We start from the raw sequence: 72,089 nt of genomic DNA, 5'->3' as shown, positions 1-72,089 counted from the left end.
CGTGATCAAATCGTGTGCGTGTCAAGAGACATTTTTCGCTTTTACGTAGACCGGTATTTTACTTGTTAATTTTGCTGCTCTGTGGTGGAGATGTTGAGTCTAACCAAGGTCCATCAACTGAGCAAATTCAAGAGGTGTTGAATGGTCAAAGTGCAATACTTTCCAAGTTAACGCAGCTTACCCTAGACGTGTCTGACATGAAAGCTCTGCTTCTTCCTTTGGAAACTAAGCTGCCGAAGATTGATACCATCGAAGTAGCTTTAACTAGGGTTGAAGATCAGCAACGACAGGATCATGAAATGTTGATAGGACTCGCTAAAAAATGGATGACTTTGAAGACCGTGAATAGCGCAATAATTTGATCTTTTACGGCCTAATTAATTCTGATCCCAATAAGACGGCAGCCACGTCTGATAAACTCATCATAGATCAGTGTACTACGAAGCTTGAATTATCTTCACTATCCATCGATCGTGCTCACTGGCTCGCTACACACTCTGGAGATAAAATGCGGCCTATCATAGTACGTTTTAGTCTTTTTAAAGCAGGCCAGGCTGTGACTTCAAGGGCATAGAAGCTCAAGGGATCGAGCGTTGCATTATCCCAAGACTTTTCTGGTACTGTCCGAGATAAGCGAAAGAAATTATGGCTTTACGCCAAGCTAAATAAGGAAGGCGGGGTGAAACCGGTCCTGATATACGATACGCTTCACATGAGCAGCAGGCGCTTTCTTTGGGATACTGAAGCCGAAGCTGCACGGGAGATATGATGAAGTAGAATGCTTGCCGTGGCTTACCCTATCAGCGTTTGTTAATCAACTGCCGAAGCATAAAAAAAAAGTCGATGAATTTCATTTTCTTCTTGATACCGTTCAACCGACCATTATACTAGCCACAGAATCGTGGCTTGACTCGACCGCCCTCAGTACTGAGGTACTTCCCAGCACATACCAGTGTTTTCGTAGAGACCGCTGTACACTTGGCGGAGGGGTGTTTATACTTGTTCACGACGGTATCCCATGCGTTCAGCTGGAAATGTTTGATACTGAAACTGAATTGATATTCTGTAGAATAAGGTTGCCGAATGGAAAAAACACTGTTTCTTGGGTCATGTTATAGGCCTCCTGGTCCTTCGTTACAGCCACTGCTTTGTTTATCCAATTTTCTTGAAATAATCAACAACGATTGTCTTTTTCTGGGGGAAAGGGGGGTTAATCTTCCGGATATTGATTGGTCTGCTAGCGAACCAAGAGCAACAGCTCGAGGGAGTTTATATTCAACTTTATATAGTTTTTTCTCTGTATGTTCGTGACTCATCGCGAACTGACGAAACTGGCCATGTACTTGACCTCTTGCTTTGTAACCTGCCTGATGTCGTATGCAGTCTGCGGGTGTTGCCAGGGCTGAGCGACTACAATATTGTTCTTGCATATTTAACGGCTGTGTATGCGAAGGTGGCGAGAACACCTGAGAGAAAGCTTCATTCTTATAGCATGTCGGACTACGAGGCAATCAACGCTGCTTTCGAGATATACTTCCCAACTTTCGATGCACTTGCGCATAACCTAAATATAGAACAACTATGGCATATTTTAATACAGAAACTGTTTTATGTACGCGAAGCTTTTGTGCCGTCCAGAATTATATCGTCTAGGAGAGCTCGAGACAAACCACGGTTTAACGCTGAGTTATGTGCATTAATTCGAAAGCAGCGCCGATTGCATCAGAGGTACAAGGAATCGGACTTGTCGTAGTGTTTGGCTTCGCTGAAAGGAATAAAAATTGAATTCAGACGGAAATCCTGCATTGCAAAAGACTTGTATTTTTCTCATCTAGGCGAAAGGCTTGTCACGGACACCAAACAATTTCGGAGGTATGTGAAAAGTAATGGCAAAGAAAAATACGCTGTACCAGATTAAAAAAAAAATGGTGCGGAAACATTTCTCAGGACGAGGAGAAAGTTGAATGTTTCAGCCGTTATTTTTCATCTGTATTTATGCCTTCTAGTTCACGTGAGGTCTCTCTTTGTCTGCCGGGATTGACCGTATGCCGGAAGTCACTTTTAGTGTTAGTGGAGTCTGTATATTGTTGAAAGATGTGAACCAGGTCAAGGCGTGTGGTACTGATGACATTCCCGCAGCAATTGTAAGAAATTGCGCGGATACGTTATGCTTTTACTTTACGCGATTGTTCCAAACGTCCCTCAATGAAATTGTCTTGCCATGTGATTGGAAGTTAGCGTGAGTGGTTCCTATTTATAAGAGTGGTATGAGAAACTCCGTTCAGAACTACATACCAGTTCCCTTGACTAGTATCCTCTGTAAAATTATGGTGCATTTCATATATAGCTGCGTCATGACTCATTTAATCAAACGTAATCTCTTAAGTCCCTGCCAACATGGATTCAGGAAAGGTTTATGGTGCGATACACAGTTAGTTGGTAGAGTTTACCTACGATTTGGCCTTGGCAATTGATAAGCAACAGGTTGTTTAGTGTGTTTTCCTAGATTTCCGCAAAGCATTATATGTAGTTGCGCATAGTCTTCTCCTTACGAAATTAGAAGCTTATAAGCTTGTCTATAATATTGTTAAATGGATTGCCGAATATTTGTCATTACGGAGACAGGCTGTTGTTCTGAACGGTGCTTTTTCCCAATAAACACCAGTGACTTCAGGAGTTCCCCAGGGTTCTGTGTTGGGTCCACTGTTGTTTTTGTTATATATTAATGATACTTCAATTGGTATAAGATCTTCATTTAGAATGTTCGCTGATGATTGTGTTGTTTATAGAGTAATTAGTGGAAATTCTGATTCACAAGTCTTCCAAGATGATTTAGATACCATAACAAGTTGGTGTGCGCGTTGGGATATGTCATTAAATATAAACAAAACTGTTCACCTCACCTTTACAAGAAAACGCGCTTGCCATCCGTATAGGTATAGAATTGGTGGCATTATCTTAGGCAGAAGTAAGGAATTTAAATATCAGGGATTCTTTTTTACATACGATTTATGGGGGAACAGGCACGTTAACTATATTGAAAATAGGGCGGCGTCAGTTTTGGGTTTCTTGAGGAGGGATTTCAGTCATCTTCCAAGTGACTTAAAACCCCAGCTCTACTTCAGTCACGTTCGACCAATACTTGAATATGCGTGTGTTCGTTGGGATCCACATACAGCTGAGCTCATAGACGAATTAGGAAAAATGCAGAAGAGGGCAGTCAGATTTGTTCTTGGAAATTATAGCCGGAAACTTAGCATGACAGAAAGCAAACATGAACTTCAATGGCAAGAGCTAAAGGATCGTAGAAGAAATGCTAGGTTAAAATTATTTCATAACATTTATAGCTCTAAAACATGCATCAAGCGCGAAAAATATATCCAGGCAGCAAATTATATATCGAAGCGACTGGACCATTATTCGAAGGTCAGGGAATTTTCTTGTAGGGGTGACGTCTTGCGTTACTTTTTTTTTGTTAGACCTGTGCGAGAATGGAACAGTTTGCCATCAAGCACTGTGTATATTTCGATGAAGAATGCTTTTTACCATGCCTTGAAATAATATGTAAAGTGCGAGTTAACGTTTGTAACGCCCCCTGCTGTAATTCTCTACGGGCGATGCAGGTATCGAATAAAGAATTAAATAAAATTTCAACGAGTTACATGCAATGGAGAGGTTGCTTTGCCTGCAAACTTCTCGATAGCGCATGTTTTGTTGTCGCGATGTAGCCAGAATTTGCAGAGCCACAGCGCCGAGGGTAACGGCGTTTTCCAAATTCTAAAAGCTGATATGGTTATTACTTGTCATGGTCTACACGCCTCTCAATAATTAACGAGACTAACAGTAATAGTTAAAAAGTTAACTAGTATACAGTAGGTGACCAGCCTGCAATTGAGCTCATTTTAGTTATATTCTGATGTAGTTACTACACCAGGGACAATGCTATGCCGAAAAAAGCGCTCTTTTAACTGAAACCGCAAATTATTAAAAATCGTGTGAAGTCTTAGGTGAAACACGCTGGATAAAAAGAAAGGAAAAAATAGCGTCTCAGCAAATGTGGCACCCTGCTGTTCACAGATGCTGAACTATATAAAGAAACATGCCTAACTAGGATTTGGAGATGGCAACAGCCTTTCGATTTCCCAATTTATTTTTCATTATTTATGCAATTACAAATTTTACCCTCAAGGTCATAAGCCTTTTCAGAGGGCAGATGGGTACTTCACAGGTGCAATACGACCAGCAAGAACGCAAAAAAACATGCAGTAATCAGCACACAGTCAAAAATATTCTTTAATAACTTTGCAAAATGCAGTTTGTAGTTGATTTCAGCAAATGTCATGGCAAATGTGAATCCAACTGACGCAGCTTTTCAGAATGAAAGAATCGTGAAAGCATTTTGCGTGACAGGACGAGACCCCGGATTTGTAACGGTAATCAGTGCTTCCCGAAATATACGATGGTATTATTAGTAACTTTTCTTTAGGATTGCAGTTCCCGTAGATACATGAGAAACACATATCGAAGCTACAGAGCTGCGATCAGAAAGAAGCGGTGATGACAAACTTGATTCAATGGGCGCTGCACAACTGGTGAGGTGAACTGCAGGGAGCTTCCGAAAAGGAAACCAGTGATTTGGTGCCTGCGCTCCATACCAGGTGCACCACATTCTTAATTCGAGCGGACCAGAGTGCTGCAAAGTAGCAGCATTAAAGAACTTCCTGTGGGAGCAAAATTTCTGCAGAAATGCGCAGGTATGAGGATGGTGTTATTAATGAGAAAGAATTAGATGGCTCAGTCTCAAGGTCATGTCCGCAAAATGTCTCGGGAAAATGTGGGGCCACACTATGGCTTCAAAACTTGAATGAATGTGTGATTGTGTGTGAGTAATGTATTGAGTAATAAATTAATGAATGGTGGAATACGTCGTGATGAAGATTGATGACGTCATGTCGTAAATTAGTTAATGCTAATTCTGATAAGAAATTGATGACAACAAAAATGAATTAAGGCAAATATATTTAGGATGATAACGATTATGGAAGTGACGATGATGATGACATATGATGACGTCCTGCCAAAGTCACGTGACAAGATGACGCAAAATTTCAACGTCACGTGACAAAGTGATGACGTCATACTAAAGCTACGGGACAAGATGACTTGCAAAAATATTCTAGGTCACGTGACAAAGTAATGAATTGTACCAAAATCACGCGACAAGATGAAAAAAATTTCTAGGTTCCGTGACAAAGTGACAAAGCGGTGACGTCGTACGAAAGTCACATGACAAGATGACGCAAACAATTACGAAGTCACGTGACGCAGTGATTACGTCGCCCCAAAGTCACATAACAAAGTGATGACGTCATAGCAAAGTCACGTGACAAGATGACTTGCCGAAAGGAATTCTGAGAAAGTAGGTTGCAAGAGATGAACTAAAAACACACAAAACCAATACGCGATGCAACACTATAGTAGCAGTGATCTGCGTGATTTCAATTTCGCCCCCACATGCTGGCGCACATCTCCAGTGCGGGTCGCCGCAGGGCTCTCAAACGTCTTTGACTTTATAATCAATGTGCGTTCCCCAAAACTCAGCAGAGGAGATGTGAACGCGTCGACACTTCTATGACGACCCCGCTCACAGAGGAAATGTTGGTAATGCTTTAAGTAGAGGCCGCAGTAGACAGACGAAAGATGCTCAAATGCTTATACTAATTAATTTTTAGCATCATGTTGCACACACTATAGCAATCCTAAACCGCATAAAAAATTCTGATGGCACGTAAGTCTGCTTACGTGCAGGAATGCGAAAACATACAATTTTCTATAGAACGCGTTTTTTCCGCGATGGCAGTACGCGTTGTATTTTTTTTTACTTTTTTCGGTTTTTATTTTTAATTTCCATTGTTTATTTAATGTTTTAATATTTTATTTTCTATTTTTTTCTTATGTTTTATTTTTATTATCATTCAGTTGCAATGTATTGCCTTTTTATTATGTTTTATTTTGATGACCCGATCAGTTTGATTGACTGCCGTAGTGTGACACTTTTCTGCGAACATCCCCGCTGGCGAGTTATGAGCCTATAAAGGATTGCGCCTTAATGTCAGACTGATGCAGTGTGGGCCACCGCAGTGGCTCAGCGGTTATGGGGCTCCATATGCAAATCTAGAGAAATGATGCGGCAAAGACGCTTCGGCCAACTGCTGGGGAGGACACAGATGGTGCTCTAATCGGTGCGCGCGATGCGTGAACTCAAATGCACGCCCAATGCTCGGGTCTAAGGCAAGCTCGTGCTGATCGCCTGCCCAAAGCCGCAAATCTGTGCGGAGCAATACAGCGCCAAATGCATGCCACGCTCTGCGGCGACTCAACATGGTAGGGCACTTTCCCCACTTAAGAAAATATGGCATAAACGCGCATCGAATCGGCGGTTCTTATCGTGAAGCGTACATATTCATGTGCACCTATCCATATGCCCTCGTGGAGCAAGACCACATGCAGCAGTTGCTAATTACGCGTTGTAACCGTGCGCTGTTATACTTTTCTGCCCCGCAATGTCCGCCTGTGTTCCTCTCGAATCAAAGCACACTTGCTTGTGCACACCCACGGAGCAGCGAAGCAAAAAGAGGTGAGGCCTAGAAAAGTGGCTCGCGGGACATTTTCTGAGAGAATACTCTATCTGGAGAGTATTCAAAACAAATCAAGCAGAGATGCGCGTAACAAAGGTGAAGATGTCCGCCAGCAAAAACAATAGCCCAAGTTGCGCGTCCACCGGAGGGGAAGCTATAAAGCTCCAAGCACAGCCGAAGCTACAAGCGTTGAGGAATGTTCAGAGTGGCCGCACGATGAAGACTAGCATGGAGTGAGATCCGCAGCGAGCATCTGCTTCCGCACTTATATAATGCGGCGGTGATTTTCTGTGCAACACGAAGCTGAGTGGGGACATGGCGCCCCGAGACGGCAGCAGCTGTCTCCAGAGCAGACACTTGCACATGCCCAACGAGTGCACCATTCACTCAAAGTTTCTTACTGGGGCGCCGAGAGTTTCTTCGCTCTCGTTTCGCGGAATGGCTGCAAGAAATTGTCCTCCTCTGCGATTATCGGACGTTTTAGCTGCATCGTCATTGCCGATGTCCCCGGCGCTTCCGGAAATGTGGCGCTACTCAGGCACCGACAACTCGTGCTCACATTGCGCGCCGCTGATACCGAGCGAAGGTGGCGTCTTCAGTGACTGGTATCTTCAGCAACGTCTACTGGCCTAAACTGACTGTGTCTATTACAGAACATTACAAGAGAATACGCTGCATTCATGGCCATTACAGCAGAAATTCTGGTCGTAACTTACATAGAGCTTCCGTTGTTCCTGACATTAGGCGAAATAGTTTAGGCAAACTGGAATTTGAATGTGAGGTGATGCTTCTCTGTATTGAGTATTGTACATTTTATTCTTACTCATTGAATACAGCTAGCCTTGGTGGGCCCCGTCAAGATGAGCAGTACAATATGAAGTAACGCACAATCAACGTTTAGCAGGCAACCTTAAAGGAGAAACAAATCAGCTACTGCGCCTGCATGGATTCAAGCCAAAGTAGGAAAATCAAATACAGCAAAAATTTTGCTCCGCAATTTCACTCCCAGTATACAAAATACTCATAAAAACTGGCAGTTCCGTCAACCCTCGTCGGAAAATTAATGAAAACCGGTCCCATTTTGTTATGGTTCGAGGAAGAAAAGAATATTTTAACATGCTGGTTCTGGTACGCCAAGGGGTTAACAGTTGGGTTTTGTCAATCGCGTGACTAGTGTTTTTCTTTTTTTGGTGTGGGTCCGGACTCGTTGATAACTTGTTATTCTTCAGCAAAAACAAATTCCCGTTGCAACTGATTCTTTCGAGTTTCCAGTGTCTGAACGTCACGATCATTCGAAATTCAGTGCACTTGAAATTGCAGAGGCCCGTGTGCTGTGCGATGTCAGAGCACGTTTAAAATCCCCGGGTGGAGGAAATTATTCCGGACCCCTTCACTACGGTGTCCCTCATAGACTGAGTCGCTTCGGGACTTTGAACCCCATAAACTATAAATCGTCAAATAACACTTGTTGGGGCATTGGAATTCCGTAGTTTATAAACATTACAACCAAATGTTTTTCGCTGAATCATCTCTAGTGCATGGGTATTGGTCACAGTGAAAGTACAGGCATATTCTATTTTCGGTATAATGATTCATGTCTAAGTTTAAAGCTTCTTTGCGGGGGAGCCCTGTTTCAATTTATATGCAAGAGAACCCAGTTTACTGATCAATAAGAGAAAAATGTTGTAATTGCGAGTATTCTAACGTAAGGTGTTTGTAATTGTGACACCCAGATATTTGTACTGTGGTACTTCAGACCGGTTCTGTGATGATAGACTGGGCCGGTAGGATAGACGGTGCAATTTATAGGTTATCTTCATGAAAACAGTCTTTGCAGCACTTTGTTTAATATCTTGTCTAGTACACCAGTCAGCAATACTGTTGAGGTTAGAGTGCAGCACTCCTTGGCCATCCGGAGTTCTAATTTCAATGAATAGAAGGCAATCATCCCCGATGAGCCTAAGTTCAATTGGTTCCGTAATAAAGCTAACCAATTTAAATCAAACATTTATTTCCCCATTACACAGAAAGAAATGCAGGGCACATGGGCAAAATATTGTCAAGAAACAACTTCACAGGGTCCCTGTGCCCTTAAAAATTGTTGGCATACAGTTAAGAAAAAAAGCATCGTGAACTCCAGTACTGAAAAAAAAATTGTCATCTTCATCATAGAGAACACAGTGAGGCACGCAACGAAAACTTCCACAACGATCAAAGTTTTTACCCTCAGTTATGACCGGTTGCACGCAATTTATTCAGGATCCAGCAGATACATTTTAAATTCGGCTCGTTTCAAGCTTAAATCTTTTCGTGTTTGCACCTATGGGTATGAATTCATTTAGTAGCCTGATTATACGATTCCCACTGCTGTTTCATTCATGACCCGTCCTAGAAAAAGGAACCAACCATGAGCCCTGTTTGCGTAGAGAGTACCGTGCATTTGGTGGTCGTTAACTGTGACCGTACCATCAGCTTTTTGGTTGAAACCAGGAATTTTCTGCACTGAAACAGCAATGTCGGGAGGTTCATGTTGCAAGCAAAAAAATAATTACCGTAGTTCATCACGATCCTGAACGTGCGCAAGAGTCTGGTTTGTTTTACTTCCTTTCTGTTTGAAAGCCTAGTACCAGTCTCCAGATATGAAGCATCGCAGCCTTCAGATGACATTGAACGGTGTGACGTAAATACCCATAGCCAGGAAAATCTTTTCAGCGAAGCCCCGGCAGGGGATCCCTACGTCGCGGGATCGAATGCCGACGGCCGCAATAGCCTACATTCGAAAGAGCCCGCGCGGCGTTAAAGAACCTCAGGCGATAATAATAATAAAAATAATAATAATAATAATAATAATAATAATAATAATAATAATAATAATAATAATAATAATAATAATAATAATAATAATAATAATAATAATAATTTGTTTTGGGGGAAAGGAAATGGCGCAATTTGTGTCTCATATATCGCTGAACACCTGAACCACGCCGTAAGAGAAGGGATAAAGAAGGGAGTGAAAGAGGTGCCGTAGTGGAGGGCTCCGGCATATTTTCGACCACCTGGGGATCTTTAACGTGCACTGACATCGCACAGCACACGGGCGCTTTAGCGTTTCGCCTCCATCGCAACGCAGGCGCCGCGGTCGGGTTCGAACCCGGGAACTCCGGATCAGTATCCGAGCGCGCTAACCACTGAGCCACCCCAGGCGTTCGAAATTAATCGCAGCCCGCGTGCGTCCCTTCGAGAAGTTAAACCCAACACACCCGCCTATCTTTTCATTGCTGACTGCCATTCCTTGGGCAACTTTGAAAGGGCATAGTCTTTCTTATCTCCTATTTTACTCTTCCCAGAAAATGCAACTCCTGCATATACTGTATAAGCACCGAATAAGCTGCTGCTACGTTTGGAACAATTTCTGCGATAATGCATTAGGCCGCTGCCTCATTTTCCTAAGGACTACCGACCCTTCGAGAGGCCCGAAAAAATAGCACCACCTTCAACTCATGCCTGAAGAAGTGCAGCGCGGCGGTCGTCTGAACAGACCCATCAAACCTGCTCCGCTCAGGTTGGAGATCCATTGCGAATTTGTTCCTTCTTTTGAACAATATGGAGTTGTCATTCAATCCTGAACCAAGTGGCGTTGATGAACGGATCAAAACCTTGAGCAGAAAGTGTAATAACGTAGGCATTTTTTTTAGAAAACGTGAATATGCGGAGAATTTTCCGCTAGAGCTCGAAAAGCCTGGTGAGAACAAAGCTGGAACAAAGCTCCACCTTCCTGTTTCTTTAGGTCCCGTGAACCGAGAAGCCTTCAGAGAGAGAGACAAGGGAATATAAGTCAAATGTTGCTGAGAGACGGAGTCACGAAGATCCGGAAACTTAAAAAATAAATTATACTGCAAGAAGTTTGGGCTCAAAGTAAAAGGGGTGTAGTGGCTGGTCGAGGAGACCACCTGACTGCGTGCCCGAAGCCTGTTGGCCCAGCTACTCGACCAGGAACGCAGTGTGACGCTGCACCTTGTTTATGGCGGATGAGAACCGCTTAGGGGCGAGAAGGTTTGCCCCTGTTTGCCCTCTCTCTTCTAGGCAGCGAGTAGCACATTTTAATGCGCACAAACGTTGCTAGTGGCACAGCAATGAAAAGGCGACATCTTTTATGCCTCAGCCCGAACTGCCACCTGCGATCGGCCGAAGCGACGAGTGGTGACATAGTGGGTCGGAGACACGCGACTTGCGTGTACGCCTTTTGGACCTAATTTTTTTCATTCACTCATTCATTTTCATTCATTCATTATTTATTGCATATCCTGCGAAACGCAAACGAACATTGATGGCCCATAGCCATTGGCTAGTAGCGGGTCCCTAATCAACATAGGATACAAAATAAATGCAGCACGTGAACTAATGAAACAAGAAATACAGTCCATAACACAATAACTCATATCGTGCATAGTTTCTAGAAAAATGAATATAAATTCACTTGTCATTCACAATATTTCAGAAAAAAAGAACCTCTTTAAATGACGAGTAAAATTAGGGGCTTCTTTTATGTGCAGTGTCAAAGAATTCCAAATAAGACCGCCGTTATATTCTACGAGCCTTTTTCGCCCAGGTTCTGACACGGAGGTAGATTAAAATTTTGGTTTGTGGCAGCTTTAATGTTTCGTAACAGAATTTTAAACTAAGTGATGGAAAGTGGATAATTAGTTATTATGATTCTGTAAATGATCTGAGCAATTTTGAATTAGTAGAGTGCATTCAGTAACAGAACATGAGAATTGTACAGGTACATGCTACATTGTTACCTCCCTGAAAAGTACATAATTCTTAATGCGCGTTTTTGCAACGGAATACAAGTTGCAGGTAAGTAGTAAAGGTGTTTCCCCATGACTTAATGCAGCAACAGAGATGACTTTGAATAAAGAAAAAGTAAAGAATGCGTAGGATGGGGTACTGAAAATATTCACGAGCCTTAACCAAAATAAAATATCCGTATGACAGCTTCGAACAAAGAAATGGAAAGTGTGTTTTCCAATGCACGTCAGATTCAAAAGATACACCTAAATACTTGTAGGAGACAACTTGTTGAAGTTTTTTTCCGCGTAATGATATTCTCAGTTCTTCAATATGCAACTGTTTTTTCCTGGAATGAAAAATTGTGTTCTTTTTCTTATTAAGATTTAAAGTCAGTTGATTAGATGTGAACCACATAAACGCATTTTCTAACTCAGCAGAGGTTTTATTTTTAATTTCACGCATAGGCGCCCGTGTGCTGTGCGATGTCAGTGCACGTTAAAGATCCCCAGGTGGTCGAAATTATCCCGGAGCCCTCACTACGGCACCTCTTTCTTCCTTTCTTCTTTCACTCCCTCCTTTCCCCTTCCCTTATGGCGCGGTTCAGGTGTCCAATGATATATGAGAAAGATACTGCGCCAATTCCTTTCCCCAAAAAACCAATTATTATTATTATTATTCTCTCCAGTAAACACAAGAGCGGTGTCGTCGGCATACAATAACGGTTGACGGTACTTTAAGATTGCAGGGAAATCATTTATGTAAAGTGAGAACAATACGGGCCCAAGAACTGAACCCTGTGGCACGCCAGTTAAAACAGTCTGAGACGCAGAGGTAATTTTTTTTATTACTGTATGCTGTTGACGGTCACTAAGGCAGCTTTGAATTAAGTTCAGGGTTTTACCCCTGAATCCATAGTTGTTAATCTTGCTTAGTAATATCTGGTGGTTAACTGTGCTGAAGGCATTTTTTATATCGGGATACACCACGACAGCAATCTTATTCTGGTGGAGAATTGTATTCAGCATTTGTGTAAGGACATGAACAGCGGTGGATGTAGATTTATGACGTCGGAAACCGTTTTGGTGGGGGCTCAGGATGTTGTATTTTGATAGGAATTTATTTATGTTCGCACAGAGAATCTTTTCAAGAACTGTGTTGATTACACTAGTAATTGATATCGGCCTATAACTTGATGGATTGGAGCGATCTCCGTGTCTAAAAAATTCAACTATGGTCTAGCCCTTCTAGGCCAGGGTATACGTAGCGTAAGCGCGGCGACGTCTGGTTCGTAATATGTAATATATGAAAGGCGCGCATTCACTCCTCATCATCATCATCACCATCATCATCATGCTGATTACACCCACTGCAGGGCAAAGGCCTCTCCCATGTCTCTCCGATTAACCCTGTCATTTGCCAGCTGCGCCCACCCTATGCCTGCAAACTGCCTAATCTTATCCGTCCACCTAACCTTCTGCCGCCCGCTGCTACGCTTGCCTTCTCTTGGAATCCACTTCGCTACCCTTAAGCACCGGCGGTTATCTTGTGTTCGCAGTACATGTACTGCCCAAGCCCATTTCTTCCTCTTGATTTCGACTAGGATGTCATTAACATGCGTTTGTTCCCTCACCCACTCTGCCCACTTCCGTTCTCTTAACGTCACACCTATCATGTTCCTTTCCATGGCTCGCTGTGCTGTCCTTAGCTTAAGCTGAACCCTTTTCGTGAGCCTTCACGCTTCTGCCCCGTAGGTACGTACCGGTAGGATACAGCTGTTGTACACTGTTTTGCTGAGGGATATTGGTAACCTGCTATTCATGATCTTAGAGAACCTGCCATATGCGCTCAACCCCATTGACCTACTTCGGATACTTTAACTATCTTATCCATACTGTTACTGGCATTGCCCTCCTTGTCTCTTAACGCATACATCTTGTTTTTCCCTATGCCTAGTTTCCTCTTCACCGCTTTTAGGCTACCTCCGTTCTTTATGCTCGATGCTCTCCATATTAAACTTCCATATGTCGCATACCTTGCGCATATTTATTTTGCGCCTTTATTCACGGTTAAACATCGAACCGTCGTGGCAGAGTGGCAGCGTCTCCGCCTCAAACGCCAAAGGCCCTGGTTGGATACCCAGCTTCGACGCAGGGCTTTTTCTATTCACGTTTTGATGTTACCGCTCCTCGCGCATGCGAAGCACCGCTCTCCAGGATGCACGCGAAACTGTTCAACTTCGGCCACTGTAGCTTACGCTACAAAACTGGAACAACTTTTGCTAACTTCCAGCAATTTCGCTAACATCCAGCAATCGACGAGTCCCTGGGCTTCGCCTGTGGTTTTGGTTAAGAAGAAAGATGGCGGTCTGCGATTTTGTTTTGACTACCGGAAGCTTAACCAGGTTACTTAAAAAAGTTGAAAAAGTAAAGTCTTGCCAACTGCAATGTCGTTTTGTACATTGAGGAAAAAGGACGAACACTTGTGCTACACCTCCCAAAACTTTAATATTATCCTGCTTTTTAGATTTAATTTTCAAAAGGCAGTGCCGAACTTTTTGTCATGTATTAGTATATTGCTTTTTACTAAACAATGTCTCAAATCGTGTCGCTTTCGACTTTAATATAATTTATCTAATATAAACTATAATAATAATATGGTATGCATTGCAAGAACTGATAGTGAAGACCTGCTGTTTGAATGAGTTATACTTTGATTTGGGAAAGAAAGTTCAGTGCGTCTTTGTACACACGCACAAACCACTTTTGATGTGTGCAGCACATATTGACTTCATTGGTTAATTTTCACAAAAAAGTGCACCCTTCGTCACGTGGAATAGTCAAAGGGCGCCGGCTGTTAAGTCCACATTCTCGCAGAATTTCCCGTGACTCCTTCCCGGCAAGCAGCGTCATTCAATATTTTTTGTATTTCAACAAAAAATTGGAAAAATAAGACCTTAGGAAAAGGCACTGGGTATAAAGAGTCTTCGTTCAGACTAGCTCAACGTCGCAGGGCACTTTTTACCCTACGCGCACTCCTCATCGAAGCTAAATATTATGTAAAAACGGGAAAGCCACCACACCATGAAACCTACCCCGAGCTTCACAAAGAGATCGAAACAAGTAACGCCCAAGATTAGAAAGGTTTGCTTTGCTGCGGTTCAGGCCAGCGTTTCCTTTGTCGACGTTCTGCACATTTTCAAGTTGGGGGAGGTCGCTTTTCTTCTCATATTTCAAGTCAGGACACTCCTAAATTCACATCGAGAGAAGAAGTAGAAGAGCATTATGCAATCTCATATTGATCGAGTTCTGTGATGAGCGGCACTGAGGAATTTTGCGTTTTGCTCTGCGTCTTACTTTGCCCTACCATCTAATATTAACGTTACCTCCTGTTGGAGGCCAAATGCCCACAGGAACTCAGCGGGACTAAGAGCAAAAAACGCGTTACCCCACTCTTTAATGTCCCTAGTAAAGATATGTCTTGTAAAAGGCGGGCTGATAAGTCATGGGTGACTCGCGAGGCTCGTTTGCTTATAAAAAAAAAAAAGACACCGCCTCCTATGCAGGTACAAAACAAGCAATGATCGCTCTGTTTATGACTCCTTAAAGCGTCTTGGCAATGAAATAAAAATTAAGAATAAGGTAGCCAGGCGTGACTATTTGTATGCTTTGGGAGATAAGCTGCAAACTGATTCTAAGGAAATATGGAAGTTTTTAAAATCTAATGGAAGAGAGCCCGTAGGAATCTCAAACTTAGTAGATTGTAACGGTGTACTGATGGATGAGGATTATAAGAAGGCCTGTTCATTTAACACTTAATTCAAGTCTGTTTTCACTCCGCCTTATTCTGGTAATCTCCCTCCAGGGCCTGAGGCACTTAGCAGTGATACTACTGACCTGGTTATTACGCACAATGGTATAGCAAAATTACTTTAAGATATTACAGCTGGTTCCGCAGGTGGGCCCGGCGGTCTTACTTCCTATGTACTACGGGCCTGCTCTGATGTGTTTGCTCACTATTTAGTGATTTTGTGCAACAAATCGCTTAAAACCAGCTCTCTTCCTGACGAGTGGAAAATGGCTAATGTAGTTGCTATACAGAAGCGTGGCTCAAAAAATTGTGTCGCTAATTACAGGCCTATCTCCCTAACTTGTATTTGTTCCAAGTTAATGGAGCACATCATTTACAGTTCCGTGTTGAAACACCTCGAAAGCAATAAATTCCTCACCGACTCCCAACATGGTTTCAGGTCTGGCCGCTCATGCATAACCCAATTAACCGAATTCAGTCACGACGTTTTCTCTGCTTTCGACAGCCGCGAGCATGTAACTTAGCATTTTTAGACTTTAAAAAGGCCTTCGAGACAGTTTCCCATGTCCTGTTACTTCATAAGCTATCGTTTCTTGGCATACAAAGCACATTGTTGCAATGGATTAAAGATTGATTACCTGCGCCGCCGCGGTGGCTTAGTGGTTATGGACGCTCGGCTGCCGGCCCGAAAGACGCTGGTTCGATCCCGGCCGCGGCGGTCGAATTTCGATGGAGGCAAAATTCTAGAGGCCCGTGTACTGTGCGATCTCAGTGCACGTTAAAAACACCATGGGATCGAAATTTCAGGAGCACTTCACTACGGCGTCTCTCATAGCCTGAGTCGCTTTTGGACGCTGAAACCCCATAAACTCAACGAAACTAAATATTACCTCCAAGGGCGCAAGCAACGCCTCTTGGTAAATGGGTACTTCTCAAACATTGCAGTGGTCACTTCTGATGTCCCGCAGGGATCTGTGTTCGGGCCTTTACTGTACTTAATATATGTCAATGACATAGTGGAAAGTGTGACTTGCCAGGTGAGGCTATACGCGGACGACTGTGTTTTGAATCGTTCCATTAAAGCACCATGTGACTCAGATAATCTTCAGCAAATCTTGGACCGCATTCAACTATGGTGCGATAAATGGAAGATGTGTTTGAGTATTGCAAAATTTTACTGTATTTCTTTTACACGCAGGCGCACTCCAAATTTTTCTCACTACCTTTTAAACAACGAACCTTTAACTAAAATAACCGATTATAAATATCTTAGCGTTTATTTTTCTCCTGACCTGACTTGGACAAAACAAACCGAATATATATCGTCAAAGGCAGCAACAATATTGAACTTCTTAAAGAGGAATTTATGAGAAGCACCTCAGAAGGTTCAGGAAATTTTGTATTTGACAAAGATCAGACCTATTATGAAGTACGCCTGCGCAGTCTGGGACTCTCTAATCGGGATCTATTGCGCTATGCTGGAGTGTGTACAGAATCATGCTGCACGATTTGTCACAAACAAATATAGCTTTAATGTCCGTAGTAGCTGCATCAAGCAGGGGCTGAACTGGGATTCACTGGAAAAGCTCCGTTTGCGAATAAAGTTAGAACTTCTCTACCGGATTTACTGTAATAAAACTGCCATTAACTCTAAAACTTATTTGCTCCCACTACATTTTGTATCAAGAAGATGCCGCCACGAATGGAAGATACGGGAAATGATGTGTCGTTCTGATGCCTATCAATATTCTATCAATAAATGGAACAAGGTGCCTCACTCTGTGATCCAATGCCAGTCCGAGGCAAAATTTCGTGCAATGTTGTCGACCTCTGATGTGCCTTATGTACTGGGAAACTCTTTCCCGCTCTTCATATTTCGCTTTCTCCATTTCCATACTTTCACTGATCTGATTTCACATTGCCGATCCTTTTCGTTTTACAAAACTTTTTTTGTACCAGAGGTTGAGCCCATGCCGCATGCTGTAAGAAGTATCTTTGAAAATTTTATGTTTATATCCCCCCCGCAATTATGCCTTCACGGCGCTGCAGGAAATGTGAATAAATAAAAAAGTAAACACTGTATCCTTCATTCTGGACGTTTAGTATTTATTTATTATTTACATATACTGTTGTCTCGCAGAGCGAGACAATACAGAAGTAGACACATATACAATTATCAGGATACAGCAATTATTGAGCAAAGAAAAGAAAAAGAAAACAAACATGGGCACATAACAGATTGGGTGGAAAAAATTACGCATTGATGGCTGCGGACATTTTACAGCGAAAGCTTTACTGGCCACGAACTTGAGATTTCGCCGTGGCCGTACTCTGACGAGGCACATGACGGCACAACGTGCGCCTCACCGCGAAAATTTCTCTCTCTCGCTCCCTAGCCAATACTGCGCATGCGCCACTAGTAGCACCGAGCCACAAGGGTTCCGCCACTGCGCAGCGCCGGGCCTTTCCTCAAAATCCAACTTTGAATTTTCAGTTTTCTCTTTCTTCTTTCACTCCCTCCCTTATCTTTTCCTTTACGGCTCGGTTCGGGTGTCCACCGAGATATGTGAGGCGGTTAACGTTCAATATCCTTTCCTCAAAAACCAAACAAAACAAGTGAGCCGACGGCGTTCATAGAGTTCATTGGCGTTGACAACTTTGCAAAGGCCGTTCATATTCACGAAAGTAAAGGCGCACAAGCGGCTCCGTGGGTCAGTGGAGACCTCAATCTCGCTTTCATGTACGCGGCGTTGGTGTCCAACTGCAAACGCCTGCTCTGATTGCGTTCCGCACACTGGATAGGCAGCGCGCCCTCCCTTCCACTCTGGAAGGTGGCATGCAGTTAATGGTTCATCGCGAGGGATCGATCACCAAATGGACGCTGCAGTCTAGCTATTGCTGCAGTGCCGCATGTTAGCCACAACGCTGTCAGCGCTAATGCATTCAGGCCACATCTCTCTCTCTCTCGCCACCGCAAGATGTATCAAAGCACGAATGAGGCGTCCGCATATCCAGGGAGCCAGTTATGCGCCCTTCCTTTCCTCAAAGCCATCCCGCCTGGAACATTGTCAACTCCAACGCCAATGAACACAGTGAACGCCGACATCTTTCGCTTTGTATACTCTGGATTAGCTGAGCTAATCCAGGATAATTTTTTTACAGTACGGTGATGGCTCTTTCCTTCTTTGCAGTCTCCTTTCAATCGTTCCCTTATGGTGCGACGGAGGGGTCCACCGAGGAAGCTGCATTCGTTTTCCCAAAATCAATTTTCTCAGAAGCCGCTGGCGCCCTCGGTCCGATCTGCCAACAACTGGTGCTAACCATGAAGAGCTCGAAAATTACCGCCCTTTGAAGCAATAGAGCAATCAATCAACAAATCATCGAAGAAGAGAACATAGAATGCGCTAGAGTCACTAAGGGTACGCCAGGATGCCTAGATGTAGAAGCGTAGCAGACTGGGCGAGTTGGTGTTCCATGGTAGCAATACAATTTCAAACAGCGCTAGACAACAGGACCAGTCTCCTCCTCTTTCTGGTCCTGTTGTCTAGCGCTGTTTGAAATTGTATTGTTACCATGGTTTCGAAGAAGTGATTGCGGACTGCAGTGCCAATTCATTCTGTTCGACCTGACGGCCCACTGTATTGCACTGTGGGAGACTGACAGGCGGAACGAAGTATAGAGGCAGAGGTCGTAGCAACGAACAAAGCAAATGGAAGAAACGAAAAAAAAACACAACGCCCTCCTGCGGGCTGCGAAAGAGAGCCCAGAGTACAGGAGTAGCGGCCGTTTGGGAAAAGGTCCCCTGCGGGTCCGGTAATTCAGGACACCATTGTGGCACCCGGCACCTGCCCCGCGGCTGTGCACGCGAGCTGGGTTAGCCGACCCGCCCACTCTTTTCACGCGATCGCCGGCGTCGCCGGCTCGTCACGGAAGCACGACTTTGCCGATGCTTGTCCCCAAAACGAGCGTGTCCGGCCCCAAATAGAATCTGCGGGGCAAGCGATGTGGCGTGAACTGAAGTACGCTTCAGCCTCTGGACAGAAGGGCCCCTCCTCTTCTTTCTCGGGGTACTTCGTCTAGCTTACAGGCGAGCCACAATTGCCGTGCCCTAGTCGGGCTTTCATATTTCGCACTGCATGTAGTGCACATTGCAGTCATCTTGAGTATGTAAGGATATATGTCCGTTGTTAATGAGCAAAGGGTGTGCTTCTGGAGAGCATAAGCGCTCATATTTCGGCAAATAAATTGAAGAATTGAAAAATCGATGCCTGCTTGAAATTTCTGTCGCACACTTTCTCTTCACGATTGTGTATACGGACTTTCTTAGACTCTGCTGTCATCGGGTGTCACCTTATTATTTCCGTCATGATTGCTTCTCAATCGTAAGTGAAACACAAGAGATTCGAACGTGCGTGCGTATTGATGCAAAAAAAATGTTTTTCAGCAAATTCGTTTTTATACATGCACGCTTGCTCTTGACGTCTGTGCGGACCTGTTAGAACGAGCAATAAATTGAATATCGCAATTTTGGCGGAGCTATTCTGCTCGTGGCGTGAGTTTTTGATTGATGGGATTCTGCGAGCCAAAGAGACTCCGTGGGTCACACCAGTAGCGCCGCAGTGGAGGGTCCCGATTTAAGTTCGATCATTTGAGGTGGAAATGAAATCAAAGTACAACTGCCGAAGCCGAGTAGAACCCGCGTTGCCATAGGTGCTTCCTCACTCTGGTGGAAGGAATGCTTGTAGGTTACCGTTAGCATAATGCGTAACACTGCATGAGGTCCAGTGGCGTGCGAAGAAACAATGGAGTGTCAGGACAGGCAGTTATCTCCTCGACTTCTCCCGCCTTGTTCTCAAGCGCGAGCAGTACCCGGTCTGGTGGTTGTTGAGAGGTCGCTCGAATACAAAGTGAGCGCCGCTGCCAAAGGATGGGACAAACGTCACGGTTGCTACACTTCTGGGGCTACTTTGCAAACAATGCAGCAGCGAGGTGGCCACATCGCGCCGACATTGTTTACTACTCTACATGCAGCCGCCGCGGTGGCTGAGTGGTTACGGCGCTCTGCTGCTGGCCCGAAAGACGCGGGTTCGATCCCGGCCGCGGCGGTCGCATTCCTATGGAGGCGAAATTTTAGAGGCCCGTGTACTGTGCGATGTCAGTGCACGTTAAGGAACCCCAGGTGGTCGAAATTTCCGGAGCCCTTCACCGCGGCGTCCCTCATAGATTTTGGGACGTTAAACCTCCATAAACCATAAACTATTCTACAAGTTTTTGCTTGCCTGAGTGACAACTAACTTCACTCAGTGACGCTGGCACAGCCGCTATCGAAGAGCGGTTGTTACACGCGCGTGTCGGTGTCGTTGTCACCATCGGGCAAGTTGTCACTGTTCCGGTGACAGTTGGCGCCTACACAGCCTCTTATCAGTATAAACAGCGTTTACAACAGAGAGAAGCTGACGAACAGAACGCCAAGGAAAGAAAAAAAGGAAACAATGAGGACGGTCGATGCGAAGGAAGCAATGAGAAAATAATACATCCAAAAAAGTGCGGCCCGAATTAAAACCGCTGAAGCAAGTTGCGGTCAAGATTCAGGTCCAAGAAAGAAAGCTCCGGACAAATTAAAAGGAAAATATTAAAAGCGTTAGCTCTTACTACCTATGTTTGCCAAGGACGCGTCTGTCTGCAATGAAGGTCAAATTGGCAAAAACAGTCACCACGTGACCACACTATGACCCCTATGTAGAATGGGCGCGAAGCGCCTCAATACCTATACTGTCGATCCGTTATATATATACGTCAGTATAGCGACCATCGAAGTGGGAACCCCCCTCCGGGACCACCATTTTCATAAAATTTTGGGGCTACCCGTTTGACGCAGAATGTTCGCAGTGGTGTCAAATGACTTGGCATGTTCGTGAGGATAAAACTGAAGCCCAAAATATGTTTGGGATTCGCAACGATAACCTTTCCGGCCCACAAACCGAGCATTCCGAGGACCTTCATACGGCCATTACGGCCGAACCGTTTGTCACAGGGGGTTTCGGATGGGGTCAAACGACTCGTCGTGTTGTGATCCACACGTTAGTAAAGTTTATTAACCGATATAACGAAGAAATATACCGAATATAGCGAAGGTGGCTGTAAATCGCAATAGTAGTGCAAATTCCATGTGGTAGACAGCGCTGCTTGTGTCATGGCTAGGTAGCTTGAACCACCGCCCGATTTAAAGGGTTCAGCCTTATCTGTCCATCCATCCATCCATCCGTCCGTCCGTCCGTCCGTCCGTCCGTCCATCCATCCATCCATCCATCCATCCATCCATCCATCCATCCATCCATCCATCCATCCATCCATCCATCCATCCATCCATCCATCCATCCATCCATCCATCCATCCATCCATCCATCCATCCATCCATCCATCCATCCATCCATCCATCCATCCATCCATCCATCCATCCATCCATCCAAAGCTTGTGACGCCGTCAGAGGAGGACGCTTTTTCGGAGCTCCAGCGACTTCCTCCGAAACTAAGTGCTTTTTAATATTTGCTCTTGTACATGCTGTAGGGGCGGTAGTTTTAAACCGTGTTAGGGGTAGGAAAGCTAGCGGAGGTATGCGTGCCGTAGGTCTTTGTGCAGGAATTTTGTCGAGCTTTTACGTTACGTAGTTGGCCGGACGATAGGTCGGCAAGCTAGGAAAGACAAGGTGGACGGGGAGCTAGTGCGGTGCCAGGAGTGCGATCGTTGGTGTTATTTCGGGAGCTTAGCCGAGGCACAGGGGGCTAGCTTCGCCTGCAAGCTATGTAAGCGTTTTGAGGAGGCTGTTCGGACGTTGGAAGGGGAATGGGCAGCTAGGATTAAGGAACTCAAAGGCGACCTGAAGGTAGAACGAGAGAAACGGATTAAGCTAGAAACTCTGGTCGCCGAGCTGCTTAAGAGGGAGGGGGCTAAGGCCGACCTGTTGGAGCGCATTGTGGGCGACCTGAAAGAAGATCGGGAAAAGCGGGCCCAGCTATAAGAGCAGATAGAAGCGCCCAAGTCGCGGCCGGCAGGTCAACCTGGTTCCGAGCAGTGTCAAGTGGGGGACGAGGACAGCGTGGTAAACCTAAAAGATGTTCGTCGATTCTACAGTGCTCTAGCGCAGCAGGCTTTGAGTGGGGAAGAGGGAGAGGTAAGAACGGGCACGGTGACGCACGACAGTAGCGTACGGCGGCGGGAAAGAGAGCTAGCGCGATGCGGAGGACAACAGTCGCAGTTAGGAAGCGAGCGGTTAGAGCGCAGAGTTCTGGTAGTCGGTGACTCGAGCGTAGCGAGGGTTAAGGGAGGCGTTTTGACGAAACTGAGCGGCGGACAGGCGGGTGCAGGTAGAGGCCCAGTCAGGGAAGTGCATGGTAGATGCAATGGCCAAAGCCCAGGAGGTGGAAGGGGACAACATGAATGACGAACACCTTGTCGTTATCCATGCTGGTCTCAACGATGTGCTGAAGGGGAGGAGCCAGAATCTCGAGAAGCAGTTAGAAGTGGGGATGCGTAGGCTTAGAGAGGCCTCTGAGAGTGTGCATGTGACCATATGCACAATCCCAGAGGTCCAGAGGCAGTCTAGCGAAACGGAAAGGAGGGTTGCTGTGGCTAACCGTGTAATTAGGGTAATGAGTCAACGACTAGGATACGGAGTAATGGAAATTAATAAGGAAGTGTACGAGGTCAGCTACCACCCTTTTGCACAGGATGGCACTCACTACGATGGTGCCACTGGCAAGAGGGTTGGTAGTATAGGATAGGTTGCCAGGCAACAGCTTTTTTGGGGGAACCCAGAGCTCTGAGGGAACCAGTGTAGAGAAGGAAGAACCAAGGTCAAAGGGACGATGGAACCATAGGAAAAGAAATAGACACAAGCGCCAGGGCCAAGTTAATTCAGATACAGGTTTCATCAACATGCTAGGTGGCAGGAATAGACTGAAATGGGAGGAAATAGAAGAACAGTTAGGGCAGGAGGAATTAATGGTATATGGCTTAGCGGAAACGCATCTTAGAGACATGGAGCAACCGCCCTGTAACCCAGACTACGCATGAAAATATTGCAATAGAACAGAGGGCAGCATAAAGGGGGGGTGGGGGTGGAATCGGGGCATTCATTCATAAAAGTAAGAATTTTCAAAGGTTTAAACTGGGATGCAAGAAACATTTATGGCTGAAAGGAAAAGTGGCAGGGGAGCAAACACTCCTTGGCTTTGTATACCTGTGGACAGGCGCTAATGCCGAAGAGGAAAACAGAAAAATGGTAGAATGTTTTGCAAGCGACATTCATGAGCTAGGAGGACAAGGTGAGATAATTATATTAGGCGACATGAATGCACACATAGAAGACCTGGATGGGTACACAGATTTGACAGGAAGCATGCCGCTGGATATGTGTGACAGGCATGATTTAGTTGTATGCAACAGCACCGAGAAGTGTGAAGGGCTCATGAAATGGAAGGCAGGGAGTCCGCACTCGACGATAGATTATGCACTTATGTCACATAGGATGTATAATAGACTAGGGGTAATCAGCATAGATGTTCGTGGTTCCACCACTACGTATTAGGCAAATTGAAAAAGTAATTTTTGAGGGTAATGAAACAAAATGGCCTTATACCAAACTGACTAGATTACTTGAGCTAGAGCTAGCAAAGGTGCGAGTCAAGCCAAAAGTGAAAAGACGCAAAACCAAGAGTTGGTGGGATGAGGAGGTCAAAAAGGCGATAGAGAAACGTCAGGAAGCGTCCAGGGAACACACATATTCCAAGAACAAGGGGGAACCAGAAGCTCAAGTAGATAGAAAATGGGATACCTTCATAAAGTGTAGAAGGAAAGCATCCTATTTGATTAATGAAAGAATTAGATGAAAGGGTGCCCAATGGATGTCAAAATAAATAAAAGTGATAGAAAAGCAGCTCAGAAGTTCTGGGAACATCTAAATACAATGAGTAATAAGACTAGGCTAGAACAAAGGTTTATTGTTACAGATCAGGGTATTCGACTAGAAGGAGATAAAACAATGAAACATAAGCGAACAGGGATGACAGAAAAATTTAAAGAAAGAAATGTTGCATATAATTTATTCGAAGGATGATATACCAGTTACTGCAGTTATTTCACTTGGGCAAGGAGAGTGGGAAAGGGCAGAGAAGAAGGTTCCTAGTGGCAAGTCGATCAGACAAGGTGGTATTCCGATTATGTTAACAAAGAAGCTGGGACTAGAATTCTAGCAAACATAAATAGAGAAGGTGAACAAAATGATAGTGGATGGCAAAGCCTCCGATTAATGGCGATTAAGTAGAATGAACATGATATATAAAGAAAATGGGGACCAAGCTGACATAAGCAACTACAGTCCCATAACAGTGACCTCTATGGTTTGCAGGGTGGTGATGCAGATTATAAAGGACAGACTGCAGGCTTGGAGGGAGAACGAGGGGGTGCTAGGGTAGCTACAAAATGGTTTCCGGAAACAAAGGAGGTTGGAGGACAATCTGTTTTCATTGACGCAGTGTATAGAGTTACTGAAAAGGAACACAGGCCCCTATGGCTCGCATTTCTGGATATCAGGAGAGCCTACAGCAACGTCATTCAAGAAGGCTTGTGGGACACACTGGGCACATTGGATGTGGAAGATGAAGTAATTAATCTTTTAAAACAGATATATAAAGGTGACAGAGTGCTTATAAAATGAAAAAAAAAATGTATCAGGGCCTATAAAGTTACAGCGGGGGCTTAGGCAAGGATGGCCTCTGTCTCCTTTGTTGTTCATGTACCTGCAAGGTTAGAGACCAAACTAGAGAGGAGTGGACTAGGCTTCAGGCTTTCTTTTTTCAAGCAAGGAGAAGGGATTAAACAGTCATTACCGCGACTAATGTACGCGGATGATATAGTGCTAATGGCTGACAACAAGGAAGATTTGGAGAAGTTGATGGACATTTGTGGTACAGAGGGAAATAGATTAGGTTTCAAGTTTAGTAAGGAAACATCTGCAGTGATGATACTTAATGCTGAGGGCGGCGAGCATAGAATACAGGAGTTCATGCTAGAAGCAGTGGATGAGTACAATTATCTTGGGGTGTGGATAAATAATGGTGCTGAGTATCTGACACAGCATGAGGAATATGTAATGAATAAAGCTAGTAGGAATGCAGCTGTCATGAAAAATGAAAAATAGAACACTGTGGAATTACAGTAGGTATCAAGTGGTAAGAGGGATATGGAAAGGGGTGACGGTTCCTAGTCTGACTTTCGGCAATGCGGTCCGGTGCATGAGACCAGATGTTCAAGCAAGGTTAGAAATCAGACAAAGCGGCGTAGGGAGGCTTGCTTTGGGAGCACATGGCAATGCACCAAATCAGGGGGTACAGGGTGATATGGGATGACAGTCGTTCGAGAGCAGAGAAGCTAGCAGTAAGATAGCATTTGAGGAGCGATTGAGAAAAATGGGGGAAAAGCAGCGAGATAGGACTGTTTTCAGATACCTGTACATAAGAAATGTTGAGACGAAATGGAGAAAGCGAACTAGAAAATTGACAAGCAAATATCTAGACAGCAGTCGGGGGGCAAATCAGCAATTATCGGTTAAGAAAAAGGTTAAAGAAACAGAGAGAGCTCTGTGGAAAACAGATGCTGACGAAATCGCCACTGGGAACATAGAGGATCTTGGAGCAGGAAATTGGCAAATAAAATATCTGTGATAATTGTAGGGGAAGCTCTTTGTTGTTTCAGTCCAGTACGGTTGTTTTGCGGACCAAGACATATAGAGTCAGGTACCACGAGATGGACACGTTGTGCATTGCGTGCGGAGAGGAGGAGGGAACGGCTGAACACTTGATACTTTTCTTTAAAGGGCTTCACCCTGCAGTGGAAAGCAGCGGGGCTGATTTAAACAAAGCAATGGGGTTTAAGGACAGTGAAGGAAAAGTAGCTTTTAAACGGGCAGAAATAACCAAGCGCAGGTTATCTGATTGGTGGCTAAAATCAAGACAAGAGTAAAATTTCACAAGTCATGGCTAGGCGGCTTGAATCACCGCCCGATTTAAAGGGCTCCGCCTTATCCATCCATCCATCCATCCATCCATCCATCCATCCATCCATCCATCCATCCATCCATCCATCCATCCATCCATCCATCCATCCATCCATCCATCCAGCCGTCCGTCCATCCGTCCGTCCATCCGTTCGTCCATCCATCCATCCATCCATCCATCCATCCATCCATCCATCCATCCATCCATCCATCCATCCATCCATCCATCCATCCATCCATCCATCCATCCATCCATCCATCCATCCATCCATCCACCCATTCATCCCATCCATCCATCCGTCCATTCATCCCATCCATCCATCGATCCATCCATCCATCCATCCATCCATCCATCCATCCATCCATCCATCCATCCATCCATCCATCCATCCATCCATCCATTTATCCCGTCCATCCGTCCGTCCGTCCGTCCGTCCGTCCGTCCGTCCGTCCGTCCGTCCGTCCGTCCGTCCGTCCAAGAGATGTTGGAAACATCCGCGGATGTTTGGATTTTTCTCCACGTTTTCTGAGCGCACCGATGTAAGCACTCGAAGCTCCTCTAGCTAACGCTCTCAAGTCGAACCCTGAGACAGTGTTGGCGGAGAATTTTTTTTTTTACTTGTACCTATGAGAGCTGCTGAGCATGCCGGAGAGCAACTGAGGGAAGGTGCCACCGAACGCCACTCCAGTTTACACACTAGGCGAGAGCGCTAACAATTTGGAACAATTCCTCTATGTGCTTATAGTGGTGTGTCTGGTCTTGCGTGGTGGTTGCAACTAACCAGACAGATTTCAGAGGCCTATCACATCCGTAAGAATCAGCACACGTGTGTTGCCGACCCTATGGTGGTTTTGCATGAAAGAGAGTTTTGTTATCTTGACGCGCCTGTATGAGCACTTTTCCTGTCACACCTGCGCGATGGCTTTTGTTTTGTTTGTGATTGTTCTTCCTTTTGTGTGTTTATCGAATAAACGCGCAGTTGCGAGTAAGCGCTTGTGTTGTTTGGTCTCCCTTGTCTGTTGTCCTAAGTGCGCTTTATATAATTTTTGAAAAATTTGTTGCTTTGCCTGCCTGACGTGTCCATGTCATGATCGCCAGGCGAATGTGACGTAACTGCTACCGACGATGAGCGTGGTGGCGTCCTTTGATTCCGGATGGATGTCGTCGGACGGGGCGTAGACATGGCACTGGTCGCCGCGATGCGCATACTTTGGCCGTCTTCGCTATGCGCAGTCGTCGTTTTGACTCGTCGGGTGCTTTGATCCCCTGGGTGCGCGAGTTCTCTTTGATACTGACAACACCAGAAATTCGTGCAGGCTTCAGTCGTATATACTTGTGGGCGCACATGCTATGTTCTCGACACTGAGCCGACGGAAGGCGCAATAAGCTTGGTGTACTGTTACTCGCTTCAACTTCACAAAGAGAGCATGTAAAGCTAAAGGAAGGTTATGTTAGGTTAGGTTAACCCCTGTCATGCATTGAGCGTATATGTCCGATAAGTAAGATTTGCAGCATCCTGCCTCGTCTTGTCCTGCGCATGACACGCATATGCTTCTCGATGACGAATCAACTTATCTTCGAGAGAGAGAGAGCTTAGCTAAACACAGGTGCGCCCATCAAAACGTCCGCTGTGAAGCTTCTATTGCCGGTCCGTCCCCTCTTTCACGACAGAAGACGCAGGTGCCTTCGTGTGACGCATCAGCCGAGCGCGGGAAGCCGTGCGCGTCGCGCGTGCTTGCGGGTTCGCCGCAGGTCGATCGTATGGCGGCCGGAGGGGGGTCCCTGGGGGGCCGTCAGCAGCAGGTCACGTGACCGCCTCCTCGGCGGTGGCCGCGTGACGTGTTTCCAAAGACCCGAAGATACAGCAGCGGAAGTTCCGGTGACGTCACTAAACACAAAAACACAAGCAAAACAAAACGATTAAGCCGCTTACGTTTATTAGAGCATACCACATATTGCACAAACTGAAATGCACTCTTAATAAAATGGTCTGCTGCATTAAAACTTCTCCACAGCAATCCGCCGCCTGCATCGGCTGCGCATAACGCGCCATCTACCGCTTTTGCTTGTGCCGCGTGTGCACGTCTGCATTATTGGCACTTTCTGTTGACAAATAAGCTACTTTTACTATTGCTAGGGCACTTTTTTTTTCAGAACAAAGGTGAAAACAGAAAGAAACCAGTGTTTACTTACAAACATACGGGGCGTTTTAGAGTTCTCTACGCTGTCGAGTGAGTTTCGCTTTCGGTCGCGCCGTTTCTCAACTTTTCACGTATGGGTGTGTTGACTAATTTGAACGATTGCTAACATTAACGAGTAAATGTAGTACACGCTGCAGCACATCGGACTCCTCCAGAGCTTGGTGCAACACCCTGCTGTTGGAGCGCCTGTCGGGAGCATGCCCGCATTCACAACACACATTTATTGTGACGTTTTAAAAGCGGTAGCGTCGAAATGACGCAGCATACTTTGTAATTTTTTTCTCTAAAGCACTTGCCAACTGTTAACGAACGGCTGCCTGGATAGTTACGGTGTAAAGCGAGAAAAACTTTCCGGCAATTTTTGTTTAAACGCGCCGCCCGGTAGCCCCTGCCAAAGCTGACTGCCAGGTATCGCTGTTTTTAAAATTAAATGTCAATGAAAATAACGTTTCATATTTTCACGTTCATGTGCTTCCATTTCCGAAAGCATTACGTACCTTGTAGCACGTTTTCGATGCACTCGTGAAGGCTGCAGGCTCATTGCCCATAATATCGACATTTATGTGTTAATGAGATCCCCTGATCCCTCAGGTAGAGCCCACCTGACAGATGAGAATTTCCAACCATCCCCCTCTCCCTCCGTTCCCCTTCCCACGTGTAGGGTAGCATACTGGGCGCTGCCTAGTAAACCTCACTGCCTTTCTGTCTTTCTCTCTCTCCAACCATAACTGAAATTTGGCATAAATGACCTATGTTCTTTAACGTGCACTGACATCGCACAGCACACGGGCCTCTAGAATTTCGCCTCCATCGAAATTCGACCGCCGCGGCCGGGATCGAACCCGTCTTTGCGCTTGTGTGGAAGACCTCGGGTCAATGGTCGCAAACCATGGATTTCGGAAGAGGGAAGTGTCCCCAGGGAGCGATTCACATTCTTCCGTGTCTGTTGGATGCGCCACGACTCGAGTAGAAGCCTCCTGCGCGGGTTAGACGACCGCTTGATGCAAAGAAAATCGCGCTTTGCATCAAGCGGCCATGTCACGCCTTTCACGTATGGGATGAGTTGAGAAGTTCCAATCAATCCTGGTCACGGCACCAGTTAAACTTTCCGAATCCTTCTTTGATGGGATGGCCGGATTGGGCTGGTCGATCGGTTGCACGTCGCGAGCGGTGAATGATGGCGGCACGCTGGCCGGTGATCGAATATACACGGCGGTTAGCAGTACGAAGAGCCTTCAGGCCTTCGTCCGCTCGTCTGGCGGCACGTTGCCGGTTGGGGCAGCAATTCCAACTTCTCAAGACAAAACTTATTTATTTAAGACGGGATTGAAATACAAGGCAGTGAGAATAATGCAGTTTAACGAAAAGGCAGTTTAAAAGCGGTCGAGACTGAGACTCGGCGCGCTCCTCCTAAGTCTTTGTTTGCAGCGGGTTTTAACCCATTCGATAATTGGGCAGAGCTTTACTAACCCAGCTATCGCCCAATTTGAACTAATAGCAGTGCAATGGCACCGTACGTACAAGTGGACGGAGCCCAGGGCTCACTGGCCTGAACACTGTGGACCCCGCACCTCCTGGAGCATGCCGGGCGCGTGGTTCCGCGTACGCAGCTCGCTGCATGTGCATTCCATTGAGACCCCAAAGAAGCTTCCACGCATAGGCTTTGTCGTCTCCGCTGACAGCAAAAGGAATTTTTTCATCGAGAAAAGGTCGTCGGCTCTGACAAGGCAGTTCGGGGTGTGTCACTAATGGTGTGTCACAAAATTTGGAGGTGCCACCTCCACTGCCTCAACAAAAAAACAAACACCAAACGCACAACAAACTGCAATGCAATGATCGATATAAAGATAAAAAAGTCAACTACAACACCCAAAAGAATGATGCGTATCTCCAAAGAAACCCTCCGCTGTGTGCATTGATCAAGTTTCACACCCAGCACAACCATGCAACGGAGAGTGCAGCCGCTCTCCGCCACTTCAACAGAAACTCACGCGCTACGCACAGGTTCACAGCCGAGTTGCAAACCAATATTTATGGACACTAGACTGGACCATCTGCCACCGAGAAAACTGTTTTGAGAAAGCCGTCAATTTTGCAAGGTTGTGTTGTAAGCAGTAACATACTTAAAGCTAAATGCATTATTATTGCTCTGGAAGAAGTGAAGCAAGTTCAAATATGTGTCGGATTAGCCTGTTCAATGTACTGATGAGGGTGGACAATTAACAGAAACAATGCACTAAGCATGATCGCTATCTAGTATTGAGACACAGAGATACTCGCTTAGCAATGCCAAGAACCCAATAAGGAAAAAGTCTGTCAGCTTTAACTTTGTTTACACAAAGATACCAAAATGTTGCCTACCCCACTGCACCTTTAGCTTTCTTTGTAATGCCAAAAATTTATTCAGGCCTAATGCCAGCAGATAGCTTTCCTTAACACAAGTTAGTGACAAATATTTGTTCTGCTTACTAAGAGCAATATGCCCTAACCCTTTTCAGCCAAATATTGTGCCTAGACAAAACTACAATGTAGCACACCTACCAAGCGGGCAGTGAGTGTAAACATCTGCACACGGAGGTACTAACATGTGATATGTATTGAAAGAATTGGACCCCTTTGTGTAACACAGGTCTATGAAGCACTTTATGCTCCGAGTGAAAGAAAAATCCCACCAAATCCCATTTTTATAGAAATCGTCAAAAGACAGAACAGCATACAACGAAGATAAAGGACTTGCAATAAGTGGATCATAAGGCCAGGACTTATAGAGGACTACTCCATAGAATAAGAAAAAAAAAGATCTTGGTGAAGTTCTGAGGTCTGACTAGCAGCAATACTTCAAGGACTGTTAAAGTGAGTGCTACTCCTGAGGTTTATCAAACATTTCAAGTTGACAGTAGCATCACATCTTTAGAGTCCTCTCTACACAACAAAAAAACCATTTTTCAAGTTATTTAGTGAACCCATTTTAAAAAAAGCAAGAACAGCAAGCCGAACCTGAAATTCAGCCTGTGGTCAGGGGAGTGCTTCGCGTGATGCTGGAATGCAATCACAGCATCATTGAAAAATATGCATATTCGTCTTGCATGGCTGAAGCAGCGACTGAAAACAATGAGTCCTTTCATAAAATGTTACGATAACCTAAAACAGCATGAAAATTTTGTTAGTGAAGCAGCTAAAAAATATAAACGCACGGGGAATGTTTGTGATGCCGAAAATGCAGTCTTGCTTCAAGCAATCACCTCAACAGACGCCACGGAAATGACAAACTTCAAAACTTATTTGCGCCGGAATGGAATATTGCATAGCCCTATTTTAATGAAAACTTGCAATGGCGGTGATGACATTGTGTTGCGAGTTTGTTTAGTTATATTTTGCACATTTAGCTGTTTCATTTCCCTGGTGAGATGAAAGTGGACTGCCAGTAGCAATACATAAAGTTACATTATGCAGGCACATCATACTTTGTTCTTTGTTGCATGGAACAAGAAATCTCGCCTGAAATCACTAAAATGTAGCTGTGAAAATGGGCAGTGATGGCGATACCCTTCTTCCGTTTTAATGTCCTTCCTACCATATAAAAATTCCTTTCAGTGAAAATGTGCTCTTCGTCCATATAAGATTAGTAATCGATGTAGGAATCAATTTGTTCTCAGTGCCTCATAAGATAATCTGTGTTGCCACACAAACTATGCTTTCATGTTATGCCATGCTGAAACATGAAAACCTTTTTATGCAGGAGTTGATGTGAAGGTGCACTCAGAGGGAGGGGCAGGCAGCTGGGCAGTGCTCCTGGTAACTCCAATCATGAGGCGTGCCCAGCAGCTGGAATCATCCTCCGAAGTCATCTTCGTTGATTCCACGGCGTCATGTGACTCAACAAGGAGCAGCGTGAGTGAGTGAGTGAAAACTTTTATTGATCCATTCAAGAGATTCGCGGATTCGAAAGCTCCGCCGTCTTCGTTCTTGGCGCTGGCGATCGGAGTCTTCTCTTCAGCATGGGTGGGCCCCTATTCCAGGGCTCCACTGAGCCGTGCTGCATTGCCCGCGTGCCTCACTAAGGCCCGTTGGGCCTTGAGCTCGCTGCTGGTGAGACGGCTCTCCCATTGCTCCGCACTCGGGTGTTAGTGTTTGTGGAACGCTTTGTTGCGTTCGCACTCCCAAGTAATGTGATAAAGTGTGAGTGTGGCTCCGCACCACGGGTAGGTGGCCCTGTATTGTGATGGGAACATTTTGTTGAGTATGTGTAGGTTGGAGAAGGTGTTTGTCTGTAGTCTACGCCAGATGGTGGCCTCCTTTGTCAGAGCTTTGTGTGGTGGTGGATATTTGATTCTGATCCCCCTGTGTAAGTTTAAAGTTCTGCGTATCCCCCCTCGCAGGCTAGCAGATGGAACTGCGGGGCGTTAGACTGTCCTGCTCGGATTGCTTCGCCTCGAGCTAGGCTGTCTGCCCTTTCGTTTCCCTCTACCCCCGCGTCGCCTGGGATCCAAATCAGATTGTGTCTGGGTTTGTTTAACTCGGTAGGAACTACCCCGCTGAGCATCCTGAGGGCCGTTTTGCTAATTCTGCCCTTCGTGTAGTTTTTGCACGTTTCTTTCGAATCTGTTAGAACATTTAGGGGGCGGCCGGTCCTATAGCCTTCTGCTGCCGCCAGCGCGACGGCAATTTCCTCGGCCTCCGCTGCGCCAGCCACTTTCGCCGTGGCGCTGGTCACTAGGTTTCCTTCGTTGTCTACTACCACCATTGCGGCTGCATGTTCTGCTCCGCATGGATAGACGGCAGCGTCTGTGTAGACAGTGTTGTCTTTTGGGGCTATGCCAAAGAACATGGACCCTAATCTCCACGCAAACCGACGCAAGGCTAGGGCAGACTACGTCGAATGAACGCTAGCCCCAAAAGGAGCAGCGTGACAATTATGCGGACAGCAACATCAGCTGGTGCCATACCCATAGCAGTCATTGTGCACAGCAGTCAGACTACTGAGGGCTACTCAGCAGGCTTCGAGCTCCTGAAGCACAACTACCCCTTTTCCTTTGGAGGCTGTGAGGTGGGCACATGTAAATTGTAAATTATACTGCATGTTGTTTGAAGAAATGCCAGGTAATGCTAGAATACATGAGTTAGGCAACATTAATTCAGAATATGGACCTGCGCCGGCCTGTACTTTGTGAAAGCAGCAGAGACAGAGCCACTGCTTAACAATACAAGCATTGGCCACAGGCCATGCCTGCAACCTCTAAGCTTGAACAGTTTGCTGCAAGAGGCGGTGTGACAATCTGCGAATTTTAAAATATATGACTTTGCACTTTGATAAAAAAAAAAGCTGAGTTAACGCAAGCCTATCCCAATGCTTCCTAAATTCCTGCTTGCCCAGCCTGTCATGTCAGCCTGTCATGCCCAGCCTGTCATGCCCAGCCTGTCATATATAAGACTTCAACCACAAATGAACAAGCTATAGAATTGAAGTGGTTAGGTTAAGCTTTCTTTGGTGTAGCCTGCCTGACACACTGAACTACGCTGTGCAAATGTCACCTCTACATTGAAATATCAAGCAATGTTTGTCATGGATAGAAATTATAGTTGCATAGTGTTAGGATCCTTTAAGTAAAGCTGTCAAAGCCGAAGTGAAAAATACCCTCATAGCAACACAGGGTAATGTAGCAAGGTCACCTAAACTGACATACAATGCAGCTAAACTACTGCCTCCCAAGGTTCGTTCTAATCATGTTACCCTGCACCCGTAAATGTCTGTCATGGGAATAACTCAGCTGTTCCATAGCTGTCAATATGTGGCCTTTTCTTGTTGCAGGCACCAGAGACTTTTATGACTCATAACAGTGCTGCTGAGAAAGCAGCAATTCTTGAACATTGGCCAGAAGCCAGGCAGCTGCTATGCCACTTTTATGTAGCGCAGGCTGAATGGCAGTGGCTGGCGCCTGCCAAGCATGGTGTCAGCCCAAGTGAAAGGAAGTCACTGATGGCCATTTTTCAAAAGGTATGGAATTTATTCATTATCAGCGATATAAAAATCTGAATGCATGCAGAAACAGCAATGAGCGACCGATTCAGAAGAGTTTTGATGTTTTATGGGTGTTTAATCACCCAAAGCGACTCAGGCTATGAGAGACGCCGTAGTGAAGGTCTCCGGATAATGTCGGCCTCATGGGGCTCTACATGCGCTGACATCGCACAGCGCACAGGCCTCTAGCATCTCGCTTCCATCAAAATGAGACCGCTGTGGTTGGGATTGAACCCGCGTCTTTTGGGTCAGCAGCCAAGTGCCATAAGCACTGAGCCACTGCGATGGAAAGGCCAGGTATTGTGCTGTTGATACTATGTCACAAGACAATGTCTCACAAGTCATAGATTGTATGCGTGCTGTGCAGGCCTATGGTATTTGGTTGAAGAATGGGTGCTACTATAGCATGTCTGGTACATGATGATGCAGCCAAAGCACTGACCACTTGTGTTTCAGTTTGTAGGCACCATACACACATAATTGTAAAAAGTACAGCCTAGCATAGGAGAGTTTTCACCTCTCAATTCATCATCACAAAGATTGTGGGACTACTTATGCAGCACAGCAGGGGCAGCACAGGTGTCAGCGGCAAGCAGGCATAACAAGGAACCATTTGCGACTGTGGAATGAGACAATACTGTTCAGATAAAGAGCTGTACACAACCTCGTGATCATGGACAAGGTTAAACAGTTGAGCCGACTTATAATAAACTTGACGGTCACACGGATTAGGTTCGTTGTATCTAAAGTTTGTAGTCACTGGACTTGCCCTATTACAGCCGAAAAATAGTCAGGGAAAAGTGGCAGTTATTTGTTCAAAAGGTCGTCTGTGTGTGCCTGTTTCTTCAAAGCGGACCCTATCAAACTGCTTTCCAAGCTCTCTAGAATGGTCATGTGCTCCTGGCCAAGACCTTAGCGTTTCAGGGACATAATAATACCGTCGTGAATGAGATGCTCATGGCAACCGGTGAAAGTCTCTATCCTCGCCTTCAGTCCTCAACAAAGTTGTCAGGGTGCAAAGCTGCTGCAGCACAAGCGCACTCATAACGTACAGTATGCATGACCGCTCTGTAAAGCTCTCAAGTAATGCATAGAGTTTCAAATAAAGCTATACCTTGCCGTGACTGTTAGGCTCTTGAACAACCTTTCCACAGGAATAGTCGAATAGGCCTATAAAACAGGTGGGAAATAGCCCTTTGCGAAAAAACAATGGCTACTACATGATTTCAGATTTCAGTGATTGGTGCATACTGTCGAGCGCTCTAAACATGGGTGACACAGGAAATCTGCTGTTTACGAGTTTCTTGGACACGGCAGTCGCACAGAGGGCAGAGATCAGATTGGACAGGTGACGCATCACGTGACCAGGTGGGCCTGCAAGGCATACCTCGTGACTGGCTTTCAAGCTTTTCAAATTCCTGCCATTGGCTGAGCACCAGCCGTGTGCAGCAGTTCACTTCCAACGCTGCACCTGTCTAGTGCTTACCGTGCTTCTGCTTCCACTTTAGACGCTTTACCTGGCTGGCGCACACGCAAGCGCCACTTGACCTTGTAGCCTGTTGGAGCAAACCTGGCCAGCAGTTAAAGCTTCAAATCCACTTTAATTTATTTGTTTCAGGGGAGGGGGTAGCTACATTTTCTTTACGGAGATTACAGTAGCTAGGAGACTGTGGGAGTGAGCTTACAGCGCTTCCTCATTAGTTGTAACAGAGTGATATAGCCAAGGTTGTTCGCTTTATGTGAGATGCAATGTCATAGCCCTGATACATTTTTCTGATGGTAGCTCCACCTCTTTTTTAACAAAAGCAGCAAATTTGGAAAAGGGAGCCTTGAAATCATTCTGTAGGCCGATTAAGGGGACGTCTCCAGGTGCTGCAAGATGGTACAGTAGCAGATGGAATTGACTCCTTTGTCGTTCTGGTGTCCGCTTTTCGTGCACAATGCCATGGATGCCAAGGATAGTCCTGAACATGCACCCGACTTTACACTTGTCTCACCATTCATCACAAGTGCAGGCTCTTCCCTGGGAGGATGGTTGCTTTCTTTCAGAGTCATAATTGTAACACCAGGTAGCCGCAACAGTGACCTGGAACAAAATGTTTGCACATTTACGACAATCCTATGTAGCTCCATGCAGGTGTCAATGCACTCCTCGTTCCGAAGAGTGGTCAGGATCTCAACCACAAATACGGCAATAAAATGATGCACAACAAGAGTTAAATCTGCTGCCGTGTCTGTAACCAATTCAAGAAGTTTAATTTTGGTAGCAGCATTTCATACAGGCCTTGCAAACCTGCCTGAATGCTTGCTTAATCACTGCCAAGGCCTTCATGAAACTTTTCCCAATGTGTACCCAAAATTAACTCACCTGCTCATTCTTCCAGGGATCTGTAGACCCACGCTAAAGGGATACACATGTCAGGAAGGCGGGAAAAGAGCCGCAACCCTCGTAAACAACAAAATAGCCACCATAGCACACAAAGAGATCGAGGGCACAGGGATAGAACACGTCATCACCGAAATAATCCCAAAGAAGAAGTTCAGCGCGAAGAGCACGTACATAGTGAACCTATACAGCTCCCCGAAACAAAAGGACGGCGATTTTGGAAAGCTGTTTACGGAAGTAAGCAAGATGGCCAAAACGAACGCCCTCGTGGTAGCGGGAGACTTTAACGCCAAGAGTCCGAACTGGGGATACCCATCGTCCGACCGCAAAGGCCAAGGCATATGGGACGCCGCGGAGAACCTGGGGTACGAACTAGTAACGGACGAAGACCAACCTACAAGGATAGGCAACAGCGTCAGCGCAGACACGTGCCCGGACCTCACCTTCGTGAAGGGCACGAGCCAAGTAGAGTGGGAAAACACCCTAGAAAACCTGGGGAGCGACCACTGCATAATCCAACTCACGATGGCAGCGGAGTCCACCAAACGAAAACTTGGGAAAGCCCGCCTCACTGACTGGGACGCCTTTCGGCAAGGAAGCAGGGATCTGACCGGGCAGATCACAAATATCCAAGAGTGGTGCCAACAGCTCAAACAGATACAGGAGACCTACAGGCAAGAGGTAGACAGAACCGAGCAAATACCGGAGGTGGACAAGCGCCTGCTCAGGCTATGGGAGGCAAGGCGCGGGCTCACCAAACGATGGAGGAAACAAAAGCTAAACAGGAAGCTAAAAAAGAAGATAGCGGAAATCACGGCCAAGGCAGAAGAATACGCTACACAACTGGCAAGGCAAGGGTGGCAGCAGTTCAGCAGCTCGCTAAACGGCACCCTGAACACGGCCAAAACGTGGCGAATTCTGAAAGCGATGATGGATCCGGGAAAGACGAAGACCGAAAGCAGTAAAACGATACAAAGACTGATCCACCAGTACGAAGGAACGGAGGACCAAATGATAGAGGACCTCAAAACCAAGTGTTACGGGAAGGAACGCCCCGAAGAATATAGAGGAACCTATCAAGGCAAAGAAAACCCCGAGATGGACAGGCCGATCACGCTGGCAGAAGTGCACGAGGCGATGGGGGCCCTCACTAAGAACACGGTAGCTGGGGGAGACAGGATACGCAATTCCCTCATACGCAACCTCAGTGAGGAAGCGGTAAACCAGCTGACAGACTACCTCAACCAACTCTGGGCTGAGGGCTCGATTCCGGCCGAATGGAAACACGCGGAGGTAGTGATGATCCCCAAACCGGGCAAAAAGCTGCAGATCGAAAACCTACGACCGATCTCCCTCACCTCGTGCCTGGGAAAGCTGTACGAAGAATAATTACGAAAAGAATCCAGCTATGGATGGAGCGAGAACACCTCTATCCACACAGCATGTTTGGATTCAGGTCAAAGCTGTCTACGCAAGACGTTCTCCTACAACTTAAGGAGGACGTTCTCGCCAACATCCCGAAGGCTGGAGAGAATGTTGTCATGGCCCTAGACATCAAGGGGGCCTTTGACAACGTCAGCCACCCGGCAATAATGGAGGGCCTCCAGAACATAAATTGCGGAGAAAGAACACACAACTACGTGAGGGCCTTTCTCGCAGGCAGAACTGCCACCGTGGGGCTGGGAGACGTGAGAAGCCAACCCTTTAACACCCCCCACAAAGGAACCCCACAGGGGTCGGTGATTTCGCCCGTGCTCTTCAACCTAGCCATGATCGGCCTGGCCAAAAGATTGCGGGAAATCGAAGGCACACAACATGCCATGTATGCGGACGACATCACGGTGTGGACCAACCGTGGATCGCTAGGAGAAAAACAAGAGAGACTACAGAGAGCCGCGACCTGCATAGAAGAATACGTGAAGGCAAGGGGTCTAGCGTGCTCGACAGACAAGTCAGAGCTACTCAGAGTAGCGAGGAAACCCACGGAGGCGAGCCTAGAGATCAAGCTCGAAGGCCAAAACATACCAGAAAGAAGCACCATAAGGATTCTGGGCATGTGGCTGCAGAGCAGCGGCAAATGCAGCCACACGATCAGCCTGCTACAGAAATCGACCGAACAAGTCGGCAGAATGATAAAGAGAGTCTCCAGCAGAAGACACGGCATGAAGGAAGAGGACACCCTCAAACTAGTCAGGAGCCTGGTAGTCAGTAGGGTGACGTACTCCCTCCCCTACCACCCGGCGATCAAGAGGGAAAAAGAACAGATCGAGGCATTAATAAGGAAAGCCTACAAGACCACACTAAACCTATCGAGAAACACCCCGAACGACAAGCTACTACAGCTGGGAGTCCACAACACCTTCGAGGAGTTGGCGGCGGCCCAGCTGAACGCACAGCTAGAAAGACTAGAACTTACAGAAACAGGCAGGCAACTCCTGAGAAGACTTGGCCACAGAGTGGAAACCACAGCAGATCCGGACGAGAACATTCCGGACGAAATCCGGCAAACCCTCAGAATCTGCCCACTGCCGCGCAACATGGACCCCAACCTACACGCGGCCAGAAGACAAGCAAGAGCAGAATACGTGGAGAGACACCTAGCCACGCGGGAAAACACGGTGTACACGGACGCAGGACTATATCCGAGGGATAGACGCAACAACATCACGAGAGTGGCGGTGGCGTTCGTAGACCACACGGGCGACACGATCAGCTGCGCATCCGCGAGAGGGCGTACGGTGGCAGAAGGGGAGGAGATCACTGTGGCGCTTGCAGCGGTCGAAGGCTACCGCAGAAACAAGCCACAGATTATAATAACGGGCTCCAAAACGGCCTGCAGACGATATCAGCAAGGAAGGATCTGCAGGGAGGCCCTACGCATCCTCCTCGGCGCGAGAGCCTCGGGATTCAAAGCGAAGCAAAAGGTCTTCTGGGTACCGGCACACACCGGAGTCGAGGGCAACTCGAGGGCTGACAGCCAGGTTCGCGAGATCACGCACCGAGCCTTGCTGACGGAGGACCTCGAGAACCCCTCGATGGTGGACCCGACGTACGCAGACATCCTAAATTACTACAGAGGCTGCAGGTTCAAGTATCCCCCGCCCCACAAACTCCTCACACAGCAAGAAGCGGTCAGCTGGAGGAGGCTGCAGTCTGGCACCTTCTTTAACTTACACGTCCTAAGCAAAATGTTCCCCACCCAGTACAGCGACAGCTGCCCCTGGTGCGGGGACGTCCCGACACTTTACCACGTCACATGGGAGTGTAAACACAACTACACCTTCCACAAACAGACTAACCCGAGTGCGGAGCAATGGGAGGGCCTGCTCACCAGCAGCGAGCTCACGGCCCAAAGGGCATTGGTGCAGCACGCGTGCGAGGTGGCCAGGACCAGCGGAGCCCTGGAATGAGGGACCACCCTTGCTAAGGAGCCCCCGACGGCGGCGGCGGCTGCGGCAAGCGCCAAGACGCAGCTGCAAGGAGACTCTCCGGAACTGACCAAAAGAATTGAATAAAGTTTTTCATTCCATCATTCATTCTAGCTCATAATTAAGTGGGGATTTTTACAATGCCGTTGAAGCTATACTAGTGTTTCCACCTGCTGCTGCACATCAATACAGCAGATGCTCTTGAGATGGCAGCACCAGTGCTAAAAATTTTGGACACTGACTAATTGAAAGCTAAGCTCTCAGACTACATGTAAATGTTTGGAATGTAGTTCATATAACGCGGTTCCGAATTGAAATATTTAGTTTTTTTATATACTGCACCAGTGTTTAAATGCTTCTGCTTGGAGCTATTCTTTTTTTTTTGCTGGAAACCTTGCAGATCATGGACGCTGATAGCAAGGACACATTGGAGACCGCCAAGCAAGACCTTTACTCCCAACAGCACAAGGGCTTCATTACCCACGTCGTCACTCTACTGGAGAGAGAAGAAGAATGGGTGCTTCTCTTCCGACTGTCAACGAAGACACGAGGCCACAACACAAATAATTATTCAGAGGCCTCGATTAGGGTCCTAAAAGACATAATCTTGCACAGGACAAGAGCGTTTAATGTTGTGACCCTAGCTGAATTCCTCTCTGTTGTGTGGGAGAAATATTTTTTCCACAGAATACTAGACCATGCACACTCACGTATCACTGGGCACATGCTCCTCTATGAGAGGCTTTTAAAGAAGCTGCCAAAAGACACCGAAAAAAACATTAGGTGCAACGGAGATGGGCATTATGTCGTCCCAAGTGGCAGCAGTCCAGATAGCAAGCTTTACACTGTGTACTCTGACATCGGCCTGTGCACCTGCCGCTCTGGTCAGCAGGGCGCATTTTGTAAACACCAGGCACTCGTGCACAAAGTGTTTGGTGGGATCTTCCCAAATGCACCTCTGCTGACTATAGAAGCTCGCTACAACCTTGGAAAGCTTGCGCTCGGAGACAACTGTCCTGGCATTGATTTCTTTGAAGGCCTCCACGAGACACAAGTGCTGCAAAATGCTGCGTGCAGCAAGGCTCCCACCGATGCTCTAGACTGTTGGGACACTCCCTCCACTTCAACAGCTCCAACGACCCAGTACAGTCCTCCAGAAAGTAGGGAAACTTCCACTGCTCAACTAATGAACCAGGTAAGTTGCGATCGGTTATTGAAGAGACGTCGGACGGAAGGCAATTCCACTCAGCCGATGTACAAGGAATAAATGAATGATAAAAGGCAATGGTTTTACAACTTACGACGTTCGCTTTTTAAGGGCGGTGGATGCGAGACGAGCGACAAGATGGCTGCGAAATGAATGCATGCTTCAACTGACCACGATGGTAAGTTCTGCGAAAAAGGCTAAGGCGCGACACTTTCCTACGGATCTCAAGAGCTGGCAGTGACAGTGTTATCTTCACTGAAGTAATGCTGTTTGCGCGGTGGCATAGTTGGAAAGAATGAAACGCGCTGAATTATTCTGAACCATCTGGAGTGAGGATGTTAAGTTTACAAAGCCGGGATCCCAAATTGCAAAAGCACATTCTAATTTAGAACGTAGTAAAGTCCTGTGCATAGTCAGCTTAGAAGAATGAGGTGCCTTAGAAAAGGCGCCGCGCAGGCAACCAAGCATGCGGTAAGTGTTATTTATAATGCGATCAATATGAGGCTTCCAGCTAAGATCATTAGTTATATGCAAACTCAAGTTTTGTAAGAAGTGACGGGATCCAAAGGAATATTATTTAATACATAGGAAGCAGCGCTGGTATTAGTGCGTGACACTCGCGTGCATGAGTTTACATTTTTTAACGTTTAAATCCCACGTGTCACAACATTCAGCTATGTTGTTAAGGTTAGTTTGTAGTGCAGGAACGTCGTTATGGTCGGCTATTTCACGATAAATAACGCAGTCGTCGGCGAACAAGTGGATAGGGGAGAAGTCACATAGTTAGGGAGGTAGTGAACATAAACTAAGAAAAGGTACACCTGACACGACCGTAGTTAATGGTGAATTGCTGCTGTTAACAAACACGAACTGTGATCGTCTCTTAAGAAAAAATTCCACCCAGCGGAGGAGGTTTGCCTCAATATTTAGGCGCTTGAGTTTTAGTAGTAGAAGGCTATGGTCAATTTTGAAAAACGCTTTAGAGAAATCCAAGAAATTGCAATCAGCCAAAGAACGATTGCCAATAAGTGTGAACATGGAATGAGTGAAGCATAGCAAATGTGTCTCGCATGAGTACGTCTTCCTTAAACCATGTTTTGTTGAATGAAATAAAACGTTTGGGACAAGAAAATTAGCTAGTTGTGAGTAGATGACATGTTCAAGAATTTTACATGGCATGCTAGTGAGAGAAATGGGCCGATAATTAAGGGGCGATTGCTTATTACCAGATTTATGAAGTGGAATCGCCATCGCCTGTATCCAATGCTCAGGAAGAACACAAATATCTAATGATTGTTGAAATATTTTTGAGAAAAAAAACACAAGAATACAACTTAGTTTCTTTGAGGAATCTTGCGTATATGCCGTATCGTTCAGATGCTGGTGGTTTCACAGCAGTTGTAGCGGTAGCGCCATCTATCGCCACCGAAAGGTTGGAGAGCGCTCGTTCGTTCCGCCTTTCGCGTTCGTCTGCTTATGTTATGTTATCGACAAGAGGTGGCGCGGCTGGCGCTGCCAGTATAAAGTCACTGGAACGGCCGTTCCAGTGACTTTATACCAGTATACAGCTTTAGCGAGACCGCCTTTGTTGAACTGGCATCGTCGCACACGATACGTACTTTCGATTAATTCTCACTGATTCAGGTAAGTATCCCACCCAACCATAGTATAAAGCAAACCTTATCGCCGAATAAAACCTCTGTGCGAAATTTGATGCCGAACAAGCGAGCGGTTAAGCCGAACGATTTTTTTTCCGGCTTTTTCTGAGCGACGTAACGCTCAGTGTATAAAGAAAAAAATTGCTTGTCCCGGCCGGCGAGTGGGTAAAGAAAAAATTGCTGGCGGTTTAGCATTGCTAAGCACGAAATATTGTGCGAAAGCACAGTGTTTCGCAGGTGGACACTACCGCCACGTACAGCCGGACGAATGTTTAGCTGGCGCGCGCGACGGCCGCTTTTTCCGCGCTCAGGGCGGGCTGCATTCGGTTAGGACTATACGGCGCAGTAGAAAGTTCTACATACGGCTGTCGCTTTCTTTTTCAATGCCGCGGCCGGAATTCGCCTGACCCGGCTCCATAGCTCATCGTGTCAGCTCGGTGCCACGACATACCACCCCGCGAGAGTGTACAAAGCGAACCAACCACATTGTCGTAAGTGCGCAGCATGGGATAAGTGAAAAGATCAGCAGTAGGCTTTGTGCGTGCTTCAACTTTTCGGCGTGAAGAAGAGGCAAGCAACGCAAACATTAAACGAGAGCCTACACCATAGTTTCTCCTGCCTCCGCGAGGCTGCGAAGTGTTTCATAAGAATTGACGCACCTGGCTATTTTGTCATTAGACATGCAGGGTTTAGTAAGTGGCCATGACTTTTGAAAGTAGAATATGTTCTAGCTACCGGAAGGCTGATGAGCGAGGCAAGTCGTTCAGGCGGATTCTTCCTGCACAAGCTAGCGCCAAAGCCTTACCCGCATTTTCCTGCTCCCTAGACGGAAGGTAATCACCCGTCACCTCGGCACGGTGTGGCGATTATGTCTGGTGTCTTTTCTTGCTGCGAGATGTTGCTTGACTGGGTCCGATGAAACAGGTGCGTGGATCGGCCCACGTGCTTCCGCTTCGCGCTCCTAGAGCAAAAAGATCGACTCGTCACATGCTGATCCTGAAGGTCATCTGGCTCTTAGATTTGACCTCTAACGGGAGGCGCGCCGCATGTGCAAAATTGCGCGTGGCAGGTACCTCGATCTTCATCTTCACCTTCGTCGTCATAGCTGCGTGCTCGGCAGTCCCGTCTGCCGCTCGCTCTTGCACTTGTGGCGCGCGATGCATCACGGGATTTGCTCTCGCTGAAGTCTTGAAACAATCAAGGTGAACCAAAGCTAGACAGTGTCTAAGCATGCCTAACAGTGGTTTCGCTCCGTATATCCTGGCTGATCAGCTGAGTTGAGACACTTTTTCGACTATCGTTTTTGTTCCTGCAAACGCTCACCACACGAGTCTGCGTCCGCACTTGATGCCCAATGTCGTGATACCTGTCACAGCCTGAACGTTCAGAAAATTTGAGGAACGAGGTAGCGTTAACACCCCCGGGGTTCTTGAGGCGAGGAGCAGAGTTACTGAATACTTGCAGTTTATAGAAATGTGTCTCTGCACCTTTTGATGTGGCCTTTTCATCTCGAATATATGATCTGCAAACAGATAATGTGTCTGCTTACGCGACGCGCCTCGTTCAGTTGTCTTCCCTCCTCACCGTACGTGAGTTTGTTGGGCGAAAGAGGAGCAGCAAAGTTTTGTTTCTTCTCCGCGGGAACAAATGCGCAGTGAGCCCGGCTTGGGAAAGAAGTTCATCACAGCCATCAAAAATGCAGCCGGCACCAGTATAGGCCGTGTTATACGACGGCTCCCCGAGATACATTTCGCGCCACTCATGGACAAAGGCGCGCGGACGACTGGACGGACCACCGAGACGTGTAGCGTTGCGTGGTAGGCAGTTTAAATAGACGAACAAAACTGCCGGGTAGAGTAGAACTTGGCACAGCCTCACGTCTGACCCGCAATTTTCTCGAGCACAGAAACCGTTGTGTGTACGCAGAGCCAAAACTGTCTAATTATTCGCCAGTTAACCTACGTACACCGCGAGAGACACACGTATACAGTATACATACTCCGAACGGCTGTAGCATATATGCGGCTTGTGAGGCCATGGTTGACTCAGTTCCCTGATGACACAGATATGTCACACGGGGAGACAACAACGAAACCCCCCAGAGGCTGTTTCATCCGCTGTTCAACACACACTTGATGGATTTTGAGAAAAGGCCCGGCGCTGCGCAGTGGCGGAACCCTTGTGGCTCGGCGCTACTAGTGGCGCATGCGCAGTATTGACTAGGGAGCGAGAGAGAGAAATATTGAATTGAATTGAATTGAGTTTATTTCCGTTCGAAACAACGGAGGGGGCTCGAACAAAAAGTGAATCAAGTCCACTTGACTACGTTCGAGCCCCCTTTACATGGCATTTGGTGAGGACAAAATTTTAGTAAAACAACAGATACATTTACAGATTGCAGAATAGAACGAAAAAATGTTAGTTATGCACAGAAAATCTTACAAAATAATTTACACAATGCCAATATGCAATTCTAAGTGCAGGGTTCATAGAAATAAATACATATAAAAATAATATGGGGGAACAAGGCAAAAGAAGTATTAATTACACAGAACAAGCTCGACAAGATAATTCACACAGTGAAATTATACAATTGTAGATAGAATATGTACAAAGCAAGTTAGGAAATAAAATAACGATGAAAGTATTTATTGCACCGCAGCAGAAGCCTAATACAATAAGGCAATGAGAATGATGACATCAGTTAAAAGTGGGCAGTATTGTTCGTGAGAAAAGCCTTTACCTTGGAAATGTTAGTGCGGTTGATGTCAATTTGATTGTAGTGAAGTGTGTTTAGTAAAGTTGGAAGTGAGTGGCGCAACATTTGTTGTCCTAGCTTTGTCCGGGAAAAAGGAATTTCCCAAGGCTGTGAAAATCGCAAGTCACGGCAACTTGTTGACTTGCTTATTTGTGCTATTGCATTAAATTCTAGCTGGTTATTTCGGAGTTGTTTGTATTTTTTTACCAATATCTGTGAGTATAAGCAATGCACACTTGTTATCTTAAGCTGAGTAAAATATTCTTCTGTATGTGCTTGTGGATCGGCCCCTACAATATGACGAACGGACTTTTTCTGCAGTACATGTATGCGATTTAGATTAGTTGAGGTTGTTGTACCCCATACAAGAAAGCAATAGTTTATATGAGAACATATTAATGCATTGTATATGTGTAGTTTCACGGCTTGCGGTAAGAACGAGTGAAATTTTGCCAAAATTCCAACTGATTTAGACATCTTTGTTAAAATATAATTGACATGGTTGTCCTATGACATGTTTTTGTGCAGATATACTCCTAATGTTTTAATTGTGTCTACGACTTGTATTGCCTCTGATCCTAATGTAATATCAAAAGTGTGCGGTATCTGAAACTGCCTGGGCGAAAAAATGACGGCTTTTGTTTTTTTAGCATTAATTTCAAGGGAGTTCTCAGTGCTCCACTCATGAAGATCACGCATGACGTTGTTTATTTCAGCCTCTAGCAGTTGCAAGTTACTGTTGCGAAATAATAGGGTGGTGTCGTCTGCATATGATATGAAATGAGCAAGCGGGCTAATTCTAGTGATGTCATTCACGTAAAGGTTGAACAAGAGAGGCCCAAGAATGCTTCCCTGGGGTACGCCAGTATTAATTGGTCTGCGCGATGACAGGTGGTCATTTATTGAAACGCTTTGCATTCGATGTTTAAGGTATGATGTTATAAGGGATAGAGCTGTTCCTCTTATTCCATATATTTCAAGTTTTTTTAACAATGTTTGGTGATTGAGTCGATCAAAGGCTTTTGAATAATCTATGTATATACCAACTATGATTTCTTTTTCTTCAAAAGCTTTTAATATTATTTCTTTCTCCGTTAGTAGGGCTAGTTCTGTTGATTTCCATCTCCGAAAGCCAAATTGTGTTGGTGTTAATATGTTGTACTTTTCGACAAATTTGCTAATGCGAGTGTGAATTATTTTTTCTAATCCTTTTGAAAAAATAGGTAGCAGCGATATCGGACGGTAGTTAGACAAATTGTTCCGATCTCCACCTTTGAAAACTGTAATCACTTTGGAAGTTTGCATCTTAGCTGGGAAAACGCCTGTGGTAAGGGCTTGATTGAAGATATAGGTAAGATGTGGAGCTAGCAGGTCCAGTGCGGACTTGATAGGTCTTACTTGAAAACTATCAATGTCACACGCAGAACTGTTACGTAGGGACATAAATGTTTCAAATACTTCACTGACGTCTACAGGACAAAGAAAGAAACTGTTTGGATTCCTAGTCATAGTTCTCACTGATTCCGGACAATGAGCATTGGTTACCTGATTTACAAAATGGTTGTTGAATGCTTCAGCTAGTTGCTGTCCATCAATAACTACCCCATTTAAGATTACCTCAAGGGGATCTTAGTTAGAAGATTTTCGATTAAGTAGTTCATTTAACCTCTTCCACATGATTTCTGATTTCATGTTATGACCTGTTTCAAAAAAGTTATATAGGTACTGCCGTTTTTGACTCCGCAGTATGGCATTTGTTTTATTTCTACATTTCTTGAATAGTTTCCAATCCTCAGTGTCTCGTGTGCTCAAAAATTTTTTGAAGAGTTTATCTTTCTTTTTTATCATTTTTAAACACTCCCTAGTAATCCATGGCTTACGTGTTTTTTGTGAGTTTCTTACGGTAACAAGATGGAATGATTGCGAATATGCTTCCAGTACGATACTAAGAAAATTATTATATGCATCATCTGGTGATGACGAACTGTAAACTTGACTCCAGTTTGCTTGAGTCAATTTAAAACGGAAAGCCTTGATGGTTACTTCATTAATGTTTTGAATTTTTCTAACCGGAAAAGTTATGGTATGGGTACGTTTAGGGGACGTTTTGCTAAGCAAGAATATCGGCAAGTGATCACTGATATTGCACAAAAGTGCTCCTCCTAATACTTCATCTTCAGGTAAATTTGTGATAAATAAATCTATTAGTGTGCTTGAGTTGATTGTTATCCTTGTGGGCATGTGAATCATGTTACTGAAGCCATGAGAGGCGAGTGCTATTTGGAATAAGTGTTCTGAGGTAGACGAGTTGAGTAAGTCTATGTTGAAATCTCCCCCTAGAATTAATGTGTAGTTATTTTTATTAGTGAATTCGAACAAGGCTTCAAGGTGATCTATAAAATCCCCCACACACCCATGTGGCGGCCTGTACGCTACAGCAAAAATATATGGCTCATTAACTACAGCTAAACATTCAATGCAGTCATTAATTTCTGTGAACTGCTTAAGTAGGTCACACTGAATATATTTTTTTATGTTCAGTTGTACTCCTCCACCCCGTGATTTGGAGCGGTTCAAGGCAAATGTCTGATAATTGTTGTCTGATATGGCATCACAGTCTGCAGTAGACCACGTCTCTGTTAGCATAATAACATCGAAAGTAAACTTAAACTGAGCAAGAAATGTAGTCAGGACATCTTCTTTCTTGCGGCTTGATCTTATATTCAAGTGAAAACACTTGATACCCTTTATATTTCTAGTTTTGATAAGATCGCCAACCTCAGCAGGCTGTGAAGCCATTTCGAACGATGAAGTAGTATAGGCAGGCTGTACTTTCCGTTCTACTGAATCTTTTGAATGTCGTTTTCACATTGGACACGAAGAACTTTTGATGTTTCATGTTTCCGCGCAAATACTTTTCCATCACGAACCCACACAAATTTCCAATCGTGTTCCTTTTTCTGTTTTTTTGCCAAGCTAAGGAGCTTCTTCATGGTAGGGCAGAGGTGCTCATTAATATACACAGTTTCAGAGTCATCAAATCCAAGGTCTTTGTTCGTTAGGTTAGTCTTTTTGGCTTTTGCGAGTGCAATGTCGCGCTTAGCACGAGACTTAAATTGAATGATTATATTCCCTCTTTTGTGGTTGTCACGAGCGGGGACGCGGTGACATCTTTCGATATTATTCTCAGAGATGGTTTCACTGATAGCATCTCCAATCTTGGAAAGGATTGATGGTATGCTTTCGTCTGCTTGCTGTACTACTCCTTGAATTTCTAGGTTCGTGCTCCGTGAGTACTGTTCCAGTAACACTACACGTTTTTCAAGTTCCTCATTTCTTTTTTCTAGAACCGCACATCTTGCCTCAGAAGTGGCTTTTTCAGTGCTCAGATTCGCATTTTTTTCCACTTCTTTTGCAAGTTGTTGTTTTAGCGTCTCGATTTCAGCATGCGCAAAATCAAGGCTGTCGGTCAAACTTCTTTGCTCATTTCGAAGCTCTCGGATATCAGTTCGTACGTCCCTTTCGAGCGGCAAGCGTGCAGTTTTAATTTCCTGCTGAAAGTTTTCCTTTAACTGAGCGAACTCTAGCTTTAGCTCTTCTTTTATCTTGGCTAGTTCCTTTGCCATCGGGACTAGGCTCGCTACAGCAGATAAGGATACACACACACCCCCTGATGCACGCACGCACAGCGACACACACAGCTGCTATCAACTTGGCAATGGCGACGACCAGAAGGGCAATAAGGTTTAGAAATAAAGTCGTTACACTAACCTGCAAAATGCAAGCGGTATATTCAGTCGGTGTGCTTCTTTGTCGTCGCCAATGCCAAGTGAGGGCCTCCGGCAGGCGGTGGCGGGTTATGTAGCTTCGGCAGCTGTGACGTCAGAGCTGATATCCCCTGGCTTGCCGTTGGTAGCGTTGTACACACCACCCGGTTTTTGATGGCTTCCTTCCGTCGCCCGCCCTGGCACGTGCAGGGCTTTCGTCCGTCCAAAGACCAAGCTCGTGCAATCTGCAAAATGCAAGCGGTATATTCAGTCGGTGTGCTTCTTTGTCGTCGCCAATGCCAAGTGAGGGCCTCCGGCAGGCGGTGGCGGGTTATGTAGCTTCGGCAGCTGTGACGTCAGAGCTGATATCCCCTGGCTTGCCGTTGGTAGCGTTGTACACACCACCCGGTTTTTGATGGCTTCCTTCCGTCGCCCGCCCTGGCACGTGCAGGGCTTTCGTCCGTCCAAAGACCAAGCTCGTGCAATCTGCAAAATGCAAGCGGTATATTCAGTCGGTGTGCTTCTTTGTCGTCGCCAATGTCGGCGCACGTTGTGCCGTCATGTGCCTCCTCAGAGTACCGCCACGGCGAAATCTCAAGTTCGTGGCCAGTAAAGCTTTCGCTGTAAAATGTCCGCAGCCATCAGTGTGTAATTTTTTCCACCCAATCTGTTATGTGCCCATGTTTGTTTTCTTTTTCTTTTCTTTGCTCAATAATTGCTATATCCTGATAATTGTATGTGTGTCTACTTCTGTATTGTCTCGCTCTGTGAGACAACAGTATATGTAAATAATAAATAAATACTAAACGTCCAGAATGAAGGATACCGAGTTCACTTTTTTATTTATTCACATTTCCTGCAGCTCCGTGAAGGCATAATTGCGGGGGGGGGGGGATATAAACATAAAATTTTCAAAGATACTTCTTACAGCATGCGGCATGGGCTCAACCTCTGGTACAAAAAAAAAGTTTTGTAAAACGAAAAGGATCGCCAAGGTGAAATCACATCAGTGAAAGTATGGAAATGGAGAAAGCGAAATATGAAGAGCGGGAAAGAGTTTCCAAGTACATAAAGCACATCAGAGGTCCGACAACATTGCACGAAATTTTGCCTCGGACTGGCATTGGATCACAGAGTGAGGCAGCTTGTTCCATTTATTGATAGAATATTGATAGGCCTCACTAGACACGTCATTTCCCGTATCCTCCATTCGTGGCGGTATCTTCTTGATACAAAATGTATTGGGAGCAAAAAAGTTTTAGAGTTAATGGCAGTTTTATTACAGTAAATCCGGTAGGGAAGTTCTAACTTTATTCGCAAACGGAGCTTTTCCAGTGAGTCCCAGTTCAGCCCCTGCTTGATTCAGCTTCTACGGACATTAAAGCTATATTTGTTTGTGACAAATCGTGCAGCATGATTCTGTACACACTCCAGCATAGCGCAATAGATACCGATTAGAGAGTCCCAGACTGCGCAGGCGTACTTCATAATAGGTCTGATCTTTGTCAAATACAAAATTTTCTGAACCTTCTGAGGTGCTTCTCGGAAATTCCTCTTTAAGAAGTTCAATATTGTTGCTGCCTTTGACGATATATATTCGGTTTGTTTTGTCCAAGTCAGGTCAGCAGAAAAATAAACACCAAGATAATTATAATCAGTTATTTTAGTTAAAGGTTCGTTGTTTAAAAGGTAGTGAGAAAAAATTGGAGTGCGCCTGCGCGTAAAAGAAATACAGTAAAATTTTGCAGTACTCAAACACATCTTCCATTTATCGCACCACAGTTGAATGCGGTCCAAGATTTGCTGAAGATTATCTGAGTCACATGGTGCTTTAATAGAACGATTCAAAACACAGTCGTCCGCGTATAGCCTCACCTGGCAAGTCACACTTTCCACTATGTCATTGACATATATTAAGTACAGTAAAGGCCCCAACACAGATCCCTGCGGGACACCAGAAGTGACCACTGCAATGTTTGAAAAGTACCCATTTACCAAGAGGCGTTGCTTGCGCCCTTGCAGGTAATATTTAGTTTAGTTGAGTTTATGGGGTTTTAGCGTCCAAAAGCGACTCAGGCTATGAGAGACGCCGTAGTGAAGGGCTCCTGAAATTTCGACCACATGGTGTGTTAACGTGCAGTGAGATCGCACAGTACACGGGCCTCTAGAATTTTGCCTCCATCGAAATTCGACCGCCGCAGCCGGGATCGAACCCGCGTCTTTCGGGCCGGCAGCCGTGCGCCATAACCACTAAGCCACCGCGGCGGCGCAGGTAATCAATCTTTAATTCATTGCAACAATGTGCTTCGTATGCCAAGAAACGCTAGCTTATGAAGTAACAGGACATGGGAAACTGTCTCGAAGGCCTTTTTAAAGTCTAAAAATGCAAAGTTACATGCTCGCGGCTGTCGAAAGCAGAGAAAACGTCATGACTGAATTCGGTTAATTGGGTTATGCATGAGCGGCCAGACCTGAAACCATGTTGGGAGTCGGTGCGAAATTTATTGCTTTCGAGGTGTTTCAACACGGAACTGTAAATGATGTGCTCCATTAACTTGGAACAAATACAAGTTAGGGAGATAGGCCTGTAATTAGCGACACAATTTTTTGAGCCACGCTTCTGTATACCAACTACATTAGCCATTTTCCACTCGTCAGGAAGAGAGCTGGTTTTAAGCGATTTGTTGCACAAAATCACTAAATAGTGAGCAAACACATCAGAGCAGGCCCGTAGTACATAGGAAGTAAGACCGCCGGGCCCACCTGCGGAACCAGCTGTAATATCTTAAAGTAATTTTGCTATACCATTGTGCGTAATAACCAGGTCAGTAGTATCACTGCTAAGTGCCTCAGGCCCTGGAGGGAGATTACCAGAATAAGGCGGAGTGAAAACAGACTTGAAATAAGTGTTAAATGAACAGGCCTTCTTATAATCATCATCCATCAGTACACTGTTACAATCTACTAAGTTTGAGATTCCTACGGGCTCTCTTCCATTCGATTTTAAAAACTTCCATATTTCCTTAGAATCAGTTTGCAGCTTATCTCCCATAGCATACAAATAGTCACGCCTGGCTACCTTATTCTTAATTTTTATTTCATTGCCAAGACGCTTTAAGGAGTCGTAAACAGAGCGATCATTGCTTCTTTTGTACCTGCATAGGAGGCAGTGTCTTTTTTTTTTTTGATCAGCAAACGAGTCTCGCGAGTCACCCATGGCTTATCAGCCCGCCTTTTACAAGACATATCTTTACTAGGGACATTCAAGAGCGGGGTAACGCGTTTTTTGCTCTTAGTCCCGCTGAGTTCCTTTGGGCATTTGGCCTCCAACAGGACGTAACGTTAATATTAGATGGTAGGGCAAAGTAAGACGCAAAGCAAAACGCAAAATTCCTCACTGCCGCTCATCACAGAACCCGATCAATATGAGATTGCATAATGCTCTTCTACTTCTTCTCTCGATGTGAATTTAGGAGCGTCCTGACTTGAAATATATGAGAAGAAAAGTGACCTCCCCCAATTTGAAAATGTGCAGAACGTCGACAAAGGAAACGCTGGCCTGAACCGCAGCAAAGCAAACCTTTCTAATCTTGGGCGTTACTTGTTTCGATCTCTTTGTGAAGCTCAGGGTAGGTTTCATGGTGTGGTGGCTTTCCCGTTTTTACATAATATTTAGCTTCGATGAGGAGTGCGTGTAGGGTAAAAAGTGCCCTGCGACGTTAAGCTAGTCTGAACGAAGTGACTTTATACCCAGTACTTTTTCCTAAGGTCTTATTTTTCCATTTTTTGTTGAAATACAAAAAATATTGAATGACGCTGCTTGCCGGGAAGGAGTCACGGGAAATTCTGCGAGAATGTGGACTTCACAGCCGGCGCCCTTTGACTATTCCACGTGACGAAGGGTGCACTTTTTTGTGAAAATTAACCAATGAAGTCAATATGTGCTGCACACATCAAATGTGGTTTGTGCGTGCGTACAAAAGCGCACTGAACTTTCTTTCCGAAATCAAAGTATAACTCATTCATACAGCAGGTCTTCACTATCAGTTCTTGCAATGCATACCATATTATTATTATAGTTTATATTAGATGAAATTATATTAAAGTCGAAAGCGACACATTTTGAGACATTGTTTAGTAAAAAGCAATATACTAATACATGACAAAAAGTTCGGTACTGCCTTTTGAAAATTAAATCTAAAAAGCAGGATAATATTAAAGTTTTGGGAGGTGTAGCACAAATGTTCGTCCTTTTTCCTCAATGTACAAAACGACATTGCAGTTGGAAAGACTTTACTTTTACAACTTTTTTAAGTAACCTGGTTAAGCTTCCGGTAGTCAAAACAAAATCGCAGACCGCCATCTTTCTTCTTAACCAAAACCACAGGCGAAGCCCAGGGACTCGTCGATTGCTGGATGTTAGCGAAATTGCTGGAAGTTAGCAAAAGTTGTTCCAGTTTAGTAGCGTAAGCTACAGTGGCCGAAGTTGACCAGTTTCGCGTGCATCCTGGAGAGCGGTGCTTCGCTTGCGCGAGGAGCGGTAACATCAAAACGTGAATAGAAAAAGCCCTGCGTCGAAGCTGGGTATCCAACCAGGGCCTTTGGCGTTTGAGGCGGAGACGCTGCCACTCTGCCACGACGGCTCGATGTTTAACCGTGAATAAAGGCACAAAATAAATAAGCGCAAGGTGTACGACATATGGAAGTTTAATATGGAGAGCATCGAGCATGCTCAAAAGAACGGAGGTAGCCTAAACGCGGTGAAGAGGAAACTAGGCATAGAGAAAAACAAGATGTATGCGTTAAGAGACAAGGAGGGCAATGCCATTAACAGTACGGATAAGATAGTTAAAGTATCCGAAGAAGCTGAATGGGGTGGAGCGCATATGGCAGGTTCTCTAAGGTCATGAATAGCAAGTTACCAATATCCCTCACCAAAACAGTGTACAACAGCTGTATCCTACCGGTACGTACCTACAGGGCAAAAGCGTGGAGGCTCACGAAAAGAGTTCAGCTTAAGCTAAGGACAGCACAGCGAGCCATGGAAAGGAACATGATAGGTGTGAACGTTAAGAGACCGGAAGTGGGCAGAGTGGGTGAGGGAACAAACGCATGTTAATGACATCCTAGTCGAAATCAAGAGGAAGAAGTGGGCTTGGGCAGTACGTGTACTGCAACACAAGATAACCGCCGGTGCTTAAGGGTAGCGAAGTGGATTCCAAGAGAAGGCAAGCGTAGCAGCGGGCGGCAGAAGGTTAGGTGGACGGATAAGATTAGGCAGTTTGCAGGCATAGGGTGGGCGCAGCTGGCAAATGACAGGGTTAATCGGAGAGACATGGGAGAGGCCTTTGCCCTGCAGTGGGTGTAATCAGGATGATGATGATTTTGATGATGATGATGAGGAGTGAATGCGCGCCTTTCATATATTACGTATTACGAACCAGACGTTGCCGCGCTTACGCTACGTATACCCTGGCCTAGGAGGGCTAGATCATAGTTCAAGTTTTTAGACACGGAGATCGCTACAATCCATCAAGTTATAGGCCGATATCAATTATTAGTGTAATCAACTCAGTTCTTGAAAAGATTCTCTGTGCGAACAGAAATAAATTCCTATCAAAATAAACATCCTGAGCCCCCACCAACACGGTTTCCGACGTCATAAATCTACCTCCACCGCTGTTCTTGCTCTTACACAAATGCTGAATACAATTCTCCACCAGAATAAGATTGCTGTCGTGGTGTATCTCGATATAAAAAACGCCTTCAGCACAGTTAACCACCAGATATTACTAAGCAAGATTAACAACTATGGATTCAGGGGTAAAAGCCTGAACTTAATTCAAAGCTACCTTAGTGACCGTCAACAGCATACAGTAATATAAAAAAATTACCTCTGCGTCTCAGACTGTTTTAACTGGCGTGCCACAGGGTTCAGTTCTTGGGCCCGTATTGTTCTCACTTTACATAAATGATTTCCCTGCAATCTTAAAGTACCGTCAACCGTTATTGTATGCCGACGACACCGCTCTTGTGTTTACTGGAGAGAATAAGAATAATAATAATTGGTTTTTTGGGGAAAGGAAATGGCGCAGTATCTGTCTCATATATCATTGGGCACCTGAACCGCGCCATAAGGGAAGGGGAAAGGAGGGAGTGAAAGAAGAAAGGAAGAAAGAGGTGCCGTAGTGAGGGCTCCAGGATAATTTCGACCACCTGGGTATCTTTAATGTGCACTGACATCGCACAGCACACGGGCGCCTATGCGTGAAATTAAAAATAAAACCTCTGCTGAGTTAGAAAATGCGTTTATGTGGTTCACATCTAATCAACTGACTTTGAATCTTAATAAGACAAAGAACACAATTTTTCATTCCAGGCAAAAACAGTTGCATATTGAAGAACTGAGTATATCATTACGCGGAAAAAAACTTCAGCAAGTTGTCTCCTACAAGTATTTAGGTGTATCTTTTGAATCTGACATGCATTGGAAAACACACTTTCCACTTCTTTGTTCGAAGCTGTCATACGGATGTTTTATTTTACTTAAGGCTCGTGAATATTTTCAGTACCCCATCCTACGCATTCTTTACTTTTTATTTATTCAAAGTCATCTCTGTTGCTGCATTAAGTAATGGGGAAACACCTTTACTACTTACCTGGAACTTGTATTCCGTCTGCAAAAACGCGCATTAAGAATTATGTACTTTTCAGGGAGGTAACAATGTAGCATGTACCGGTACAATTCTCCTCATGTTCTGTTACTGAATGCGCTCTACGAATTCAAAATTGCTCAGATCATTTACAGAATCATAATAACTAATTATCCACTTTCCATCCCTTAGTTTAAAATTCTGTTAAGAAACACTAAAGCTGTCACAAACCAAAATTTTAATCTACATCCGTGTCAGAACCTGGGCGGAAAAAGGCTCGTAGAATTTAACGGCGGTCTTATTTGGAATTCTTTGACACTGCACATAAAAGAAGCCCCCAATTTTACTCGTCATTTAAAGAGGTTCTTTTTTTCTGAAATATTGTGAATGACAAGTGAATTTATATTCATTTTTCTAGAAACTATGCATGATATGAGTTATTGTGTTATGGACTGTATTTCTTGTTTCATTAGTTCACGTGCTGCATTTATTTTGTATCCTATGTTGATTAGGGACCCGCTACTAGCCAATGGCTATGTGCCATCAATGTTCGTTTGCGTTTCGCAGGATATGCAATAAATAATGAATGAATCAAAATTAATGAGTGAATGAAAAAAATTAGGTCCAAAAGGCGTACACGCAAGTCGCGTGTCTCCGACCCACCATGTCACCATTCGTCGCTTCGGCCGATCGCAGGTGGCAGTTCAGGCGAGGCATAAAAGATGTCGCCTTTTCATTGCTGTGCCACTAGCAACGTTTGTGCGCATTAAAATGTGCTACTCGCTGCCTAGAAGAGAGAGGGCAAGCAGGGGCAAACCTTCTCGCCCCTAAGCGGTTCTCATCCGCCATAAACAAGGTGCAGCGTCACACTGCGTTCCTGGTCGAGTAGCTGGGCCAACAGGCTTCGTGCACGCAGTCAGATGGTCTCCTCCACCAGCCACTACACCCTTTTTACGTTGAGCACAAACTTCTTGCAGTATAATTTATTTTTTAAGTTTCCGGATCTTCGTGACTCCGTCTCTTAGCAACATTTGACATATGTTACCTTGTCTCTCTCTCTCTCTCTCTGAAGGCTTCTCGGTTCACGGGACCTAAAGAAACAGGAAGGTGGAGCTTTGTTCCAGCTTTGTTGTCACCAGGCTTTTCGAGCTCCAGCGGAAAATTCTCCGCATATTCTCGTTTTCTAAAAAAAATGCCTACGTTATTACTCTCGCTGCTCAAGGTTTTGATCCTTTCATCAACGTCACTTGGTTCAGGTTTGAATGACAACTCCACATTGTTCAAAAGAGGGAACAAATTTGCAATGGATCTCCAATCTGAGCGGAGCAGGTTTTATGGGTCTGTTCAAACGACCGCCGCGCTGCACTTCTTCAGGCATGAGTGGAAGGTGGTGCTATTTTTGCGGGCTTCTCGAAGGGTCGGTAGACCTTAGGAAAATTAGGCAGCGGCCTAATGCATTATCGCAGAAGTGGTTCCAAACGTAGCAGCAGCTTATTCGGTGCTTATACAGTATATGCAGGAGTTGCATTTTCTGGGAAGAGTAAAATAAGAGATAAGAAAGACTATGCCCTTTCAAAGTGGCCCAATGAATGACAGTCAACAATGAAACGATAGGCGGGTGTGTTGGGTTTAACTTCTCGAAGGGACACACGTAGGCTGCGATTAATTTCGAACGCCTGGGGTGGCTCAGTGGTTAGGGCGCTCGGATACTGATCCGGAGTTCCCGGGTTCGAACCCGACCGCGGCGCCTGCGTCGCGATGGAGGCGAAACGCTAAAGCGCCCGTGTGCTGTGCGATGTCAGTGCACGTTAAAGATCCCCAGGTGGTCGAAAATATGCCGGAGCCCTCAACTACGGCACCTCTTTCTTCTTTCACTCCCTTCTTTATCCCTTCTCTTACGGCGCGGTTCAGGTGTTCAACGATATATGAGACACATATTGCGCCATTTCCTTTCCCCCCAAGCAAATTAATATTATTATTATTATTATTATTATTATTATTAATGTTATTATTATTATTATTATTATTATTATTATTATTATTATTATTATTATTATTATTATTATTATTATTATTATTATTATTATTATTATTATTATTATCGCCTGGGGTTCTTTAACGCCGCGCGGGCACTTTTGAATGTAGGCTATTGCGGCCGTCGGCATTCGATCCCGCGACGTAGGGATCCCCTGCCGGGGCTTCGCTGAAAAGATTTTCCTGGCTATGGGTATTTACGTCACACCGTTCAATGTCATCTGAAGGCTGCGATGCTTCATATCTGGAGACTGGTACTAGGCTTTCAAACAGAAAGGAAGTAAAACAAACCAGACTCTTGCGCACGTTCAGGATCGTGATGAACTGCGGTAATTATTTTTTTTGCTTGCAACATGAACCTCCCGACATTGCTGTTTCAGTGCAGAAAATTCCTGGTTTCAACCAAGAAGCTGATGGTACGGTCACAGTTAACGATCAGCAAATGCACGGTACTCTCTACGCAAACAGGGCTCATGGTTGGTTCCTTTTTCTAGGGCGGGTCATGAATGGAACAGCAGTGGGAATCGTATAATCAGGCTACTAAATGAATTCATACCCATAGGTGCAAACACGAAAAGATGTAAGCGTGAAACGAGCCGAATTTAAAATGTATCTACTGGATCCTGAATAAACTGCGTGAAACCGGTCATAATGCCTCACTGTGTTCTCTATGATGAAGATGACAATTTTTTTCAGTACTGGAGTTCACGATGCTTTTTTTCTTAACTGTATGCCAACAATTATTAAGGGCACAGGGACCCTGTGAAGCTGTTTCTTGACAATATTTTGCCCATGTGCCCTGCATTTCGTTCTGTGTAATGGGGAAATATATGTTTGATTTAATTTGGTTAGCTTTATTATGGAACCGATTGAACTTAGGCTCATCGGGGATGATTGCCTTCTATTCATTGAAATTAGAACTCCGGATGGCCAAGGAGTGCTGCACTCTAACCTCAACAGTACTGCTGATGGTGTACTAGACAAGATATTAAACAAAGTGCTGCAAAGACTGTTTTCATGAAGATAACCTATAAATTGCACAGTCTATCCTATCGGCACAGTCTATCATCACAGAACCGGGTGAAGTACCACAGTACAAATATCTGGGTGTCACAATTACAGACACCTTACGTTAGAATACTCGCATTTACAACATTTTTGCCTTATTGATCAGTAAACTGGGTTCTCTTGCATACAAATTGAAACAGGGCTGCCCCCCCCCCCCCCCCTCAAACAAAGCTTTAAACTTAGACATGAATCATTATACCGAAAATAGAATATGCCTGTACTTTCACTGAGACCAATATCCATGCACTTGAGGTGATTCAGCGAAAAACATTTGGTTTTAATGTGTATAAACTACAGAATTCCAATACCCCAACAACTGTTATTTGACGATTTATGGTTGCACCCCGTTTGAACTCTGGTATGGAACGCCTATGTTATTCTTTGCCATCACTGTTAAACCATTATCTGTCTACTAACTTTGATTTATTTATTTGCTCCGCTGCTAAGCTTCGCTCTATGTTTACTGAGGATGAATAACTGAATTTACTTATCCTGGGATTTCATTTTTCGGACCACTCTGTTTTGCTTCTGTTCTGCACTGATCAAGTGTTTTCATTTTCTTTTGTTTGACTGTATGAATTGATTGCTGTTGACCAAACGCTGCTCATTAAGTGGGGCGACGGACTCGTCAAGCCGCCTATTGACGGCTTTTTTCCGTCGTCCTCCATCTGTGTACTGCACATGGTGGAAATAAAGTCTTCTTCTTCTTCTTCTTCTTCTTCTTCTTCTTCTTCTTCTTCTTCTTCTTCTTCTTCTTCTTCTTCTTCTTCTTCTTCTTCTTCTTCTTCTTCTTCTTCTTCTTCTTCTTCTTCTTCTTCTTCTTCTTCTTCTTCTTCTTCAAAGTCCCGAAGCGACTCAGTCTATGAGGGACACCGTAGTGAAGGGGTCCGGAATAATTTCCTCCAGCCGATGATCTTTAACGTGCTCTGACATCGCACAGAACACGGGCCTCTGCAATTTCAAGTCCACTGAATTTCGAATGATCGTGACGTTCAGACACTGGAAACTCGAATGAATCAGTTGCAACGGGAATTTGTTTTTGCTGAAGAATAACAAGTTATCAAGAAGTCCGGATCCACACACAAAAAAAAAAAACACTAGTCACACGATTGACAAAACCCAACTGTTAACCCCTTGGCGTACCAGAACCAGCATGTTAAAATATTCTATTCTTCCTCGAACTATAACAAAATGGGACCGGTTTCCATTAATTTTCCGACGAGGGTTGACGGTACTGCCAGTTTTAATGAGTTTTTTGTATATTAGGAGTGAAATTGCGGAGCAAAATTTTTGCTGTATTTGATTTTCCTACTTTGGGCTTGAATCCATGCAGGCGCAGTAGCTGATTTGTTTCTCCTTTAAGGTTGCCTGCTAAACGTTGATTGTGCGTTATTTCATATTGTACAGCTCATCTTGACGGGGCCCACCAAGGCTAGCTGTATTAAATGAGTAATAATAAAATGTACAATACTCAATACAGAGAAGCATCACCTCACATTGAAATTCCAGTTTGCCTAAACTATTTCGCCTAATGTCAGGAACAACGGAAGCTCTATGTAAGTTACGACCAGTATTCCTGCTGTAATGGCCATGAATGCAGCGTATTCTCTTGTAATGTTCTGTAAAATAGACACAGTCAGTTTAGGCCTGTCGACGTTGCTGAAGATACCAGTCACTGAAGACGCCACCTTCGCTCGGTATCAGCGGCGCGCAATGTGAATACGAGTTGACGGCGCCTGAAGAGCGCCACATTTCCGGAAGCGCCGGGGACATCGGCAATGACGATGCAGCTAAAACGTCCGATAATCGCAGAGGAGGACAATTTCTTGCAGCCATTCCGCGAAACGAGAGCGAAGAAACTCTCGGCGCCCCAGTAAGAAACTTTGAGTAAATGGTGCACTCGCTGGGCATGTGCCAGTGGCTGCTCTGGAGACAGCTGCTGCCGTCTCGCGGCGCCATGTCCCCACTCAGCTTCGTGTTGCACAGAAAATCACCGCCGCATTATATAAGTGCGGAAGCAGATGCTCGCTGCGGATCTCACTCCATGCTAGTCTTCATCGTGCGGCCACTCTGAACATTCCTCAACGCTTGTAGCTTCGGCTGTGCTTGGAGCTTTATAGCTTCCCCTCCAGTGGACGCGCAACTTGGGCTATTGTTTTTGCTGGCGGACATCTTCGCCTTTGTTACGCGCATCTCTGCTTGATTTGTTTTGAATACTCTCCAGATAGAGTATTCTCTCAGAAAATGTCCCGCGAACCACTTTTCTACGCCTCACATCTTTTTGCTTCGCTGCTCCGTGCGTGTGCACAAGCAAGTGTGCTTTGATTCGAGAGGAACACAGGCGGACATTGCGGGGCAGAAAAGTATAACAGCGCACGGTTACAACGCGTAATTAGCAACTGCGGCATGTGGTCTTGCTCCACGAGGGCATATGGATAGGTGCACATGAATATGGACGCTTCACGATAAGAACCGCCGATTCGATGCGCGTTTATGCCGTATTTTCTTAAGTGGGGAAAGTGCACTACCATGTTGAGTGGCCGCAGAGCGTGGCATGCATTTGGCGCTGTTTTGCTCCGCACAGATTTGCGGCTTTGGGCGGGCGATCAGCACGAGCTTGCCTTAGACCCGAGCATTGGGCGTGCATTTGAGTTCACGCATCGCGCGCACCGATTAGAGCACCATCTGTGTCCTTCCCAGCAGTTGGCCGACGCGTCTTTGCCGCATCATTTCTCTAGATTTGCATATGGAGCGCCATAACCGCTGAACCACTGCGGTGGCCCACACTGCATCAGTCTGACATTAAGGCGCAATCCTTTATAGGCTCATAACTCGCCAGCGGGGATGTTCGCAGAAAAGTGTCACACTACGGCTGTCAATCAAACTGATCAGGTCATCAAAATAAAACATAATAAAAAGCAAAACATTGCAACTGAATGAAAATGAAAATAAAAAGTAAGAAAAAATAAAATAGAAAATATAATATAAAAATATTAAATAAACAATGGAAATAAAAATAAAAACCGAAAAAAGTAAAAAATACAACGCGTACTGCCATCGCGGAAAAAACTCGCGTTCTATAGAAAATTGTATGTTTTCGCATTCCTGCACGTAAGCAGACTTACGTGCCATCAGAATTTTTTATGCGGTTTTGGATTGCTATAGTGTGTGCAACATGATGCTAAAAATTAATTAGTATAAGCATTTGAGCATCTTTCGTCTGTCTACTGCGGCCTCTACTTAAAGCATTAACAACATTTCTTCTGTGAGCGGGGTCGTCATATAAGCGTCGACGCGTTCACATCTCCTCTGATGAGTTTTGGGGAACGCACATTGATTATAAAGTCAAAGACGTTTGAGAGCCCTGCGGCGACCCGCACTGAGATGTGCGACAGCATGTGGGGGCAAAATTGAAATCACGCAGATCACTGCTACTATAGTGTTGCATCGCGTAGGGGTTTTGTGTGTTCTTAGTTCATCTCTTGCAACCTACTTTCTCACAATTCCTTTCGGCAAGTCATCTTGTCACGTGACTTTGCTATGACGTCATCACTTTGTTATGTGACTTTGGTGCGACGTAATCACTGCGTCACGTGACTTCGTAATTGTTTGCGTCATCTTGTCATGTGACTTTCGTACGACGTCACCGCTTTGTCACTTTGTCACGGGACCTAGAAATTTTTTTCATCTTGTCGCGTGATTTTGGCACAATACATTACTTTGTCACGTGACCTAGAATATTTTTACAAGTCATCTTGTCCCGTAGCTTTAGTATGACGTCATCACTCTTTCACGTGACGTTGAAATTTTGCGTCATCTTGTCACGTGACTTTGGCAGGACGTCATCATATGTCATCATCATCATCATCACTTCCATAATCGTTATCATCCTAAATATATTTGCCTTAATTCATTTTTGTTGTCATCAATTTGTTATCAGAATTAGCATTAACTAATTTACGACAACACGTCGTCAATCTTCATCACGACGTATTCCACCACTCATTAATTTATTACTCAATTACATTACTCACACACAATCACACATTCATTCAAGTTTTGAAGCCATAGTGTGGCCACACATTTTCCCGAGACATTTTGCGGACATGACCTTGAGACTGAGCCATCTAATTCTTTCTCATTAATAACGCCATCCTCATACCTGCGTATTTCTGCAGAAATTTTGCTCCCACAGGAAGTTCTTTAATGCTGCTACTTTGCAGCACTCTGGTCCGCTCGAATTAAGAATGTGGTGCACGTGGTATGGAGCGCAGGCACCAAATCACTGGTTTCCGCTTCGGAAGCTTCCTGCAGTTCACCTCACCAGTTGTGCAGCGCCCATTGAATCAAGTTTGTCATCACCGCTTCTTTCTGATCGCAGCTCTGTAGCTTCAGTATGTGTTTCTCATATATCTACGGGAACTGCAATCCTAAAGAAAAGTTATTAATAATACCATCGTATATTTCAGGAAGCACTGATTACCGTTACAAATCCGGGGTCTCGTCCTGTCACGCAAAATGCTTTCACGATTCTTTCATTCTGAAAAGCTGCGTCAGTTGGATTCACATTTGCCATGACATTTGCTGAAATCAACTACAAACTGCATTTCGCAAAGTTATTAAAGAATATTTTTGACTGTGTGCTGATTGCTGCATGTTTTTCTGCGTTCTTGCTGCTCGTATTGCACCTGTGAAGTACCCATCTGCCCTCTGAAAAGGCTTATGACCTTGAGGGTAAAATTTGTAATTACATAAATAATGAAAAATAAATTGGGAAACCGAAAGGCTGTTGCCATCTCCAAATCCTAGTTAGGCATGTTTCTTTATATAGTTCAGCATCTGTGAACAGCAGGGTGCCACATTTGCTGAGACGCTATTTTTTCCTTTCTTTTTATGCAGGGTGTTTCACCTAAGACTTCACACGATTTTTAATAATTTGCGGTTTCAGTTAAAAGAGCGCTTTATTCGGCATAGCTTTGTCCCTGGTGTAGTAACTACATCAGAATATATCTAAAATGAGCTCACTTGCAGGCTGGTCAACTACTGTAGAATAGTTAACTTTTTAACTATTACTGTTAGTCTCGTTAATTATTTAGAGGCGTGTAGACCATGACAAGTAATAACCATATCAGCTTTTAGAATTTGAAAAACGTCGTTACCCTCGGCGCTGTGGCTCTGCAAATTCTGGCTACATCGCGACAACAAAACATGCGCTATCGAGAAGTTTGCAGGCAAAGCAACCTCTCCATTGCACGCAACTCGTCGAAATTTTATTTAATTCTTTATTCGATACCTGCATCGCCCGTAGAGAATTACAGCAGGGGGCGCTACAAACGTTAACTCGCACTTTACATATTATTTCAAGGCATGGTAAAAAGCATTCTTCATCAAAATATACACAGTGCTTGATGGCAAACTGTTCCATTCTCGCACAGGTCTAACAAAAAAAAAAGTAACGCAAGACGTCACCCCTACAAGAAAATTCTCTGACCTTCGAATAATGGTCCAGTCGCTTCGATACATAATTTGGTGCCTGGATATACTTTTCGCGGTTGATGCCTGTTTTAGAGCAATAAATGTTCTGAAAAAACTTTAACCTAGCATTTCTTCTACGATCCTTTAGCTCTTGCCATTGAAGTTCATGTTTGCTTTCTGTCATGCTAAGTTTCCGGCTGTAATTTCCAAGAACCAATCTGACTGCCCTCTTCTGCATTTTTCCTAATTCGTCTATGAGCTCAGCTGTATTAGGATCCCAACAAACACACGCATACTCAAGTATTGGTCGAACGTGACTGAAGTAGAGCTGGGGTTTTAAGTCACTTTGAAGATGACTGAAATTCCTCCTCAAGAAACCCAAAACTGACGCCGCCCTATTTGCAATATAGTTAACGTGCCTGTTTCCCCGTAAATCGTATGTAAAAAAGAATCCCTGATATTTAAATTCCTTACTTCTGCCTAAGGTAATGCCACCAATTGTATACCTATACGGATGGGAAGCGCGTTTTCTTGTAAAGGTGACGTGAACAGTTTTGTTTATATTTAATGACATATCCCAACGCGCACACCAACTTGTTGTGGTATCTAAATCATCTTGCAAGACGTGAATCAGAATTTCCACTAATTACTCTATAAACAACACAATCATCAGCGAACATTCTAAATGAAGATCTTATACCAATTGAAGTATCATTAATATATAACAAAAACAACAGTGGACCCAACACAGAACCTTGGGGAACTCCCGAAGTCACTGGGAAAAAGCACCGTTCAGAACAACAGCCTGTCTCCGTAATGACAAATATTCGGCAATCCATTTAACAATATTATAGACAAGCTTATAAGCTTCTAATTTCGTAAGGAGAAGGCTATGCGCAACTGCATATAATGCTTTGCGGAAATCTAGGAAAACACAGTCAACAACCTGTTCCTTATCAATTGCCAAGGCCAAATCGTGGGTAAACTCTACCAACTAACTGTGTATCGCACCATAAACCTTTCCTGAATCCATGTTGGCAGGGACTTAAGAGATTACGTTTGGTTAAATGAGTCATGACACAGCTATATATGAAATGCACCATAATTTTACAGAGGATACTAGTCAAGAGAACTGGTATGTAGTTCTGAACGGAGTTTCTCATACCACTCTTATAAAAAGGAACCACCCACGCTAACTTCCAATCACATGGCAAGACAATTTCATTGAAGGACGTTTGGAACAATCGCGTAAAGTAAAAGCATAACGTATCCGCGCAATTTCTTACAATTGCTGCGGGAATGTCATCAGGACCACACGCCTTGGCCTGGTTCACGTCTTTCAACAATACACAGACTCCTACTAACACTAAAAGTGACTTCCGGCATACGATCAATCCCGGCAGATAAAGAAAGAGAGACCTCACGTGAACTAGAAGGCATAAATACAGATGAAAAATAACGGCTGAAACATTCAACTCTCTCCTCGTTCTGAGAAATGATTTCCGCACCATTTTTTTAAAATCTGGTACAGCGTATTTTTCTTTGCCATTACTATTCACATACCTCCGAAATTGTTTGGTGTCCGTGACAAGCCTTTCGCCTAGATGAGAAAAATACAAGTCTTTTGCAATGCAGGATTTCCGTCTGAATTCAATTTTTATTCCTTTCAGCAAGGCCAAACACTCCGACGAGTCCGATTCCTTGTACCTCTGATGCAATCGGCGCTGCTTTCGAATTAATGCACATAACTCAGCGTTAAACCGTGGCTTGTCTCGAGCTCTCCTAGACGATATAATTCTGGACGGCACAAAAGCTTCGCGTACATAAAACAGTTTCTGCATTAAAATATGCCATAGTTGTTCTATATTTAGGTTATGCGCAATTGCATCGAAAGTTGGGAAGTATATCTCGAAAGCAGCGTTGATTGCCTCGTAGTCCGACATGCTATAAGAATAAAGCTTTCTCTCAGGTGTTTTCGCCACCTTCGCATACACAGCCGTTAAATATGCAAGAACAATATTGTAGTCGCTCAGCCCTGGCAACACCCGCAGACTGCATACGACATCAGGCAGGTTACAAAGCAAGAGGTCAAGTACATGGCCAGTTTCGTCATTTCGCGATGAGTCACGAACATACAGAGAAATAACTATATAAAGTTGAATATAAACTCCCTCGAGCTGTTTCTCTTGGTTCGCTAGCAGACCAATCAATATCCGGAAGATTAACCCCCCTAAAAATGACCCAAGAAACAGTGTTTTTTCCATTCGGCAACCTTATTCTACAGAATATCAATTCAGTTTCAGTTACAATTCAGTTAGTTTCAGTTACAATTCCCGCAGAACGCATGGGATACCGTCGTGAACAAGTATAAACACCCCTCCGCCAAGTGTACAGCGGTCTCTACGAAAACACTGGTATGTGCTGGGAAATACCTCAGTACCGGGGGCGGTCGAGTCAAGCCACGATTCTGTGGCTAGTATAATGGTCGGTTGAACGGTATCAAGAAGAAAATGAAATTCATCGACTTTATTTTTTATACTTCGGCAGTTGATCAACAAACGCTCATAGGGTAAGTCACGGAAAGCACTCTACTTCATCATATCTCCCGTGCAGCTTCGGCTTCACTATCCCAAAGAAAGCGCCTGCTGCTCATGTGAAGCGTATCGTATATCAGGACCGGTTTCACTCCGGCTTCCTTATTTAGCTTGGCGTAAAACCATAATTTCTTTCGCTTATCTCAGACAGTACCAGAAAAGTTTTGGGATAATGCAACGCTCGATCCCCTGAGCTTTTATGCCCTTGAAGTCACAGCCTGGCGTGCTTTAAAAGGACTAAAACGTACAATGATAGGCCGCATTTTATCTCCAGAGTGTGTACCGAGGCAGTGACCACGATCGATGGCTACTGAAGATAATTCAAGCTTCGTAGTACACTGATCTATGATGAGTTTATCAGACGTGGCTGCCCTCTGATTGGGATCAGAATCAATTAGGCCGTAAAAGATCACATTATTGCGCTATTCACGGTCTTCAAAGTCATCCATTTTTTAGCGAGTCCTATCAACATTTCATGATCCTGTCGTTGCTGATGTTCAACCCTAGTTAAAGCTACTTCGATGGTATCAATCTTCGGCAGCTTAGTTTCCAAAGCAAGAAGCAGAGCTTTCATGTCAGACACGTCTACGGTAAGCTGCGTTAACTTGGAAAGTATTGCACTTTGACCATTCAACACCTCTTGAATTTGCTCAGTTGATGGACCTTGGTTAGACTCAACATCTCCACCACAGAGCAGCAAAATTAACAAGTAAAATACCGGTCTACGTAAAAGCGAAAAATGTCTCTTGACACGCACACGATTTGATCACGTGAAACCGCGTCGCCGACAGTCAAAAGTCAAATAAAGCAATTTGGGGTGGAACCGGCAAAACACAGCGGGATGCCTTCAAAGGCAAAAAAAAAAAAACAACCTGCGTAAGCTATAGAAACTTGTAAGGTTCTCTTCCATCTCGCCGGCTCCACACACCCAAAATTTGTTGGGCCACAGCGCCGAGGTTAACCACGTTTTCGAAATTCTAAACACTGTTATGGATATTACTTAGGATGGGCTGCACGTCTGAATAATTGAGGATCCTTACAGCTATAGTTAGAAGTTAGCTATTCAATATTAGCTAGCCAGCCGAGTAGTCAGCACGTCTTATCTGTATTCTTATGTACTACACTGCTGACAATGCTATGCCGTGAAAAGCACTTTTCTAACCCAAAAAGCCTAGTTTTAAAAAATGTGTGAAGTCTTAGGTGAAACACCGCGTATAATGACAAGTCATTAGCTGATGTCGTGACCGCAAGGGTTTCTACAACCTGGAACGGGTGTCCGCAACAAAACGTGCCCCTTCTTTTTAGGTTAACGTTGTTCACACTTGCTCATTGCAGGGTCTGTTTTTTCGGTAAGCGACTCTGAAACCTTCCCTGCTGAAAAAGCTCACTGGCCCAAACTGCAATTTTCCAATTCGGGACCAATTAGGTTTTCGGGCACAAATTGTACGCTTCCAATTGGTTCCATTTGGTTTTAGTGGTATCCAAAATCAATTGGGCCCAGCAGGAACCAATTAGATTTTCTATACTAAGACGACTGGGGGACATTCTACCTTGTGCCTGCATTTTAAAGAGAAATAGGAATTATCAGAATTTCACACTGTTAGGAAAGTGCAGTCGAATAAACCATCACAAAAGCACCACACACAAGGAACATAAGCTCAATACATTACTACCGAACACACTTTTGCTTCCACTTATATACTCCATTAATGGGGCCTTCCTGCTGGAGACAGTGACACGTGTCTGTTGAGTGAAATTATTTCACTTACTCACGCCCGCGTTGGTGGTGGAAATGATGAAAACAATTCAGCAGGCAAATCGGCTAATATCTTTTTAGCAGAATCTTCTTTAGTGCACTGTCGTCAATAATTAGTATGTCAATAATTATTAATACGTAGGTGTGAGTTGGGCCCCAATTGGAACGTCCTTTTGAACCTTCCAAATGACTCACTTTTTTGTTTGCATTGCTAAAGGCGTTCCATGTGGACAATCCAGTTGGAGCTTCCAATTGCTTGAAAGAACACAACTGTGAATTTTATGACTGGAAATTCTAATCAGCCGCCAATTTTTTTTTTTACTAGGACACCGACCACTTGAAATCTCTGTAACCCACTGGAATGTCCACCTGGAATCTCAAGAACGAACTGCATTTATCGAACTGGTTGGGGAAGTTCCCATTGAATTGAAGATTCCCATTGGTCTCAGTTTTCCCCGCTGGAATATTCGCAGCCAATTGGATAATCCTATTGATAAACGAATTGGATTGCTATATCCAATTCCGCCCAATTGGACCCAACTGGAACTAACTGAAACCAATTGCAATTTCTAATTGGTCCCAATGTTTTCTTCTTTTGACTGGGTATGCGACCAACTTTGTCCATTTGGCACTCCTTCTTAGTGATTACAATTGCAAAGAAAAAAATAATACCGCTTGTTAAGACAAGTTGGACAAGTGGCTGCCAACTGAAACCCAGTAACTCCAATTGGTTCCACTTAATACCATTTGGAATTCCAATAGGAACCAGTGGAGTTTTACAGCTGGGTTGGACATTTCAGCCCTCGCGCCTCGAGCACGGGCGCTAGTTTTCGTTGCTTAAAGGAAATATAACACCGTCTACCGGCACATCTTGATATCTAAGAGCTTTCGTAAGTGTTCGTCATAGTTTTTGTGCTTTCTGGGCGATTTCCGATAAAACTTCACTCAAAATGGTGCATTCAGACAATCTGCGCTTGATTAAACCACGCTGGACGTTGAGTAGTTTCATGCAAAGCTACCTTCGTGCTAATTAATTCGTGTTTACTGCAGTATTTATTAGTTCCGTTCACCGCTTTTAGAGCGTGGAGTTCAGCTTTGTTGCTGGGAAAAAGGCTTAATCATAAGTACGGCCAGGAATTTCGTCTCAAACAAGTAGTTTCCATCCACCGGACTGCGATGGACACCGCGCTGACATTCTAGAGACTTGACGCCCCTGCCAACTTCCTCCCTGGGACGATGAACCACTCGGCCCGGCCGCTGGTGGCGCAGTTAATGGTAATGTCCTTCGGGGCTCACGCACACCTCGCTCCCCCAGTCAGCTAATGAGACTGGGGGTAATTTATGCTAATTTGCCATTACCAATTTACAGCGGACGTGCAAAGTTTTCGGCAGCTAGCTGCGCCGTTAAAAAAAGCGCAAGGAAAGCTGGGAACAGAGAAAAGCGAGCAGTGCAGACTGCAGAAACGTTAGTTATATCGCTGTCTTCACTCCGCCGAGCACGCCGTTTGAAAAGATGTGGCGTGCTAATTGCTGGAGCAGTAATGGGCACATGGCAGAAAATGATTCTTTAGTGCTTCATTCGGTGTCAGAGTGCTACAGAGCGGCTAATTGGCAGGATGTAAATACTCTGCGGCGGCTTGGTCCGAAAAAAGATATGAAAAGCGGGGCAACTGATGCTGACATCGGGGCCTCAGTGGATTGGCACGAGGCACAAAGCGGCTTCCACCAAATTAAGTCGAAAGCTCTTGGAAGGTTAAAGGGGGCCATACGGGAGACCGTGACAATGCTCCTAATGCTCATAGTTTCATAGGTATGTTGGAGCAGTAAATGGGCGTGGCTTAGATTACAACTTGCTCTAGTGAAATACAGCTAGTTTCTTTGGGAGTAGGAGAGTTTGAGAAAAATCACGAGGTTGATATTATTTGGGAATGCGTCAGAAACACTAAAACACTGTATTTGTTTCCCTTTCGATAAACAGCCGCCCGTTCGGTGTAACTGGAGCCCACATCGGGCGGAACAGAAGAGGGTCGCATGTAATCAGTTAGGTTCGATGTGTCTCCTCTTACGAGCAGTGCGATATCTCAAGCGCAGCTGAGTCTATTTCCATCGCCTCGAGGAGAGGCGGACCGGCGGGCATAAGCGCGAGCGCTTGAACCCTTTTCGAAAATCTTGGCACCAAGCATAAGGGCCTGGGTGTGATGCTTAATTACGCGCGCCTTAGGCAAATGCATCACAATAAAAAAAGATGGTTCTGCAATGCGGAGGACCAATATTCACGAGATAATCGCTCAAGGTGACATGTGCCACTGCTGAAGGGCCAGTTTGTCGTTGAAGAATCCGATTGCGAGAAAACGTGTTATTAGAAAGTCAGACTAAACATCGAGGACTAGATTCTAGTTAAGGCTCTTGATTCGCGAGAATAGTTGGGCAGAATGAAATGGGCGGTACATTGCTAGACAGATTTGGGAATTTCTTATTATTAAAAGGCCAGGCCTTTATTTATTTGTAGCTTCCGAATGGTTGCAGCTCAAGAGAAACTATGACTGGGAAATCTTGGCAAGTGATCAGAACTATGGCATATAAAATTTACGTATTACCCACGTGCACAACGAAAAAGAAACTAATGTGGCATAGCTCAGCTAATCCAGGATATACAAAGCGAAAGATGTTGGCGTTCACTGTGTTCATAGGCGTTGTCGTTGACAATTTTAAAGGAAGGGCGCATAACTGGATATGCGGACGCCCTATTCGTGCTTTGATACATGTGGTGGTAGTGAGAGAGAGATGTGGC

General features: G+C 44.9%; 1 protein-coding gene across 1 annotated transcript; it reads left to right on the top strand.

Annotated features, from left to right (window-relative positions):
- The first annotated feature begins 25,159 nt into the window (after positions 1-25,159).
- LOC144121335 (uncharacterized) lies at positions 25,160-41,605 on the top strand. Its single transcript, XM_077654544.1, has 5 exons — positions 25,160-25,205; positions 32,235-32,390; positions 34,139-34,206; positions 34,305-34,490; positions 40,729-41,605. Exons 1-5 carry the CDS (start codon positions 25,160-25,162, stop codon positions 41,593-41,595), a joined length of 1,323 nt encoding a protein of 440 aa, XP_077510670.1. The 3' UTR covers positions 41,596-41,605.
- The last annotated feature ends 30,484 nt before the right edge of the window (positions 41,606-72,089 follow it).

Source organism: Amblyomma americanum, chromosome 1 (assembly GCF_052857255.1).
Source record: "Amblyomma americanum isolate KBUSLIRL-KWMA chromosome 1, ASM5285725v1, whole genome shotgun sequence".
NCBI classification, from domain to species: Eukaryota; Metazoa; Arthropoda; class Arachnida; order Ixodida; family Ixodidae; genus Amblyomma; species Amblyomma americanum.
This window is presented reverse-complemented; position numbering and strand designations above follow the sequence as displayed.

Bases quoted from the DNA above. Each gene is read 5' to 3' on its own strand.
- LOC144121335 (XM_077654544.1), top strand. From the start codon at position 25,160: ATGGCTGACAACAAGGAAGATTTGGAGAAGTTGATGGACATTTGTG. The intron at 25,206-32,234 runs GTACAGAGGGAA...CTTTTTATGCAG, and splicing joins GAAGTTGATGGACATTTGTG to GAGTTGATGTGAAGGTGCAC. The intron at 34,491-40,728 runs GTATGGAATTTA...GAAACCTTGCAG, and splicing joins TGATGGCCATTTTTCAAAAG to ATCATGGACGCTGATAGCAA.